At 36.7% G+C, this 72,089-nt stretch overlaps 1 protein-coding gene and 1 long non-coding RNA gene across 2 annotated transcripts; one reads left to right on the top strand and one right to left on the bottom strand.

Moving 5' to 3' along the window:
- The first annotated feature begins 22,800 nt into the window (after nucleotides 1-22,800).
- On the top strand, nucleotides 22,801-61,319 carry LOC128247290 (general transcription factor II-I repeat domain-containing protein 2-like). The gene is made up of 2 exons (XM_089349431.1): nucleotides 22,801-24,318; nucleotides 59,400-61,319. Exon 2 carries the CDS (start codon nucleotides 59,901-59,903, stop codon nucleotides 60,279-60,281), a length of 381 nt encoding a protein of 126 aa, XP_089205557.1. The 5' UTR covers nucleotides 22,801-24,318; nucleotides 59,400-59,900; the 3' UTR covers nucleotides 60,282-61,319.
- Nucleotides 59,363-70,403, bottom strand: LOC106881131 (uncharacterized). The gene is made up of 5 exons (XR_016241164.1): nucleotides 69,648-70,403; nucleotides 64,657-64,777; nucleotides 63,002-63,080; nucleotides 61,891-61,973; nucleotides 59,363-59,481 (listed from the first exon to the last, which is right to left on the bottom strand). It is a non-coding gene; the product is annotated as an uncharacterized LOC106881131 (long non-coding RNA).
- Between the last annotated feature and the right edge of the window lie 1,686 nt (nucleotides 70,404-72,089).

Genomic DNA, 72,089 nt, shown 5'->3' with positions numbered 1-72,089 from the left:
AGAGGATGATGTGGAAGAATGCCTGGGAGCCCTAATGAAGAAAGCAACATTTGTAAGCAGAGGAAGAAAATACGGCACGGTGGAGGTGAAGTTTGTCACCAAAGAAGAGGCAGCCTCACATTCCACCACTATTCTACATTCGGACAAAGTAGTGCTGCCTCCCACGTATAGGGGCAGGCATAGTATTCGAATAGGAAGAGTGTCACCCGAAATAAAGACAGAGTGGTTGGTGGCAACTATTTTGGCTGTCACCGAAGACAATCCAGAATTGGGACCAGTAGGACGAATGAACATGTTGAACTGCTGGGGATGTGGTGTCGAGATGTGGCTTTTTGCCACATTAGAAGACATAGAAAGAATCCCCTACCAAATAGAGATTGCGGGAGAAAATTCTCTTAAAGTAATTGTGGAGGGTCGTTGACTCAACTCTTACGAATGTGGAATAAGAGGTCATATGTGTATACAGTGCTCCAAGCACGAACATCCCCAGAGTGAGAAGACTTCGGAAAAAGAACAAGAAGTGGAAATGGAAGAAAAAAAAATCGAAGCAAAGAAAAATGGAGATAGCAAAAGGGATACAAAGTGCATTAGAGACACAGAAAAAGAAGTAATGATGCAGGAAGTCAGATCAAAAGCGGCAAAAGAGGGGAGTGATGGGATTGTCTGCCCCAAAAGGAGAAAGAAAGTGAAGTCAAGGGAACACTTGCAGGAACCAGCAGCAGAAACAGAGAGGACGCCCAAAAAAGGTAGAGAGCTACCTAAACTTAAGCATACGCATACAGTAGAGACGGAACCAAAAGAGGAGGAATACAAACATAAGGGATTCTTGGTTAACTATGTAAGGAGTGTGGAGGTAGAAAGAAGAATATCCGAGTGGAAGGGTTTGGTGAGGGTGAAGTTGCTCAGGGATAATTTCAAGGAGAATGAAAGATGTGTTCTATTGAATGAGGAAAGATATGAAGTGTTCATGGACTCTAATGGTGAATTGGTAACTATGACCAATGGGCCGGTGTTGTATAATGCAATGACTCCCGTGGTGGAACATGTAAAGTTTGAAAATTTCAGACAAAAAAATATTAAATGTGTAAAAGAACGACCGTGCGAACCAAAGGAGATGGCGACGAACGGGAGAATGCTCCTTTTAAGGCGTCGCACGGTCGAATACAAAACATATTATTTAACATATGAAGGCTCGCAATGAGAGATGCGAGCAAGTGCCAGTAAAGGAAAGAGAGAGACGGAGACAACCGTTTGATATATAAAGAGAGTAAGTTTATTAACATAGAGAACTGTGTGCCTGTGTGTGCGTGCATGCGACAGTATAAGCCATACAATGTGTATGACGGACCGTCGTGTAAAGAATACGTATATACAACAATATGTGTGTATGTGAGAGAGAAATACAAAATATGGAATAAGAGTCTGTGAGAGACTATAAGCGTCCTGAACAAAGATGGAGAAAATACCAGTTCGTATAAGAGTTACACAGTTGAATGTCTATACTCAGGAAGTTGTGGCCAAGGAGCAGAGCTGTGGTGTTACATATTGTGTGTGAAGTTGAGCGTCGATGCTGTAGACCGGTTACTTGGTACAGAAGGTTCTCGCATGGTTGTTCTGACTGTTATCTTCGTGGTGGAAACAATCCACTCGAACAGTGCAGAGATGAAACCGCGTTTGGTGCTGGCGATGGGATTGTAGTAGACAGTAGATCGGTGGTGTTGGCGTCGTCGCTGGAAACTGGCTGGTTGGTGTGTGTGTGGCCTACGACCAGACCTGAAAAAGTCTGTGGTCGCGACAAACAGGCATAGTTGGAGCAGGCTTATTTATAGATGAAATAGGGCTCACCGGAAACGCAGAAAAACTCTCTCTCACGTGACCTTATCTGAAAGCCACGATTGGACGGTATGCACCCTGGCGCGAAACAGAACTGGAGATAAATGGCGCGAAACAGAACTGGAGATTAATGCCGCGCAAATAAGAACTAATCAGGGTGGCGGACACAAGGGTCCAAGCGGACCGAAGGCTAGATGTTAGCCGCTTCGTTATCATTTGTAAATGAATACCGGAGAGAGCGGTTTCACTACAAATGTAATATGAACAATATAATAAAAAAATAAAAAAAGATGATGAAAATGTGAACTTTTTGTTTTTTTTTAAAAAAGAGGAAAAACTGTCCAAAATCATATCTAAATGTAACCACTCGACTTCGGGGGTCGAGTGGGCATTGCGCCTCATTTTATCATTATTCATAATTTCATTCATTTCTTTTATTTTTTTCTTCCTTGCTCGATTTCTTTTTTATATTTTTATTTCACCGATTTTATGTTTTGTATTTTCTTTTCTATTGTAAAACCTCTATATTTAGCCCCTTGTGGGCAAAAAAAAAAAAAAACGAGGACGCTGGTGTTGCCTTTGCGGAGGTTTGCACTCTCTGAGTGCTCTTTTATTATTAATTTTGGTTGTTCGTGTCTCACATCGCTCGTGTAAGTTTAGCTTTGTTTTCCTCATTAAAGTCTATTATTTGTTGTTTTCTTTTTGGCACATTGTGTGTTCGTTGGGCAGATCAGAGGAGTCTGAACAGAAACGAATGTTGTCTTCACTAAGGGGCGAAATTTCGAAAGGAAAGATTTCCTTTCGAAAATTCCTTTCTCAAATATTAATATGATGGGGCTCACGTCGCCAAACAAATAGCAAACAAACACGTCGCCAAACAAATACGTACAGGGTTCGTATCAGAAAAACCTGCGAGGAGATTTTTCTGCATGAAGACGAGTTTAGAGGTGCCAGAAATATGTTAAGAAAAGTTGGGAGTAATATCCAACTAAACGTACTCGCATCTGTCCAGAAAAGGACAAATTTGCGGACGATTATATATAAAGCGATTGGCACAAAGAGCAGGAAAGTAGAACATGTTACACAGCAGCAAGTGGGAAAATGCCTGTGTCCAGTCTGGAGCAGTAAAATTTATGTAGCCAGGAGTAAAGAATTTGGGTCTATCGAAGTGAGATTTGGCTCGGAGAAAGAGGCAGTAACAAGAGCAAAACATCATAAACTACACGGCAGTGAACAAGACCGGATTTAAACCACGGGTGGCCCGGGGCACTTCAAGTGTGGTTAGAAAATTACCAAATTTGAATTTCAAAATCCATCTATTTCATGTAACTGAATTTGATGAATTAGTAGAGGAAGTTTAAATAATGACTGAAAATGTCGCCTTTAGGTACACTTTTAAAAATTCAAAATTCGTTTTTCACACATCCAGTCACAGTATATGACTTTTCCTTCATTGTGAAAAGTATAAAGAAGTGGGGAAGAAGGGGTAAGACTTTTATTTCTTTCAATGCGAGTTACAAATGTTTCAGTATGTGGAATAAGATAACATGACAGAAAATTACGAAAAAAAAATCATTTTTTTGGTTGTTGCTGTTCCAAACGCATGATGTGAGTGTGTGTGAGAGAGAGAGAGAGAGAGAGAGAGGTGGGTGGGTAGAGACACCAACATTTAAAAGACACGGATTCTTCTCTTAAAACGGCTTCTCATCATTGTTTTGCAATGCGTGAAAAAAAAAAAAAAAAAAAGCGGGAGGAAATCCTAATAAAAACAAGAAAATTCAAACACCTATTTCCGAAAGTCCGTTTTTCCAGTTTCCAGTAGGAGTAGGTGGGGCACAATGAATAATATCTACGGCATTTTTGACTCAAAAAAAAAAAATATATATATATAGTTTTCACAAATGTTCACTACCTTGCAAAAACTAAACCAACAGTTTTTCTTTTTGTCTTAGAGAGAGTCATTTTATTTCTTTTAATAGCAATACTTAGACAGGTAAGACAATCTATTACCGTCTACTTCGTACTCTCTCTCTCTATACTGATCGACATCACCTTATTTATAATATTCTCTTTTATTTCCTAATAAATAGGATACATAGAGGGGACGAACTAGGACAGACAAGGGGGAACATATAGATCGTTGAGCCTTTTTACAGATGATTTAACGAATGATTTTAACATGAGAATAATATATTATAATGTGATGATGTTATTGTTTTAAAAATTGGATTACTTTTGGGTTGGGGAGGTGTCCCACTAACCCGCCGGTTGATTTTTTTTTCCCTTTTTCTTTTCCATTTCTTTTCCTTCTATGCGCGGTCCGACCGTGTTGGCATGGCCCCTTGCATACACAACTTTCTTGCGACATCCTTCCATCTTTTGGCAAATACTCTTTGCGACAAGCTCCTCCTCTCCAGACGGATCTTGGAAACTAGATGGGCGGTGAAGTAGTTCACCAGCCCTCGTCTGGAGATGAATTGTCCTGTCGCAATTCCTTCCGAGCGCGTCTTCCATACCGTTTCTTTCACTATGGTTATTACGCAGAGAAATGCCGCCTTCCTCTCTTTGGAAAAGGAGGAAGGCGGTACCATCTTAATCATGGACTCAGTCGAGAGTCGTACTCTTTCTGTATCCGACATCAGCTGTTCGGCATAGGTTATCAAATTACTCAGCTCCCCACAGTGAACGAAGGCGTGCGTCACCGTTTCACTGGCCCGCCCGCACCTCGGACATGTGGGGGAGGTGTCACAACCGTGTCTTGACAATCTTTCCCGAACCGGTAACGCCGATCGGTAGCACAGCCAGGCCAAGGATTTCTGGTAATTATCCAGGAGTCCCGACCCGAAGGTCCTCCCGAACAGGCTGGTTAGCTGCCTCTTGTCGAAGCCCAGAGTCTCCCCCAGGACATCATCAGACTTAAGCTCCACCAACCCGCTATAAATATCCGCTGTGGTAACCCTGCTGCTAGCATTACTCACTCGAGAGAAGAGGGAGAGCGCTTGTTTGCACTCAATCTGCCATTCCCCCGTCTTGGGTCTTCGTCTGATCCATGCTCCTAAGTCCCTCAGGGACCCATACTTTGGGAAATCCTGCTCGGCAAGCGTTGACCACACCTGCTCACCATCTAGGTGGCACCGGAGATGCCTCAGCCTCAGCGCGTGCTTGCGCATCATCAGCCAGGGCATCCCCAGCCCACCCTTTAGCGGTTTCTGATAACAGATGGAGCGCCTCACAAGTGGAGTTTTACTTCCCCACAAAAAGCGGAAAAGGATCCTCTCCAACTTGTTCATCCACAAAACAGTGCAAGGCACGACGGTTAGGCGATAGGTTATCACAGATGCTATGAAAACCTGTGCAACCTCCGCCCTTCCCAACAAGGATAACCAAGTTAACCAAGTTTCCTTGAGTCGTTCGTATTTTGATGGTTTCACCGAAAGGTTGGTTGTTTTGCTTTGCGTGCTGTTGATATTGTTGTTAATTGTGTTTCGCTTGTTCCCGTAAGGGTGACTTTGATATTATATTATTTGTACTGTGAACTGTGATCCTCCCCCTTCGGGAGAAGGAATTTTGTGCTCAAGTGAACTGTGTTGGTGTTAAACCAAACGATTATCTCTCCATTAGACGGAGTTGTGTTGTGTTAAAAAATTATTTAAAAAAAAAAAAAAAAAAAAGGAAATGGCTTCTATGGAGGTCCAAAATAATATGAATTTTGCAGCGGCCGTTGGCGGTCGTGAAATAATTCAATTGAAGAAATACAAAAGTTTTACGGGATGATAACAGAAAAAGATGGTGAAGCTAAGATCTCACCTCCAAGCGAACTACAAAACAAAATAAAAGAACGAACAATTATCTACAAAACCTACAATGTAGAGACAAAGAAATTTGAACACTTGGAGGAGGGGACGATTGAAAAATGTCTCGGTTCAACAATGATCGAAATTAAATATTTAACAAGGGGAATGAAATTCGCAACTGTGGAAGCAAGGTTCGAGTCGTCAGAACGTGCAAGAGAATATTCGACTCGAACTTTGCAAAGTGGAAATATTCTGCTGCTACCGTTATACCCGGGACGGAGAACATCCAGGATTAAAATTAAAAACATCCCCCCTGAAGCAGAGGTAGGATGGATTTTGGCCACCCTCCTCCGCAGGAGAGAGGAAAAAAATCAAAATAATCGAAATAATACGAGACGGTCCACTAAATTGGCGAGGTCAGACCCTAGAGATTCTGGCCCAAACCACAAGCATCGACCTGGAGGATTTACCGGAAACTATTGTAATGAACGACATGAACATCTCTATTCACGTAGAAGGGAGAAAACCTCGGTGCTACAAGTGCAGCAAGAAGGGCCACATAAAAGAGAAGTGCCCCGAAAACAAGAAATCAGACCAACCTACACATGTCCCCTCCACCTCCAAGGAAGTTACCCCAAAGGATAAAAAAACAGAATCAAAAAAACCTGAAGCAAAAAAGGATGTACCTGAAAACAATAGAAAAAACAAAGAAAGTGCGCCCCTGGATACAGAGGTTGCGGAAAAAAACGCACCTACCAAAAAGGGTGAACTCCCAGCCAAGGAGGCTGTTACCAGGAGTTCATCCCACCAAGAGGTAACACACGTAAGAGAGGAGTACATTACGGATAGTGAAGAAGAAAAAAGTGTGACTACAGACGAGTATAAAGTGTGCTCTAGGAAGAGACAAAAAAAAAACTGATTCCCCGAAAGCAATTCGAGCTAAAATACCCAAGCCCCTGAACACAGAAAGGAAAAAAAAGAAAATGTCCTTCATAGACATACCCATATACATCCCCGAATCCAGTGATCTAGTAACAGTGTCTTACAAAGCCAAGAACATTTATTTAGATGGGGTCATTAGACCCTATCGAGAATCCCTAGTCTATAGAAATGACTATGTTCAAAGCCCTTTCGTAATAGCAAAAATTGCTAGAACATTATTTTACGACATGGTGAAATTACACCCCAAAGACATTCATTTATTAAAAAATCAAACAAAGGTGTTCGACCCGCCGATGGAGCCATTCCTAGACGAAAAGGATGAGCGTAGGGGAATGGTCTCAAATGTTTTGAGAATCATTCCCCTAACAACAAGATAAATGAGGGTAAGGTAGCTTTCTTTTCTTCTATGACTCATAATGATTGCGTTGGATATTGCTTGTTTGAACGTGCGTGGCCTGAACTCGAAGAGGAAGCAGGCGTGCCTCCTCGACGACCTCAGGTCACATGATATAGATGTGATGGTTGTTACAGAGACCAGGCTGGACAAGCTGCAGGCCTTCTCTGCACTCCTGAACGGCTACGAGAAAATAATTTCTTCTAGCCGGGAGGGAGGGAGCAGAGGGGTAGCTGTCTTGATCCGTAAAAGCTTGGTCATGCAAGTAAGTACAATCTTCGTGGACCCAGAAGGCGAGTTGGTTGTTCTGGATCTAACATACAGTGGTAAGGCCGTCAGACTGGTGGGCATCTACGCGCCTAGTAATGCAAGCAAACGGGTTGGCTTTTTTCAACGCCTGGAGAATTTCCTGGTAACATCCAAGACACTAGTGGTACTAGGTGACTTCAACGCTATACTGGATGCACGCATAGATAGCGTGGGCTCAACAGATAGAAAAGGAAACTCTTGCCTCATCGATCTGCTGAAGCGTTTCAGGCTGGCAGATCGATACAGACTTGACCACCCGAACACTCCAGTGTGGACCTGGACAAGAAGTGACGGAATGGTCAGGTCTTACATAGACAGGATAGTGGTAAGCACTAGAGATAGTCACAGTTTCAGTTGTCCACAATTTACATACGTACCCTACACAGATCACAAGTTAGTGACGTGTAGGGTGAATATAGATAAGGTACATAGACAGGGATCTGGCTACTGGAAGTTGAACAAGACTATATTGGATTGCAAGGCTTACCGTAGCCAGATTAAGGAGTTAGTGAAGAGGGCGCTTACCGGCGCTGTTATCAACAACCGGTGGTGGAGCGCCCTCAAAAGAGCCCTTCGAATGGAGTCAATTAGATTTAGCAAACAGTTAACTCTAGAACAGACTAGAATAGAAAGGGATTTAGTTAAGGCATTAGACGAGGCATTGAGAACGGGCTCTGCGTCACAAGTGTTGGCGGCGAGATCGGCACTGGACCGACACCTCAATGCCAAACATGAAGGATGCAGAGTCCGAGCTAGGACACGTGCAATGGGCCGTGAAGGTATCAATGTTGCTAGATGGGCTCGCTCGGAAGAAACCCGTCGTGGAATTGATGCTACGATCGGGTCTTTGATAGATGAGTCCGGACAGGAAATCCAAGGACAGGAGGAGATGTGCAAGGCCTTTCACAAGCACTTTGCCACGTTGTTCGGGAGGGGCGGGACATTGGACCATGGGGATGCTTTACGGCATTTTCTGGACGGCGGCCCGCGTCTTTCGGCTCGTGACGCTGAGCGCTGCGAGGGACCAATCACAGCCAAAGAGATCAGAGAGGTGCTTTCCGAAAGCCCCCGGGAAAAGTCGCCGGGTCTGGATGGTCTTCCCTACGAGTTTTACAGTAGCATGCCAGACTTGTTCGGGGAGATACTGGCTAGTGTGTACACGAATTGGCAGCAGAATGGGAGGATTCCCAAAGATGTGAGCCGAGGAGTGGTGACACTAATCAGGAAGGACACGAGCAAGGGGGATAACGTTAATAACTTTAGGCCCATAACTCTGTTAAACACAGAGTTAAAGATTTTGGCCAAGGTGCTCGCAAAGAGAGTTAGGGTTGTCGTGGGCGACCTGGTGGGGGAAGCACAGACATGTGCCATCCCAGGAAGGACTATACAAGACAACCTTCACCTCATTCGCTACACCATAGAGCGGGTGGGTAAAATGCATGGCAACGGTGGGGCACTGGTGAATTTGGACCAGTCTAAGGCGTTCGATAGGGTTGACCACGGATACCTGGCGGCTGTCCTTCGGGCGGCCGGATTTGGCCCGATCTTCCGAGGCTGGATCAAAGCCATGTACGGCAACATCGAATCAACAGTCCGGGTGAATGGGTTCCTTTCGAACCCCTTCGCGATTAAGCGTTCGGTTCGTCAGGGCTGCCCCCTGTCCCCGATTCTGTACGTGTTGGCGCTCGAGCCATTACTGCGGAAGTTGAGGGACGTGGGGGCGGACCCGCATGATCTTTGTAACGGAAGGAACGTGACGGCATACGCGGATGACGTCACCATCATCGTGTCAGACGAAGGGCGTCTACCTCACTTAAAGGACGCCACCAAAAGATACGAGACGGTAGCAGGGGCGAAAATTAACCAGGAAAAATCAGTCGGCTTGCAACTCGGCACCTGGAGAGGCAAGTCGATGCCTCCCAACAGCGTCGTCGGGCGCTGGACGGAGGGCCCGGTTAAAATGCTCGGGGTCTGGTTTGGACCGGACCTCCAGGTGGAGAAGAACTGGAGTGAGGTGACGAGCAAGGTGACAGCCGTAGCCCAGAAGTGGTCTGGGAGGAGGACACCTTATTTATAATAACTAACTCATACCACTTGTCACGTGGAAGGGGTGTACTATTATTACTATTATCCCACAACATCTCCCCCTTTAAGTTTTTCTTTTTTTCTTAGAGAGTGTCATTTTATTTCTTTATCACCCCCACCTCTCTTTTTTGAATTTTTTTCTTAGTTACACATTTAATATTTTTTCCATTTGGCATCTACTTCTAGGAACGCTATACATTTTCTTACACTTGTGCGTCAAGGTTCAATCACCTGTGGTGGCATTGTACTTGAAAAGTATCATATAAACATTCCGTTAGTTCTTCCATTCTCTTGGGTTCACTCTCAACAAATCTTTTTTTTAGTTAGTTCATTTGTCTCTTGCAGACGCGTTTTCTACTTTTTACCAAATATAGCATTTTTCTTATGCGTTTGTTAATCACGCCATCTTCTCAACTCTGTTTTCCATTCTTATATGTTCTTACAAATACATTTTCACCAATTTTGAAAAATCTTGCTGTATTTTCCATTGCAATTTTTCTTCTCTTGCCTGGTAGCGATTTGTCGAAGAATGGTTTTATTTTCTTCGCATTAATCAGTTCCGCTGGTGACATACCTGCCGGTGTATTTGAATTTGGTGTCACACGGTATACTCTTAAGAATTGCTGTAGAGCTACTTCATCCATGACTTCCTTATTTGACTTTCTTAGGGCTGTCTTGAATATATCTACAAAGCATTTGGCTTGTCCGTTAGATCTGGGTGAGTATGGCGCCGTAGTTACATGTTCTACAGTAAACGTTTTACAGAACTTTTTAAATTCAAGACATAAATTGCATTCGATTGTCAGATACTATAGCGTCTGGGATGCCAAATCTCGGAAAACAGCTCATGTAAAAAAATTATTACTGTTGAGGAGGTTGGGTTTTTACACTAGAAACTATCAACTACCACTAAGTAGTATGAGCCGTTTAAAAGATGAACGAAATCAATGTGTAGTCTCGACTACGGAACATTTACTTTTGGCCAAGGTTCACTTTTTATCATCGGTAATTTTGCTGCTAGAGCACATCCTCTACAGCTTTTCACCAAATTTTCGATTTCTGTATCCATTTTTGACCAGTATTCATAGCTGCGCATTAAAACTTTCGTCCTCAGAATACCAAGATGTCTAAAATGAAATTCTCTCAACATTTTCTTTCGTAGTGTTTCAAGTATCATTACTCTCTGTGCATAAATCAGTACGCCACCACAAATTGAGTATAGGTTCATGTCTTGGTTTTGTTTCGCACCAATCCTGTTCCTATTTACTTTTCCTGACAACAGTGTTCTTTTCACTTCTCTTATGAATTTGTCTTTTACCACATTTCACTTTATGTCCCCTAGGGTTACTGGTAATTCGCATACCACATTCCTCACCACATTTTTTAAATTTCTCCCTCTGCTCTTAAAGCTGCGATTACTGTATCTTTGAATGGCTCGCAGTATTTCGGTATCAGTCTGGAAATACCATCTGCATGCCCTAGGTTTTTGACGGTAAATATTCCATTTTGTAGCCATAATTCAATATTGTAGTGCCCCATCGTTGTTTAGTGGGTCACCAATTTAGTGTAAACGGTCAGTAATTTAGAGTAAGTGTTCTGTGATTTAATGCATGAAGAGTGTCCATGAGAGAATCCATTGCAGTGTGCTTTCAATAAGTGTGAATAAAGAATGTTCAGAAGGCAGTTCATTTGAACTTTATTTAAATAAAACGAGTGCTGGCAAGTAGTAACAATGATTAATCTGTATATGCATGTGAATCATCTACATGTGTGTGTGAGACAGGAAAGATCTCATAACTTACTTTTAACACAGAAGGGTTATGTGGAAGCTGCTCTAAGCTAATAAGAGAAAGAATGTATCGTTCATTTTGAAGCAGACTTGTAGCTGATATAATTCACACGAGTTGTACGAAGTTGGTGGTGAACACAAAATTCGTTGCATTTCAAAGAAAGAGATGTTGCTTATAGGCTGTCAATTCATCAACTAGTTTGAAACTGCTACTTCACTGTTAAGGCAGATCACTGCCGTGTTTTTATTCATATGCCTCTAGTTCTGTTTCACTGGAGTCTGCCACAGCACAACTGAACTATGCCTGACTCGCTACAGTTGTAATCTATTTGCTGTGTATGTTGGTATTCCTTTTTTAGGACTGTATATTGACAGTAGTGGGTGATGATCTGTTTGTAGACAGAACGTCTTCAATGAACAAACCTATGAATTTTTTCACACCGAATAAGATTGCAAACACTTCCTTTTCTATCTGACTATAGTTCCTTTCAACTGGTAATAACAATAGTGACGCATGGGCTATAGCCTTTTTACTCCTATCACCATATTTGTGCAGAAACACAGCTCCTACACCATACTTACTCGCATCTGTAACCAATATAATATCCAGCTTTGGATCAAAATGTGTTAAAGATAAGTTCGATGTTAAAATGCTTTTTAACTTGTCAAATGCCTTCTAGCACTTATCAGTCCAACATCATTTTGTATTTTTCTTTAATAGAGTGGGGTCCTTACCTTATGTATATTGGGAATGTTAATTTGGTAATAATTTACTAAACCCAAGAATGCTTGTAACATAGTCACATTATTCATCGTGGGTATATTTTTTTTATCACAGTTGTTCTGGATGGATCCAGTTTCCATCCGTTTTTATCTATTATCTGGCCCAAGCATTTAATTTTTTATAAAGAACTCGCATTTTTCTTCCATTAACTTGAAAAAGTATTCTCTAATCTTCTCAAATACCCTTTTAACGTGTTCTACATGTTGTTCATGTGATTCACTATTTTTTAGAATATCGTCTAAATAGGCGATGGCAAAATCACAGTCACTCGGCATTGTATCCATTATTTGCTAAAATATGGAAGGCGCCTATAATTGTAGGGTCACTCGGAGCACTAACAGCCAAGTTTGAGAAATATATCAAAGAAATCGGAATTGACATGAGAGCAGAGCAAGCCCCCAAAACTGCTCTGTTTGGGACAGCTAGAATTTTGAGATTGGTACTTGGATGTTGAATGTCTCCCATGAAAATTACCAACCAAGTATCAAAGCTTATAATGTGCAGAAAGAGACCCTGTGAGACCTCTGACAACAGGCTGTTGTCCGCTCTCACAGAATCTACCAGAACAAACAAGACCGGATGTTCTGAGAAGTAAAATGTTAATAATAATAATAGTAATGAAAAAAACAGGCATTGGAGGGGCGATGCATACCCTGCGCACAGATATTTTCTTTTTACAAATTATAGTGTGGCTTACAATGTGTTGCTTACCCATGATTTTTAATTGAACTAAGTTAATTTTTTTAAGTATCACCATTATATGTATTTATACTCCGGTGAAATTAAGAAATTAACTTGTAAATAAACGAAACCCTCGAATCCATCAGTGTACATACACACACCCACACACATCCATATGTATGTATGTATGTATGTACCCACATGTGTCTACGCTCATAGGTACACCATGATCTATATACGCGCAGATGAGGGTCAATTCATATGAAAAAGCAAGTGGACAAAATAATATGACCACTGGGAAATTTTTTTTATGGTAATGAGTATTTCTGCCGTTTTCCAGTAATTTTACAAAAACACTGACAAACAAAGACGAGTGATTACAATACCATTCTTTAACTTACGTTTCAAAGTTTTGGCATATGGCCAGCAATTTTGGAGAAAGAAGGTAAGTTGATTACTGCAGTCCCAGTGCTCAACTGGTATTTATTTTATTGAATCCGAAAGGACAAAAGTCAAAGTCGACCTTGGTGTAATTTTAGCTCAAAACATAAAACCGGAAAAGATGCTGCTGAGCATTTTGTCCGGCATGCTAACTATTCTGCCAGGTTGCTGCCGCCAAAAAACAACGATAGCAGTTCTATCTGTTATAGGCATAATGATGTATTGTTTATGCCGAGGCCATATTGTTAATGTTTCTAGACTTTTTTAGTCTCATGTGAACAATATAGACCGTAGTTGGCATGGGTAAGAATGTGATTAGTGCAGACTTTACGACAAGAATTCGGTATTTCGTCCATCATTATGTTAAAATTCCGCCGAGGTCGACTTTGCCTTTTCTCCTTTTGGGATTGATAAGTAACATTTGAATATTTCCGAGAAAAATATGTTTTATTCACTGGACTGCAGCCACTCTGGGGCACTGCATCGAAAGATTTAGTCAAATAAATGTCCTCTGCTTTGTGTTTCTTTCAATTACTTTAAACATAACAAAGAATTTAGTAAAATAATTTCTTTATTATTCAGCTAGGAACATAAATTGTGACTAAGGTTTGATGGAAGATTTTAATTCAAAACTTGTGAAAATAAGACATTTGTACTCAGGGCCAGAGCCGGTTTCAGCCGGGTTGGTAACAAAAGGGTTAAAACAAAAAAATATGTGTTCATTGACTATCTTCAAAATGATCACACCCTCAATGGAAAGTTCAATGCCAACTTGTTAAAGCAATTATGAAAGGCTATCAAGATCAAACACCCAGAAAAACTGATGAATGGGGTCTTGTTTCATTAGGACAATACTTTAGAAAAAGAGTCCTTGGTTTCAATGGCTGCTGCGTGTGACTGGCTATGTTAATGATTTGGTTCCATCTGGTTATCATCTGTTTCCCAACATAGAAAAACACTCAACTGGGTACCAGTATCACTGTAATGATGACATCTTATCTGCTGTTGATGACCATTTTGACCAACAGAATAGCTCCTTCAACCAGTGCAATTCAAGCACTGCAACTACTTATGGAATTGTGTGGACAGTAAGAGGAACTACGTTAAAAAATGAACTTCATTTGGTCACATCTCATGAGAGTGTCTTGCTCAGCCTATGAACATTTTAGCTTATCCGCATAACAATAAAAATTATTATACCTGCATTTGCATTAATGCTAACATTGATAAAATCCAAATTTTTCATAAAATAGTTTGGTCCTGGGTTTGCACCCACTAAAGAAATTTTGTTGCTGGGCCACTGCAAGTGGATACTAAAATAATATTGCTGCTGCTGCTGATGTTTGGAGATGAAATCATTAAAATATTTCCATCTTCCCTGTTTCAGCTGTTTGATCTCAGAACATCATCAAGTGTCTTATTCATGTGTATGCACATAGCATCTGACTGAATTTGAACAAATAACGTTTTTCTTCATCTTACAGCACTGTTTCCACAGTTTCTTTGACTACTACATTGAAACAGACATAACACAAATGGTTGATGCTTTAGTTTACTCATTATTCAAGCCTGAGAATCTGTTAAAATATTGTTCTTAAAATTCCTGTCACGTTTTTGCATTTTAGTGTGATAGAATAATGAAAGAATGGTACTAAATTCTTGTGTAAACTTTTATATTTTTCTCAACTGGAATTAAATTAACTCTAATTAAGGAATCAGAATTGATCTATTGTTTTTATAACAACGTTTTTAAGCCATCACAATCTTTAGCAGTAAATCATGATAATCACAAGTAACATCAACAGCAGCATCAGCAGCAATACAACCACCACCACCACCACTGCCACTTCCACTGCTGCTGTCACCAGCACCACCACCACCAGTGCTACTATCACTTCCACCACCACATTCAGGTTAGGGTGAGTGGGTGGGTAAGTTTGCAAGATTGTGATAGGAGAGGAGGTGGAAGGGAAGCCCACTAATATCTCCTTCCCAGATATAATGCACTGAGAACCACATTATATAATATAATCTTTTTTTATAAGATGATTTGGTGTGGATTGAGAAAGATTTGACTAATATTTTTGGTAGGTTAAGAATATTATTTTGGTTAAGACTCTTAGAGATTAAGTCTCATGAGGATGGATATTTATTTACTCTTTTTCTTTAAAAGAAATAGTCTAATATAGACTGTGGTATATGAAATAGACCAAAAAGTCATGTCTGGAACATCCTTGATCACAGGTCTGCTGGATCTAGAGACAAATGATAAAAAATTACATTATCCTTTCTACTTTGTCTCATTTTCAACTCAGCTTTTCTCCTTGTGTTCAATGTAAAGCCATGGAATTGGTACTTGCCAATTATGAGTTTGAGTCCAGATTTTCTGAATTTGAGAACTACCTTAGCTTATCCTAGACTGATAACTTGATTACCAGATTAATTCAAGAACAAAAGCAGCAACTGATCCTAGTACGAATTATTAGCAGTTGACTGAAAGTTTCTATAACTGTTTGTTGGCTCATCAATAATAGTTTAACCATTATGATACCAGGCCATTTGAGACTGCCTGTCATTGGGTTGGTCAAGAAGTCTGTTCAGTTTTAGGCAACATTAAACTTCCAGGACTTTAATAAGTAACTAATTCCAGTCTGTCCCTTTTGCCTGTACACTCATTAAATACTTGACATTTCAATGTAGTTCAATGCAAACTTGTGACAAGACAGGTTGTATTTTATGTGCTTGGTATCATCCTGAAAATGGAGATCCAAAACGAACATTATCAACCCCTCATGCCTTTTTATTCTAAAATGGCAAAAAAGTAGTGGAAACCTGCAAGAATATATGAGCAGGGAAATTGTTCATTTCAACTTGCACCTCACTCTGGTTGGCCAACTGAGATTAATAGCAACAACATGAAGTCAGTCAACACCAACCCCTGTTATACAACTAGGATGATCGCTGATATTCTCAACATATCCAAATCAAGTGTTGATAACCTTCTGCATCAGCAGGTTCAATGTTTGGGTCCCACATCAACTGAATGAAGCTAACTTCAACTAATGGATTTCCATTTGCAATTCATTGCAGAAACATTGAAGAAAAATTATTCTTTTTTTTAAGTGATTAATGGCAGGGAATGAAAAGTGGATCATCTATAACAATGTGAAATGCAAACAATCATGGAGGATGCATGGAGAACCACTACAAACAACCTTCAAAGCAGGACTTCACCTGAAGAAAGTTATGCTTTCAATTTGGAGGGACTGGAAAAGTGTTGTCTTTTCTGAGCTTCTCCCCATGGATAAGACCATCACTTCAGATGTGTACAGTGACTAGTCGGATAATTTAAATGCAACGATTTACCAGAAGCATCCCGCACTTACTGATTGTAAGGGCATCGTCTTTCATCATGTTAATGCCAGACCACACACTTCTTTGCAGACATGGTAGAAGTTGCTGGGGCTTGACTGGAAAGTTTTTCTGCACTCTCCATATTTACCCAACCTTTCACCTTCAGATTTTCACCTGTCCATTGAATGTCCAGATCTTCAACACTGAAGAAGAATAATAAAGACAGGGAATTCTTTGAACAGGGAATAATGGATTTGCTCACAATATGGCAGAAGATACTGGAAGAAAACAGCAATAATATCATTGACTGAATAAATCACTTTGTGTTTAAAACTTGTGTCATATTTTTGTTCCAAAAATCGAAGACTTTTTGGTTAAGCAAATATAATGCAAGAATTCTTGTTTAAAACAAATGTTGTTTCAATTTAAAACTTATAATCTCTATGTAAGAACCTGTTATCAAGTTATGTACCAAACTTTATTTTTATAACAAAAATATAAAAGATTTTTATAAATCTTTCAGTTTCAATTATTTGCAAAATTAATTGAAGCACATACACAATGTATTTCATTAAAAATACAGGCTTAAAAGGGTTTAAATTCTGCCTAAACAGTGTCTTGGTAAAAATCCTGCTTTAAGATTATTAATTTTATTCAGAGTAGAGACTTGTTTTCTCACTTTGCAAATGTTCTTCTTTATGCTATGCATGCACTTGAACTTTGGCGATCAGTGTCAGAAAAAAAGTTAGCTGGTACATGAAAATTTAATTGTATTTGTTTAAAACATGGCTACATATTTTGTATTCACTGTGCATCTTTAAAATAACAGGGAAACCCTGTGTAAAATTGTCAAAACATTTTAAGCATTAGCAAGGACTCATTTCAGAAATTAACAGCAATCTGATGAGCCAGCAACATTAATAAAATCATTTTCATTTCATTTTTGGCACCACATGTATGTTACATTAAATAGTTATCATCATTAATCACCACCCCATCATCATCATCATCATCATTTTGTTTTGGCATCATTGTTGCTATTATTATTGTTCTCTTCTTTTTCTGTATGTTGGTTATTATAATGAAAATAATCAGTATCAAGCTAGTGATGAGGATTTACATGCAGTAACAACAGGTGCAACATTTTCATTAGTTGAGTGGTAAGAGATGTTGATAAATATGATGATGATGATGATGATGATGATAGTGGTTGTGGGGAAGATGATAACACTAAAATGTGGTGGATGAAAATAATGATTGTTTTTAGGAAGAGAGCTGATTAAACTGACACCAGTGTGTGACTGACACTTATCTAATGAACACCCACCAACAAAAAGATGAAAGACCAAATTGATCTTGATGAAAACTGAATGTAGAACATAAAGATTACCATTTCAACCTATGAGTATCACTAATGAGTGAAATGCTTTTAGGAATATCTACAGATATCTAAAGAAATCCAGCTTCCCAGAACCTGTTAGGGACATACACAGTCACTAGACTGAATGCACTGTTCTTCTTTCATCTTGCACATCTGCAACAGCAACACCCATTACAATCTCTAACTGCTAACTCCAACATATATCATAATGCAAACAGGTTACACTGGCAACCAACACCTTAACAACAACTATTACATACCTATATAAGCAGGTTGAAAGAGACAAGCACAGATTAAAATTATGTTATATAACTTTGGTACTACCCACTTTGTATAACTGAAATGCATTAATTTTGACCATTTTACCTTCAGATGATTGGAGCTAACAGCACAGGTGCAAGATGAAAGAAGAACAGTGATCGAAGTTGTAAAGAAATATTTATTTACCATTACTTAATATAATGCCATACCTCAATGGGCAGGTATGATATAATTGAAAGAGCATGCGAAGTTAAGAAAGTTAATTTCAGCCTGTATGTGTGTACACGTTCTCATAGTAGTAGTCCATAAATAGTGATAGAATGACGTTGTAAGAAAAAAGAAATCGAGGAAGTGAAAGTTATAGAGTTGAGGGAAGTTGTGTCTCATGGTCGCTGATTGTAACTTTCTCTTTCCCTCTGGCCGTTTGGTCTCAAGTGGCTGCATGCTTGTGACTATGACTCTAGTTGTCTGTTCACTAACTGATGGTCGCTCTCACTAACTGATTTTGCCTTACCAAATTCTAGTATTTATAACTATCCAAAACCAGCTAGAAGGAGAGACATATTGTTGAGAACAATGAATTTCGTTGGTGGTCAGTTATCTCTATTCTAGCTTTTGGTGGCCTAGAAGAGGTTAGAAGGGTCAAGTGGCAAAGACATTATTTTGCTTAGCGAAAGCATCTGGCAAATGTAATAGCTGTCACTCGCAGAAAAACTATTGTCTTACTGTGAGAAAAGTGCTGTTGAACTTTGTGCTAAGTGAACTTTGGCAATTGAGGATCGAATCCATGCTATGCCTGCATGAAGCCACTACAGGTATTTCATCAATACTAGTTTCTAGCATAACACAAGACTATACGCTTTATAGGAGAATTTTCAGTGATTGAAATGAGAAACAAAGGAAGCTTCTAAAACATTTATATTTCAGATGCAAAGACCTATCTCCAGAACAAAATAGTTAAAGAAAAATGCATTTACACAGATCTTGTGATTTTGGATTGCCCATGTTATTCTGAAGATAGTCCTTCACGTCTGAGTTTCTAAAACTTTCTGCAATGTTAGATGCATTCTTTATTTCTCATTTTATTAAATTTTCTACTTCTGTACTACAATACTTCAAGCAAGCTACAATGCACTCCCAAAAATAAATAAATAAAAATAAAACCAGCATTTGTAGGATTTGAACTCAGAATGGAAAAGAACTGATTAAATTGACTCAAAGTATTTTATGTAGCAAACTGCCATCCACCACCATCTGGTCCTTCTCCAATTTAATTATTTCAGGTATATACAGAAAATGCTATTGGAATGGAAATTAAAACTAATCTCTTATTATCATATTTAGGCCCCAATAATGAACATTAGTGGATATAGAAGTAGGAAAGGAAGGGAGAAGAAAAGAGAGAGAGAAAGAGAGTGGTGGTGACGGAAGTAGTTAAAAGAGATTGAGAGAGAGAGAGACAGAAAAATTGATTGCAAAAGAGAGGAAAAATATTTGCTGAAATTATGTTTAATTATGTACACATGTAAATGATTTCCCTTCAAAATTGATTTTGTTGTCAATATATATGCACATAGAAACACATCTGAATGCAAACTTTGTTGATATAAAATTCATGAACAATGAGGCATATAGACACACATGCAACAACACACACAGAGAAACCCCCCACTAACACACACACACACACACTCTAATTAATGTTCGCAGGGAAAGAGTTGACTGTGACTGTGAAGATTCAGCTTAGTACCTGTCATCAGACTGTAAGCCAAGACTTTGAGGTTGGTGTTAAATTTTCCTATGTAAAAATTAATATGTACTCAACTAAAAAAGTTAGTGAGAAATTCTTCAATTTAATGTTGAATTGCTTATATTTATAAATTTACTCTCTTTCTCTCTCTCTCTCTCTCTCTATCTCTATGTATGCCAGCATGGAAAATGGACATAAAATGATGATGATGACGATGAGGATATATATATATATATATATATATATATATATATATATATATATATATATATATATATATATATATATATATATATATATATATATATATATATATATATATATATATATATGTATGTATGTATGTATGTATAAAGCAAAGACTCCCTTCAGTCATGAATGACCATGGGATTGCACCTAAAAAGTTACCCCGCAAAGCACAAGTCTGGGCAAGGATGTTTATGGAAGACCAGCAGTCATCCCTGCATGCCAGCCTCTCCTTTCCATGCCACCGATGTTATCCAAGGGAAAAACAAATGCTGATGCTGATATGGCTCGGCACCAGTGATGTCTCAACTCATTTCTAAAGCTGAGTGAACTGGAGCAATGTGAAATAAAGTGTCTTGCTCAAGAACACAACACACAGCCTGGTCTGGAAGTTGAACTCATTATCGCATAATTGTGAGCCCAGCACTCTAACCAAGGGGCCATGCACCTTCAATAAAGCACGCACGCACACACGTACATTCATCATCATCATCATCATCATTTAACGTCCGCTTTCTATGCTAGCATGGGTTGGATGATTTGATTGGGAACTGGTGAACCAGATGGCTGCACCATACTCCAATCTGATCTGGCAGAGTTTCTACACCTGGATGCCCTTCCTAACACCAACCACTCCAAGTGTAGTGGGTGCTTTTACGTGCCACCGGCACAAGGCCCAGTCTGGCGGTACTGGCAACGGCCATGCTCAAATGGTGTTTTTTACGTGCCGCCTGCACAGGAGTCAGTCCAATGTTTTGTTCACATGCCACTGGCACAAGTACCAGTAAGGCGAAGCTGGAAATGATTGCGCTCAAATGGTGCTATTTACGTGCCACCGGCACGGAAGCGGGAATGCTGCTCTGGCAGTGATCCCACTCAAATGGTGGTGTTAGCGCTCCACTGGCATGGGTACCAGTCATCGAATTTGGTTCAGTTTTGATCTCACTTGCCCCAACAGGTTTTTGCAAGCTGAGTTTAGTGTCCAATGAAGGAAGGTTGGCATGGTTGCCAGTTGTCGAATTTGGTTCAAATTCGATTTTGATTTCACTTGCCTCAACAGGTCTTCGCAAGCAGGGTTTTGTGTCCAAAGAAGGAAAGGTATGCATAAGTGGGCTGGCTACATTATATATATTATTATAAACAAGATTAAACTTAGATGTTCTCCTGGGGCTACAAGCTACAGTAGCATTCACCCTTAGTGGTTAGATGCATTTAAGTGGCAAATACACTTCACGTTGTCGTGCAGCTACTGTTTATACATCGTTCAGAGATTCATTATATATATATATATATATATATATAGAGAGAGAGAGAGAGAGAGAGATAGAGAGAGATAGAGAGAGAGAGAGAGAGAGAGAGAGAGAGAGAGAGAGAGAGAGAGGGGGGAGATACATGCATTCATTACTGTATCATGCATGCATGCACATATACATAATACATGATTGTATAATTTTGACAGATGGTATCTGCCTTAATCAACCTCATTCTGATAATCTCCATTACATTTATGTGTTTTGAGATAACTCGTAAGACCAGCAATTGACCTGTGCTTGGTACAACCATATGTGACAGATGAGATTCAAAACTTCTATAGGGTTTCTATAGCTTACATGTATTAAGTATTTGTTCATACCTGCTTTTGATGAAGTGCAATAAGTCACATTGAACTGACCAGCATAATTTCTATTCATGAAAATATGACAATAACATTAGAAAAAAGTTTCCTGCCAGCATGTGTTTAGATTTGTGACTATTCACCTCTAACTGGTTAAGCTTGAATGTGTTGCCACACATCCATTGCCACAAGACTTTCATAGAGAGACAAGATAAACCAGATGGAAATTGTCAGTGGCACCCTCTACTCTACAAAAGCTGAAGATTGATGTTTTATGCTTTGCGTTGTATGCCAGTCTTCCAGCTCAAATTTGTTGAGGGCTTGAGGCTTCACCATTAACCACAGTGATATACTAAAACTTCAACATAACATCTTCCGCTCAAGCTTAAAACCAGCCCTGATCCCACTCTCTAAGTATCAGTAACTGGAATCCAATGACAAACATTACAAAATGACTGACAGCTCCATTACCTGCAGGTTTGATTTCAGAGTACCCTATCTCAGACTTTTCCTATCAAAGATACCTACATTTTTTCAGAAATGCACATCTGCTCACAATTGGATGGCCATTGACGCCTATGAGTTCATTAAAACCTTTAATGTGTCTTTTTCTTTGTATCTCACAGCGTATCCAAAAAATTAGGCTTGGTGAGGTTACCAGTTTAGTTGTCAATGACTCATCCATGCAACAGGTTGTACTGAGTTCCATGTTATCAGTAGCATTCTAGAGAGACTTAACATAGCAGACACACAAACATGCATGCGTGCACACACACACACACACACGCACACGCGCGCACACACACACACACATTTATTGTGAAATTGAAGTGCACATTCTATGCTGCTGATGTGGTCATTAAGGATAATTAACCAGACATAAACATCAGTACTGGAAGTTAGTAAGAACTGCAGTTGATTGTTTTTATAAGTCTCTCGTTATTACAAGCACTGTCTTGGTCTTGTGAGCCATGATACTCAACTCTTCATTACTTTTCATACTGAATATTATGTATTCACTGCACATGATTGCTTATTGTCATGTCATTGTGACCTGAGCATTTGATAGTATTAATTCTAATATTCCAAAACATCAGCTGAACTACCTTAGTAAAACTACCATATATTTTATATTTTAATATTCAGTTCACTTGTAAGCAGAAATGTAGAAGAGAGGAGGAAGAAAACAAAATGGAATGTTTTAGATTACGACTTGTCATCTTAAAAAATAAGAAATTGTACTTCAAAGAGAATATGTATGTATGTATGTATGTATGTGTGTATGTATGTATGTACGTATTTATGTATGTATGTATGTATGTCTGCATGTATGTACATATGTATGTGTGTGTGTCTGTGTATATGTGTATGTACGTACATACGTATGTATGTATCTGTGTGTGTGTGTGTGTGCTTGTATGTACATATGTATGTGTGTATGTATGTACGTATGTACATATGTATGAGTGTGTGTGTGAGTGTGTGTATGTGTATGTATATATATATATATGAGCGTGTATGTATGTATATATATCTATGTACATATGTATGTATGTGTGTTTGTATATATGCATGCATCTATGTATCTATGTACATACATATGTAAGTATGTATGTGTGTTCGTATGTAAGTATGCATGTATCTAGCACAAGTTTAATTGTCCTCTTTAATATCTTCCCTTTCTCTCTATATCTTTCTCTCTCATGTAACTTGGGGGGATGCTTCTCTCATGACATTTGGGGTTTCACACATGCTAGAAGCAGTGCCCCCTAATTCTTTCATTTCCATTTGTCTCCTTTTGAATTTACGTATTTTGCATATGTTTAACTTACTTCCATCACCACATCCATCCTTAGTTATAGGTAACACAGTAGCAGTACTTATTTCTGGATATGCTTAACAGGGCAGAAAAGGACTGCTTTTATGAAAACTTTCTGAAGACTACCTTATTGATGACTGACAGAGATTTTGCGATCATGATTGGTGGCAAAGATAGCATAATCCTTCTGTTCTCTTGTCTAACCCAGTGGAACTTGTATTTTCAGTATTCTGCAATCTCATCATTCACTCTGCTCTTATCTTGAACTACTTCATTTCGGATACACTCTTGCAATGATATTCCTAGCATGGATCTTTCCATGGCCCTTTGCATTGTAGCTAATCGATGTTCTTTCTTTGTAGTAGTCCAGATCTCACTTGTGTGTAAGAGTGCAGATAGAATTATTCCATTGAAGTGACTAAAAACAGAATGCAGTCTGAAGACATAGCACAAGGCTGAACAGAGGTGAGACATGATGAAATCAAGAAGTTAATAGAGTGCATCTACTTGGAGCACACAAACATGGCACTTGAATAAAGGATGCTGAAACATTGCAGAAGATAAGGGCAGGATGGAAGGAATTTACCTTGATGAACAATGTACATACATATACACAATGTGGTGTTACATGTGGTGTTATGGGCTGTGATGAGCTATGTGCTGTTGGTGGAGAGGGATCGCGGATGAAGCAAACGGAAGTGAAGACTGCAGGGGCCAGCGGAAGTCGTCACAGGCGGATGCGTGGACAGCGAGCACATATGGTCAGTTCGAGCAGAGACGGCATGCGTAGAAGTCATGGTTTGATCTGGAGTGATCGTTTATCCCGCCACGGTTGACAAGGTAAAATCACTGTATTTCTTTCTCCCTTTTGCTTCTCGTTGTCTTTTTCCTCCATCACACCACACACACATACATACAAATATATATATGTGTGTATATAGAAATATATATATATATATATATATATATATATAAGAGAAGGCATGTGGGTTTGTGGCTTGGGTATTTGGTTCATGATCATAAGCTGGTGAGTTCAATTCCTGGTGTTGTATTGTGTCTTTGAGCAAGGTGCTTTATTTCACCTTACTCCAGTCCACTCAGTTGGCAAAAATGAGAAGTACCTGTAATTCAAACAGTCAGTCTTGTCACATTCTGTGTCACACTGAATCTCCCTGAGAATTATGTTAAGTGTACATGTGTCTGTGGAGTACTCAACCACTTGCAAGTTAATTTCACGAGCAGGCTGTTCTGTTGATTGGATCAACTGGAACTCTTGTTGTAACTCATAGAGCACTGGTTTATATGTATGTATGTATATGTATGTATGTATATGTTGCTCTCCCTCTGTATTTTTTTACTTGCACATGTACACATACACACACACACTCACACACACACATGTAAATAGAGAGACAGAGAATTAGAGAGTGAAATAAAGAGAAGGAGGGAGAGAGAGGGATCGTTAATTTTTATTTCTTAGTATTTCTTATAATGCGGTCATTTATTTGGTATTTTCTTTTAATAATAATGATGGTGATGATAATAATAATAGTGCACAAGACCAAAGCCTCCCCACCAGAAATTACCAAAAACATATAATGAAAAGAAACATAACAAGTAACTGTAGAATATGTGGAGATGGACAAGAAACAATAAATCATATCTCTGGCTGCCCAGTCCTGGCTAAGAAGGAATATATTCACAGACATGACAAAGCTGGGACCTATATACACTGGAAGCTATGCCAACACTATGGAATAACAACAGAAAAAAGATGGTATAAACACACGCCAGGAAAGGTCACAAAAAACGAGAAAGCAACCATACTCTGGGATATGCCAATACACACAGATAGAGAAATTAAGGAAAATAGACCAGATATAGTTGTCAAAGATCATGAAGAAAAAAATGCTTTCTAATTGTTGTATCAATACCAGCAGATGACAACGTTTCCCTAAAAGAAATGGAAAAACTTTCAAAATACAAAGACCTGGAAATAGAGGTAACTCGAATGTGGAATCTAAACACAGAAACAATTCCTATCATAGTAGGTGCCTTAGGTATAATAAAAAAATATTCAGACAAATACATAACAAAAACACCAGGACTTACAAATATATATAACATACAGAAAATTGCACTACTGGGCACTGCACACATCCTACGCAAAACACTTTCTATACAGTAACCATAAGAGCATCACAGCAAACCACAGCACATACCCAAGGCACACAGAGCTGCGCTCGGTAGTGAAGTGAAAGCACGTTATAAAAATAAAACTACTGAACAATAACAATAATAATAATAATAATAATAATAATAATAATAATAAATGCAAAAACAACAACATCCGCAACAATAATCTTCTCAACAACTCTAATGAAACAATATCCATTTTCTTCACCTCCCAATCTCCTCGATCACCTTGAGTTATCTATCAATCTTAGGTTTCATCTCATTTGTTCCATAAATCAACCATAAATAGGTAATGGAGCAGCTGAGAAAAAATTATGTTCACATCACAGAAATAGCAAACATACTCAGTGAAAACGTCTCAAGATTCCTCTTGTTACATTCTCCAACGTAACTTCCTTTCTGAATAACAAGCAACTAAATATCAAAGAAATTATTCCACCTCTCTGTAAATGTCTCCATTAGAATAGCTGCTGGCAGAATAGGAACAAAAGTGGTGTTCGTATATTTTTTTATCATTTTCATTTTCATGAATATGCCAATGTATGATTTTGTTTCTTATATTCTCTCAATCATTTTCCCATCAAGCTTTTTTTCTTCTTTGCAGTTTCTCCAAGAGAATTGTTTTATTTTATTATTAGATTTTGATTTATTTTATTATACATTTTCTTCTCTTCTATTTTTATATATTTTATATTTTTTTCCCCAAAACGTTGAAATCAAATTCTCCTTGTTACAATATTTTTTCTTTCCAGCTGATTCAACTATGATCTGCCATGTCATATTTTTCCATTTAGTACTTTTCTTACTGCTAACAATTATGACATACCTGCAAAGACATACATCTACTTGCTATTTCTTCATGTTTTCTAATGATTTCTTCTTCCTAGGAAAGACATTACTACATTACTTTCCACTTGGCATTAAATCTGAACCATCACTGTGGATATTACTTCTTGGCTGGTTCATTCAAATATCAAAAATAAATCTAAAGGAATGGGATAACAATCATCTTTATTTGATGTAACAATAATCAATGATATATAATAAATTCTTGTTTTGGTATTATGCACTTGTGTTGTTCATGTCTTTTGCAATAACATTACAAAAGATGAAAGTAATATTAAGCTTTACTCTCTCTTTTACTCTTTTACTTGTTTCAGTCATTCAACTTTGGCCGTGCTGGAGCACCGCCTTTAGTTGAATCAAATCGACCCCAGGACTTATTCTTTGTAAGCCTAGTACTTATTCTATCAGTCTCTTTTGCCGAACCGCTAAGTTATGGGGACCTAAACACACCAGCATCAGTTGTCAAGCGATGTTAGGGCGACAAACACAGACACACAAACCTATACACACACATACATATATACATATATACGATGGGCTTCTTTCAGTTTCCGTCTACCAAATCCCCTCACAAGGCTTTGGTTGGCCTGAGGCTATAGTAGAAGACACTTGCCCAAGGTGCCAACAGTGGGACTGAACCCGAGACCATGTGGTTGTTAAGCAAGCTACTTACTACACAGCCACTCCTTAAAAATTACTTTGTATTTCTTCTCAAACTTCCGAATTTTAAAGCTTTTATGTAATCATTAATAATTCAGGCATAAAGCCAAGAGTTTTGAGGGTGGGGGTTCATTGCATCAATACCAGCACTTGACTAGTATTATATTTTATTGACAGAGGACCAAGATATCTAGTGCCTTGCTCAATGCAAGACCTGTCCTCCACAACAGAGTAGTTAATGCCACTTCTCCCCTGCTGAAGAAGATTAGCCTGCAAGAGCCCTGTGCTGGTGCCAAATAAAAAGCTTCTTTGCCAGTGCCATATGATAGCACTCATGCTGGTGCCATGCAAAAGCACCTATGCTGGTGTCACATAAGAGACACCCAGCACAATTTGTAAAGTGGTTGGTGTTAGGAAGGGCATCTAGCCATAGAAACCATGTCACATCAGACTGGAATCTGATGCAGCTCTCCTGCTTGCTGACTCTGGTCAAATTGTCCAATCCATGCCAGCATGGAAAAGAGATATTAAATGACAATGGCAACGATGATGAAAATGATGATGATGATGATGATGATGACTCTGAAAGTATGAAAGGCAAAGTTGACTTCAGCATTTGAACACAGAACGCAAAGAGTTGGTCAAAATGCTACCGGGCACTTTTTTTTTTAATGCTGCAATGATTCTGTCAATCTACCACCCTAAAGATGTAATATAGTAATAAGATGTTCTTATTGATGGATCCCATTGTTGGTTTGAGCTGACCCGAAGCTGAAAAACAATGCACTTAAAACTGAAAAATAGTTCATTAGCATACAGGCCTGAGCTTAATCACTTCATTAGAGGTAGTTAGAAGAAATGTTGCATTCAATAGATCTTATCCAGAAGGCTGACTACCTGTTGATAATATGCACAAACATGAACACTCAAATGGTTGATGATCATCTAATAAAACAATCATGAAAGAAAAAGAAAAGTTCAATAAATGCATGTTTGATCCTGTGTAGAAATGTGGAGTGAATATTTTGTGAAGTTACAGCTATACCATAGGACTGTTCAGTCGAACCTGTCTTCTGTGACTCAAACAACAAAAGTCAGAAAAAAACCTTGCAGTATTCCTTCACCAATGTAAATAGTAGGATTTGGTAAATCTTCTCTGATATCTTCTCATATAATATTAAATTGGTTATCTGGTTTTGTGTTACAAACAGTATCAACTGTAAGAAACTGATATTTTTCTTCAACAAATAGGCACAAGCATGGCTGTGTGATAAGAAGTTTGCTTCCTAGCTACATGGTTCCAGGTTTAATCCCACAGCATAGTACCTTGGGTAAGTGACTTCTACTATAGCCTTGGGCCGACTGAAGCCTTGTGAATAGATTTGGTAGATAGAAACTGAAAAAAGTCCGTTGTATATATGTGTGTGTGTGTGTGTGTGTGTGTGTGTGTGTGTGTGTGTGTGTGTGTATGTATATGTGTCTTTGTGTCTATGTTTGTCCTCCACCACCACTTGAAAACTGGTATTGATGTGTTTACATCCTGGTAGCTTAACAGTTTAACAAAAGAGACCGAGAGAATAAGTATCAAGCTTTAAAAAAAAATAAGTATTAGGGTCAATTCATTCGGCTGTAAATTCTTCAAGGTGGTACCCCAGTATGGTCGCAATATAATGAGTAAAACAAGTAAAAGGTAAAAAATAAATACACACATGCGCACACACACACACACACACACACGCACACACACACACACACACGCATGTGTATGCATGTCATTGTTCAGTTTTATTTCAAGATTTCTTGCCAATAGAGAAAGAACTGGTTTCTAACCTAAATCCAAAGCTCCTTCATTGGAATTTCAACATAAACAACAGGGTATTTTTGTATGTATGGATGTATGTATATGTGCAGATTTGTATGTTGTGTTTTATGTATATATTTTTATGCATATAGCTGCATATCTAGATGTGCTCATATATATTTAATTGATAAACTTCTGGGAAATTTTACAGATTTTTACAGTTCCAGTGATGGATTGGATCTATAGTCTTAGAATTAGCTTCCACCTTTCTGGTTTTGAGAAGACTAATGTCTCAAGATTGGTATTTAGGCAGTGTGTTATGTATTGCAAGGTCCCAATAATTACAGGTATAAACCTGAACTTCTAATCTGCAGATTTCTCAATAGATCAGCATGGATATTCTCTTTTTCACTGATCTTCAGCTTTATGTTAACACCTGCTGAGCAGCTAATTTTCACAACTGTCCACACTTTCTCTTTTCTATTCCAAATCATTATATCAGGCCTGTTGTGCTTTCACTGTTGAGGTTTTCACTGGGACATTCCACCAGTACTCCTTTTTATTATGTGTGGTTATGGCTTCTACCGTACTGTTCTGTGGGTTATCCTTCTGATGGATTTCATTATAGAGTGTCCTAGCTACAACATCATGTCTCATCGGTAGATAATACCATGATGACATTATTGGACATCTGCTTAAGATGTGGGTGATATCTTCAGTGTTAACTCCAGAAAGTCTGCATCGGTTGTCACAGTTTATTGGTTTTCTTGCATCTCTATCCCTTTTGTGTATCAGGTATATGGTTAATATTTCTTGTTCCTGGATTGCAAACACATACCCTTCAAAGCAGGAGGTAGTAATCCAGCTATTGGTCCATGACAGACTGCTTTGATGATCAATATTACTATCATCTCAGAGCTTTCTATTAACATATTCATGCATAATCTTCTGCTCATATAGGCCCATTCTTTCATCTGATGATATGTTGTGGTAGAGTCATGTGACTTCTTTGGGTATGTATTTAAGGTTATCAGACAAGGAATGTTGCTCAACGACCTGCTTTTCAAGTCTTATGTTGTTATCAGCCACATATATGCAAACTTGGTCAAGGGATGCACTTTAACACTTTGTGGTTAAAAGATGTTACTGAAAGGATATGATATGACACTCAAAGGCATTTTGGATCAACGTTAAGCCTCTGCCGCCTTGTTTTCATTTTAGGTAGGGGTGGTTTACATCACTTTATGTGGAAATTATGTGTGCTTGTTAGTATTTTTCGGGTTTTCTCATCAATAGCTCAGATCTCATCAACCATCTAATCAAGCAGCCCAAATGTTGGTATGTTTACTGGCACTGCAAATACATTGGGGCTACTGTTTTATTGAATGCAAAGAGTTTTGAGGTCCAAATTTTCTTTATTTGGTTGTTATATTCTTTAGTGACACATGTTTTGTTACAAGTGCCATTGTAAGATATGTTTTCATCCACTCCTAGACACCTGTAACATTCTTCATCAGATATAGGGGAAACGGTCAAATCATTGCTGGAGATGTTGCTAGTCTGGTTTATAGTTTTCACCCTTTTCACGACCGTCCAACCCTACATCCTTTGGAAATGTTGTAACTAGGTCAAGGCTCTTTTTCATCTCATGCATATTCTTTGCATAAAGTTTCAAGTTATCCACAAAGAAACAGTGTGTAATTTTGGTATATCAGTTTCCTTGTGAACCAGTGAGATATCCTTCAGACTTCCTTAACATGAATAACAAGGTGTTTAAAGAAAGTATAAATAACATCACAGAGAGGCTGTCCCCTTGTAATAAGCCTTTGTGATAATGCATTCTATCAGTGATAATACAGTCACTCTTTGTGTTTCAAGATGGTGGCCCACGATGAAGTCAGGTCAGCTATGGCTTTGACTATGCTCACTGGAACTTTAGCAAGTTGAAGGGCCTCTAGCATCCGTGAGTGGAGAACAAAGTCAAAGGCTTTCTTGTAGTCTAGCCACATTGAAACTAGGTTCCTCCTATGTACTTGCACCTCTGACATCACAGTTTTCTTGATTAACAATTGCTCGGTACATCCCCAGACTCCCTTCTTCCCAGCTGCTTGTTCTGCTGTGATGATGTTATTGGTTTCACAATGGTCCTGGGAGAAGAGGTTTAAGCATGCTGTATATATCTTATACATTAAGTTCTGGTATGCAATTGGCCGGTAGCATTTTGCAATGTGGGTGGTTCTGTATTTGAGGACCAATTTTGTCTCTGCCAGAGCTAATGTATGTATGTATGTAAATACAAACTGGATTCATCATGAATTAAATAAACAAAAGTGTCAAGTAGAAATAGATAAATGACTGGGCTTGTTAATAATTTCTTTCAAAAAATATCATCAAGTTAATAATATCCTCGATTCTTAAAAGAAAACTTAAAAAAGACAGAAGACAAAAGAGAAAAAAATCCTATATTGAGAATGAAACATTAGCTCAGTTTTTGTTGATGTTTCCTGGCTTGAAAGAAATGTGACTTGTTTACAACACAATTTCAAAGTAGAATGGCTGTTTATATTTGCAACTGAATTGGATGAGGGTTGTGGAACATGAAAGCTCCTGGCAAGTTTAGATTGTAAACTGATTTCAATTGATGGAAGTCACTTAAGCTTTTGATGCCTTTGGTGATACACACACACAAAAACACGCACACACACACACACACACACACACACACACACAAACACACACACACACACACATGATACAGCTTCTTAGTTTCTGTTTCTATAGCAACAAAGAGTTTCTCTAGGTGTTTCTCTTGTTGTATTGATCAAACTTAAGGAATGAATATGATGTTGCATGGTATAGAGACAAGGGTCCTGAATGTAGAAGATAAGAGGGAGAAATGAGTATGTAATATAAACCTGCATAAAAATGAGACCATGGTGGGGAGAGAGGGAGAGAGAGAGAGAGAGAGACAGAGAGGGGAGAGAGAGAGAGACAGAGAGAGAGAGAGAAAGAAAGAGAAAAGCTGGTTATTATTAATTTTAATGTAAACAAAAACAACTGTACTGGAGTGGGAAAATATAGAAGTGTTGAAATCAGATTGATCTTTGGCTGGTGGATTGCACATATGAGATGACAAAAGATCACAATGAATAATGATACAAGTATGACAATCTCTTCATCTTACAAAAAAAAAAAGGATAAAGCTCCTTCTTTAGTCATATAGACTCATAGCATCAGTTTCCCAGATTCTCTGGTCCACACCCTACTCCTCACTGGACAAGAGGCCAGTCCATCCCAAGGATACTCATCTTTGCTTGCTGAGTGGATTGGAACAACTTGAAATGAAGTGTTTTCTCTCAAGAACACAATGCATCGCTTGGAATTGAAACCACAATCTTATGATTATAAATCCAACACTTTAACTAAGCTGTATGCCTCCTTCAACAGAATATAAAAATGGATGTTAAGGTGTACACACACACACACACACACATATACATATATATACCACAGGCTTCTTCCAGTTTCCATCTACCAAATCCACACACAAGGCTTAGAAGAAGACAATTGCCCAAGGTGCCATGCAGTGGGACTGAACCAGGAACCATGCAGTTTGGGAAGCAAGCTTCTTACCACACAGCCATGCCTGCATCTATATATATCATCATCATCATCATCATCGTTTAACGTCCGCTTTCCATGCTAGCATGGGTTGGACGATTTGACTGAGGACTGGTGAAACCGGATGGCAACACCAGGCTCCATATAAATATAAATACATACATATATATATATATATATATATATATATATATATATTATATGTATTTATTTTCTCCTAATTAATAAATAACTCGGACAAAATAAATTGGTTAATAGATACCAGGGTAGCAAAGATCACAAAATGACTGTGGTGTAACTCCTGTTTATGAAGTAGAAACTCCTTGTTATTTTGGGTACTTGAGTATATATATATATATATATATATATATATATATATATATATATATAATATAAAATGGGACAAGAGAACAAAACATCTGGACAGTTAGGTGATACAAAAATGGGACAACAAAACATCCAGACAGACGATACAAAGAAATCAAGGACAAGTTATTCAAAGTTTTCTTTCCTCAGTCGAGTACCAGATTATCTTCGCAATTTCAGCTGATTATACTTGAGATTGCTCCAATCTGGCCAGCCTCAAGGAAAAGCTAAGCTAAGGGCATTAGATTCCTTGGAAGAAAGCAGCGAATGTATACAAAAACAAGGATGGATAAAATGGACAACGTTACACAAATACAATAAAAATAATAAAAGGACATAACAACAGGAGTCTTTCGACTAAGGACAAATTAAATTAAACTGGCGTGTGTGGAAATAAAACCTTATGGCAGGGATACAAGATTTCACAGGCACAGGGAGGAATATTGATGCTGCATGGACAACAGCCGGCCAAGAAAGAAAAATCAGGCTTGGCTGAACGCTGGTCAGCATCGCCTTACTGGCACTTGTACTGGTGGCATGTGGAAAACAACATTTGAGCGAGGTCATTGCCAATGCCGCTGGATTGGCTCCTATGCAGGTGGCATGTAAAAAACACCATTTGAGCGTGGCTATTGCCAGTACCACCTGACTGGCCCTCGTGCTGCTGACACGAAAAAGCTCCCACTACACTCTCAGAGTGGTTGGTGTTAGGAAAGGCTTCCAGCTGTAGAAACTCTGCTCGATCAGATTGGAGCCTGGTGCAGCCATCTGGCTAGCCAGTCCTCAGTCAAACCGTCCAACCCATACCAGCATGGAAAGCGGACGTTAAACGATGATGATGATGATGATGTACTGCCGGACTGGCTCCCCTGTTAGTGGCACGTAAAAAGCACCCACTACACTCTCGGAGCGGTTGGCGTTAGGAAGGGCATCCAACTGTAGAAACTCTGCTGGATCAGATTGGAGTCTGGTGTTTCCATCTGGTTCGCCAGTCCCCAGTCAAATCGTCCAACCCATGCTAGCATAGATAAAAGGTGACCAGCCATACTTTCTTTGAAAATTTGAAATGAAGAGTACAACTTGCATGACTGACCTTTACAGCTATTATGTGATATCAAGGTAAGGAGACAGTAACAAATGCCAATCCCCCTCCCCAATATATATACATGTATGATAATTGGCCTGGGGCTATAGTAGGAAACATTTGTCCAAAGTGCCATACACTGGAATTGGACCCTAAACCATGTGATTGGGAAGCAAACTTCTTACCATTCGGCCTTGCCTGCTCCTATATGCATATCTGTCTTTCTGTCTGTCTGTGCATGCATGTATTTAAAGTCTGCCAAGATCATGTTTGCCTTTCATCTCAAAACTGCCTTGTGCCAAAATTTGAAAGATGTCTATAAAAAAACTCAAACATTAAAATTGTTTTAAAAGAGAAATGGGTGTATTCATTGCAGTTTGCATCGGTACAATACATTAAAAACACTCAGGTTCATTAAATGCTCAGGTATTTTCCAACTTCCAGCTTGGAAACTTGCAGCACACCTGCAGATCATATGTAACCCACAAGCATGCCATGGTATATATTTTGAAAAGTCTGTTTTGGAGCAAAAGAAAGAAAATATTCCATGTAGAATTAACACTATACAATTGTTTCATAGTCAGCATATTTGCATCCAGTCTGCATTAAAATACAACCCAGAAATGTGTCACACAATCCCAGTGGATGATAGATTCAATATTGATTGGTGAACTTCTTGTTTAAGAGATTTCTTCTATGTAAACAACAATGAAGGAAGATTGGCAAACATCTTGGAAGAAATTTATAGACTGAAGATGAAGAAATATGACTGTTTTAGAGATAAAATTTGAAGGATAATTGCAACAGAAGTATGTTTTGTCGAAATTGTAATAAAAAAAGGATAATTCTTGTGAATCTGTCCATATGTTAATGGTTTCAGAATTCAGTAACCTGTGTGATTTAATAAGAGAATTTACCAAAGATTTCAGACATTTCTAATAATTCAGGCCTTCAACTAAAATGAGATTAGAAGCCAATTCAGGCACTGATATGTCTCTAAAACTGATCAGAAAAGTAAAAAAAAAAAAAAAAAAAAAATAAGTATTGCATATAATTAGTATGGGTGAATACATTTTCTTGATACTACTACTACTACTACTACTGCTACTACTACTGCTGCTGCTGCTTGCTGTCATAATCTCCACCATCATCATCACCACTACAGCTGCTGTTGTTGCTGCAACTATGACTACTACTTTTACTTCTACTGACACCACAACTACTAGTACTGCTATTAGCACCATTTTTCTACCTTATCACTACTGTTACTGCTGTTGCTGTTGTCACTGCTGCAGTTACTACTACTACTACTACTACTACTACTACTACTACTACTACTACTACTACTACTACTACTGCTTCTGCTGCTGCTGCTGCTGCTGCTACTACCACTTCTTCTTCATCATCATCATCATCTTTCCTTTACCACTCTGCAGCCATGCTCTTTGTCTTTTCTTATCTTACAATAGTTTCTTGTCATATGAAAATAATCATATCTCACTTTCTCTACTCCACTTGTTGCTTCTTCAACCATTGTATCTCTTAGTTCCAACCTTCTTCTAAAACTGCTACTGTGTTGAACTTTCTCTCTGCAATATAATTCCCTTGCTATCAAGAATCCTCTACATGAACACTCAACATACAAGAAATAACAGCCAAATCTCTTTCAACAATAAACCCAAAGATTATGGAAAGGTACACCGCATTGGATAATGTAGTTCTGGATGTGCAATGCCCAAGATAAAGACAGAAAACTTATAGTGAGATAATTTTTTCTTATAAATCTACTCACAGTATTAAATCAGCAGAATTTTTGGAGCATTGGTAAAAATGGCAGACAGTATTTCTCAAATCTTATTGAGGTTAACTCTGATTTTCATCCTTTTTGTGATCAATAAAATGAAACACTGATCAAGTACTGGGGTTGGTGGTACCAAGTAAATTGTCCCCTTAAAATTGCTGGCCTTTGCTTAAATGAGAAACAATTATGTATCTGCTCAGTCAAACTAACCTGAGTCTCAATAACAACATAAGTTTCATAATTACCATCAATATTATCTTCTCTGGCCATTTTGCTATACTAGTATAGGTTGAATGGCTTTGCCAGCACTGCTTGATTTTTTGTTCAGCAACTCATTTGAGATTTGGTTTTACCATTCTTATTACATGTCTTATTCAGGAGCCAACAAAGGAACCAGCAGTTGCTCAACTTACTAAATGGTGGTGGTGCTGGTGGTGGTGAAGGCAATTAATCTTCTGAGTGAACCAAAGAAACTATGTTTCTATTGGATTTTCAATTAACTGATACTATCAACTCATGACAGAAAGATCTGCATTTTTCAATACACGATGGGATTTGAACTCTGAATGTACAGAAGAACAGATATCACAAAGCATTCTGTCTGATGTCAACCCACCATCCAGGATTTTTACTTTTTTTATTGACCCTGGCATAATGAAAGGCAGAGTTATCCTTGGCAGGATATGAACTCAGGGCATAGACAGACAGAACAAGTACCACAAGGAAGCTGTAGGTTTGGGAACAGGGGATGTAGGGGTGCAAGAGCACCTGCTACTATTTTTCTAGGGTAATGAAAACACTTTGAACATCTTGTGTTGGACCTGGGTTTGCCACCCCTAAGCAAATTTTATTCCTGCACTGAAGGCAGCCTATCCAACTCTTTAAGAACTTTACCAATTTGCTTTTGGGCAATTAAATTAATTTGAATTACACTCCACACTCTTGAAAAAGGAAAAAAAAAAAGGACACATTAGCCAATTAATCTGAGACACACAAAAAAGTGGGATGGCCACTGCTCAAATGCTATATGTCTGTTCAATGAAATATTTACCTGGAGTAAAAGAAAAAAATTAAAAAAAGAAGCAGAAATGAAAAGAAAAATTAAATCAAAAACAAAACAAAATAAATCAACAAATATACTTGGTTTAATACTCTTGACCTTTGGATGCCTTTAGTGGAGTCCTGGAGTTCATTCTGTTGCAAATATTGAGGCCAGGTTTCTGATTTTTTGTTCAGCAACTCATTTGAGATTTGGTTTTACCATTCTTATTACATGTCTTATTCAGGAGCCAACAAAGGAACCAGCAGTTGCTCAACTTACTAAATGGTGGTGGTGCTGGTGGTGGTGACGGCAATTAATCTTCTGAGTGAACCAAAGAAACTGTTTCTATTGGATTTTCAAATAACTGATACTATCAACTCATGACAGAAAGATCTGCATTTTTCAATACACGATGGGATTTGAACTCTGAACGTACAGAAGAACAGATAACTTAATATCTTGATTCACTAATCTCAGGCATCCTGCAATAAGCTATGAAGCGCTAACCCCAGTCTCAGACCCCTTGCAATCAACTATATGCCACTTCTGACTTAGCCACAAAATTAAAAAAAAAAAGTGGGTCTCTTTCTCTCCTATGTGTACCTCCATTTATCAACACACATCACTTTTTACTCAGCATTACTCAATCCATTCATTCATTCACTGTATATGTTCATAGCAGTGGAGTCAACTTTTAATATCCCATTCTATCTCAGCCAATCTTTCAGCTGACTTGAGGTCTAGCTTGCATGTAGGTTAATAGTACATATCTTTCTAGCTGTTGACACTGGTACTACTATCCTATATGATTAAGTATGTGAGTAACTACCATGACATCTGTGATTTATTTTATTTTTAATATGTCCTTGATACTTTTAACAATTAACTAGAATACTTCACAGACATGTTGCTTTTCATTTCTTTCACTTCCTTAAAAGTAATATCAACTATACTTACTAATGTTAATATCAATAGCTAGCTTCTCTGCTGGCTCTGCTTGGAAAGGTCTCTCATTATCTCACTTATAGTTCTCATTGAACACCAGCCCACTCATATTTGCCCTTTGCTTTACTTTTCAAAGAGAGCCCTTTGAATTAATGACAGAGTCAGCGAAACTAAATGTATTTTTTAAAATGTATACATGTAAATATATTAATAACTTATCTACACACACACACAAACACACAGACACACATACCCTAGGAGTTCCTCTATGCTGATGACCTTACTCTAAAAGCTGAGTCACTGCCAGAACTGGAGACGAAGTTTAGGGTGTGGAAGCAAGGTCTAGAATCCAAGGGCCTTAGGGTTAACCTAGCCAAAACCAAAGTCTTGGCAAGTAGAAAGGCTGTCAAATCACAACCCCCTTCAGGTAGATAGCCCTGCTTGATCTGTAGAATAGGCATGAGTAGAAACTCCATACGATGTACCCGGTGTAAGCTATGGACACATAAAAGTGCAGCAATATCAAAGGAAGGTTAACAGCAAAAATAGTTTTTGTGTGTAGTAGATGCACTGGGGCAATAAACACCGAAGACGTACAGAAAACAGATTCCATCACATGCCAGCGGGAGAAACTAGAAGTAGATAATAGCTTCTGCTACCTAGGTGACCAAGTCTGTAGTGGGGGTGGTTGCTCTGAACGTATAGCGACTAGAGTAAGAATAGCCTGGGCAAAGTTCAGGGAACTCCTACCTCTACTGGCAACTAAGGACTTCTCGCTCAGGGTGAAAGGTAGACTGTATGATGCATGTATGTAAACTGCCATGATACAGAGTAGTGAAACATGGGCCGTGAATGCTGATGACATAGGCAGGCTTGAAAGAAATGAAATTAGTATGTCATTACTTTCAAGACAGTACTTTTTGACAAACCAAACATTTCGGCTGTTTTCGTTATGCTAGTGCCTGCCATATGAACACCAACAATTTGACCTCTTTGAAAGTACAATAGATCTGTCATTTTAAGGAATTTTAATTATCTTTTTCTGATGATATCTGAAAAGAAACAACAATTTTAGCAAAACATACTAAGCAACACTAATAACAAATCAAAAAACCATAAAAATGAACATAGATACATACATACATACATACATACATATATATATATATATATATATATATATATATATATATATATATATATATATATATATATATATATATATATATATATGTATGTATGTATATATATATATATATATATATATATATATATATATATATATATATATATATATATATAAAACAAATAATACGTACAGGTATGTGCATACCTACGTCTACCTGTATATATAGGTGCATATTTGGTACAGGACATTGCAAACAAAACGTAGACAAAAAATAATAATAACCAGAGTACAGAAAACACACAGGCCACATAGAGAACATTTTCCTTCATCAGCTACCCCCATTCTAACACAGGCGTTTCGAAGAGTAGGGCAGGACGCATCGTTAAAATGGCTCTTCCCACGGACCACAAATTAAATTTGTACCATGGAGGAATGTAGTGGCGGACAGAAAACAAGACAGGAAAACAAACGGAAAAGGCTATACGGCCAGACGTGAAAAATTACGTGTATATTGAACGGTGTGAAGCAACGAACTGGAAGTGGGACGAAGTAAGTTCGCGTGTTTGCTCGGTGATAGCCAAGGAAGAAAAGAATTAGTAATTGGACACACACACACACACACACACACACACACACACACACACACACACATATATATATATATTGATAGAAATGGTAAGACAACAAAAGAGTGAAAGAGACCTCGATATTATCTAAATAGAGGAATTTATCTGTAAATAATGTGACAATTATTTACATATATATATATATATATATATATATAGAATAATAAGAAAAAAGGAAAACCTTGTTGCAGTGCACCTAATTAGTGCTCAATATGAGTAAAATGTAACAAAAATCAAAATGGATGTCTGATTTTTGTAGGTCAAGTTCCTTTATCACGGGAATTCAAAATACATTAAAAATTCATCGAGATGTTAGGCTTCAAGCACTCCAATTTTACAATCTAAAGAAGAGCAGTATTACAAAACCTTACGGTCATTTTGAGGAGTGTGTTTGTATTGGGCAAGTTTTCCAGCTGATACAAATAGTCGCATTTTTCTCATCAGAGGTACAAATAAAGCGATTAAAATAATTTAAAAATTGAGAAAGCTTAAAATATTTCCTACTTAAAGAACTTGAAGTCATATCGAGCAATGTTATATTTAAAAAAAACATCTTATAGTATTTTTTAAAAAAACGTTTGCAAAGATATAGAAAGGCTTTGTGAAGTCAAATTGTTGGTGTTCATATGACAGGCACTAGCATAACGAAAACAGCCGAAATGTTTGGTGTATCAAGAAGTACTGTCTTGAAAGTAATGACAGCCTTTGAGAAAGAGGGAAAAACCTCCTCGTCGAAACAAAACTCTGGAAGAAAACCAAAACTTTCAGATAGGGATCATCGGACTTTTACTCGAATTATTAGTAAGGATCACAAAAGTACAGCTCCCAAAATTACTGCTGAGCTTAATGACCACCTCGAGAACCCAGTTTCCACAAAAACTGTTTGCTGGGAGCTGCACAAAGTCGGATGTCACAGGAGGGCTGCAATCAGAAAACAACTACTTTCAAAAGCAAACATTGCAAAGCATTTAGAGTGGAGAAAAAACCTACAGAACTGGTCCCTAGAGCAGTGAAAGAATGTTATTTTCTTGAACGACTCATCCTTTATCTTATTTCTGACCACTGGCCGAGTATACGTGTGGTGATGACCAAAAGAAGCATTTGACCCAGACTGCCTTCTTTCGGCTGTTAAACACGGAGGAAGATCTGTGATGATCTGGGGTGCTATATCTTGAAAATCCGCTGGCCTAATGATTTCCCTGGCAGAATTAATAGTCAAGACTAAGCAGTTTATCTGATCAAATTCAACCTATGGTTGCGGAACTGTTTCCGGAGGGAAACGTAATTTTTCAGGATGATAATGCAACAATTCGTACAACCAAAGTTGTTACTGAATGGCACGAGGAACATTCTAGTTGAACATCTTATCTGGCCACCACAGTCCCCAGATCTCAATATTATTGAACATTTATGGTGCGTTTTAGAAAAACTGGTAAGGAGTCGATATCCTTCACCGTCATCATTACAAGACCTGGAGAATGGACAAAAGGCAATTTTTGTCCATTCTTTCAGCTGAAGAATGGACAAAAATTCCTTTGGAAACAGTTCAAAGTTTGTACGAGTGCATACCTCGTAGAATTCAAGCTGCCAAAGGTGGTCTTGCCCCATATTAAAATTAATTTGTTTGAAATTTTAAGGTGTTTCCAGTATTTTGTCCAACCCCTATACATATATATATATATATATATATATATATATATATATATATATATATATATATATATATGTATGTATCTATATACATATATATGTATGTATGTATGTATGTATGTGTATGTGTGTGTGTGTGTGTGTGTGTGTGTGTGTTTGCGTTTGTCTCTTCGTCACTGCTTGACAACCAGTGTTGGTGTCTTTACATCTCCATAACCTAGCAGTTCAGCAAAAGTGTTCGATAGAATAAGTACCAGGCTTAAAAAAATAAATACTGGGGTTGATTCATTTGATCAAAAATGCTTCAAGGCAGTGCCCCAGAATGGCCACAGTCTAATGACTGAAACAAGTAAAAGATATATAAAAATCATTTGTAGAAAACATAAATCCAGACAAGAAGCGCATTCTAAGATATAAGTACGAATAGATTTAAAAAAAAACATGAATCAATGACATAATACGCATAGTACTTACCAGAAAGAAACAATAAAGCGGCGAGCTGGCAGAAACGTTAGCACGCTGGCCGAAATGCTTAGCGGTATTTCGTTTGCCGTTACGTTCTGAGTTCAAATTCCGTCGAGGTCGACTTTGCCTTTCATTCTTTCGGGGTCGATAAATTAAGTACTAGTTACACACTGGAGTTGATGTAATCGACTTAATCCCGGTGTCTGTCCTTGTTTGTCCCCTCTATGTTTAGACCCTTGTGGGCAATAAAGAAATAAGAAAGAAACGTAATAGGTATTTTCTTAGTATATAAATAAATGAGTTGACAGATATGTGTTCTAAGATTTCTATATATTGTATTATATTATAAATTACAGATTATTATCGTATTTCAATTTATCCCATTCTATTTTATTTTGTTTTATTTTCGTTTTTACCCTCTTTTAGAAGAAATACTGAATTATATACAAATGTATATATGTATGCTTAGTATATTTAACCAATGCTTAAACCTAAATATATATATATAAAAATATATACGCATATTGTGTACATGTGTATATAGGTCTATGTGTATATATATTAACTTGAATAATATATCTATTAACAGATAAAATATTGAAATTTGAGTAAATGCTAACACATATGTAAATTTGATTTAAATATGATTTGATGAACATAAGCACCATCCGAACGTGGCTGATGCCAGCGCCGCCTTGACTGGCTTCTGTGCCAGTGGCATGTAAAAAGCACCAACCCGACCATGGTCATTGCCAGCCTCCTCTGGCCCCTGTGCCGGTGGCAAATAAAAAGCACCCACTACACTCTTGGAGTAGTTGGCGTTAGCAAGGGTATCCAGCTGAAGAAACACTGCTAGATCAGACTGGAGCCTAGTGCAACCTCCTGGCTTCCCAGACCCCAGTCGAACTATCCAACCCATGCCAGTTTGGAAAACAGACATTAAACGATGATGATGACGATGTATACATGAATATTTACTAGTATCTACTAGCAAGCCAATGGAAATTATACAATTATAACAGTTTATTATTTATTGTGCATTTTCCTAATTTATTTATTTATTTATTTTCATCATCACCATCATCATAATCATCGTTTAACGTCCAACAATATTTTATTCATATTATACATATTTTTGAATAAGTTTATTTATTTTATTTTATTTATATTTTTACTTACTTGAATTATAACGTTAGAAAATACATATGCACAATATATATGAAATAACATGTTAAACTTCTTTAGTTGTAGATTTGAATCCCTTCAACAAAGATGTAACTTTCGTTATTATTAAAACAAAAGCCCTGAAGAGATTCTACCCCTTACAGCTTCAATTCTTAACATTGGATTTAACCCAAATGCTTTGAATTATGCATTACCAAGGGGCTAGAATCGAAATATGTAGATTTTTTTAGTCTTCTATTGTGTTTTTTAAAAATTTATTTTTATTTATATTTTAACAACAAACTATGATACAAATAAATTAACTATACATCCTCAACTCTCCATTTTCTTACATTATTAATTTTACTTATTATATACATGTATGTGTGTGTGTGTGTGTATGTATGTATGTATATGAATACACACATACACATACATAGATATTCCCTTCCATATTAGCTAACTCTGATGAGCATAAGGTTATATAATCGGATTGTTACACAACTCTCCATTGTATTCCTTCTGCGAAACCGATTGGTAAGATCAGCCATAATAGATGAATAATACTATATATTTTGGATAATATAACCACTCTATTGAGAGATATGTGAGTGTATTTTTTCCCTGACTTATGGTTGCTTAGACAACTCTCTCTCTCTCTCTCTCTCTCTCTCTCTTTCACACACACACACACACACACACACACACACACATACATATATGTGATATATGTATGCATGCATGTATATATATATCATCCTCATCATCATCACCATCATCGTTTAATGTCCGCCTTCCATGCTGGCATGAGTGGGATATTTATATATATATATATATATATATATATATATATATATATATATATATATATATATATATATATACACATACATGCATCTCTGATACCATTATATGTGCATGTATGTATAAGTGTCTATGTGTGTATGCTAAATTTTGTGAAACCAATTAGAGCTGGTATAAAACCAAAATATGTCAGTTTGATGCCTTTGGCACATAAAATAGAAAGAAAATGATAAGAGGCTGAAAACAATTTTGCTGCAATATTGCTTTTCTTTTTTCTAATACATCCTGATATATTCCAGAAAGTTCTTGACTATGGTTTTGTCACAATTTTTCATTTCCACTGTGAAAACTATGAGACAGTAACAATATAATAAAGGTATTTTCAGGTATAATTCATTGTCAGTAAAATAAGTATTGATGTGAGCTATCTCCGTATGTCTTCATCTTATTTGCATTCCAGCTTTTGCCTAAGCTTGTCTGTCATTCTTAACTATTATTGTAGAAACTAATACCTATTATCTCTCTCTCTCTCTCTCACTTGCTCTATCTATCTATCTATCTATCTATCTATCTATCTATCTATCTATCTATCTATCTATCTGTCTGATTGTCTGTCCACTCACTTGTCCTTCTATCCTATATCCACTCACCCTAATTAGCCTGCACTGTGTGTGTGTGTGTGTGTGTGTGTGTGTGTGTGTGTGTGTGTGTGTGTGTGTGTGTGTGTGTATATATATATATATATATATATATATATATATATATAGAGAGAGAGAGAGAGAGAGAATAGCTGAGAGTTAGATATGCACAGTATAAAAAGCATGTAGTAATGCTTATATATATATTCGAAACGTCAGGTTAGAATAGAGGCAGCTGATGAAGGAATATTCCAAGTGGCTTTCCGTTTTCCTATGTGTTCGTTCCGTTGTCTGTAGTTCATTATTCTAACGTCCTGTACCCTGATATGCATATATATACACATATAGATGTAAGTATGTACATATATGTGTGTATACATGTATATATATTCTTTGTATTATATATATATATATATATATATATATATATATATACATAATATGTATGAATGTGCATGTGTATGTGTATGCACACGTGGGTGCATGTCTTGTGTTTATTATGTGTCAAGAATTGTAGGAAATATATTTAAATGTAGTGCTAGCTGTTCAAAGCACCAAATTTTGTACTGTTAAGCAAATCACCACCAATTTCCTCAGATTCCTCGATTTTCTTCCATTTAGAAAATCTAAAGTATGTTCTACTTCAAGTGTAGAATTTATTACCTGCTGTTCTTCTCATTTAGTGTTATTTCAATTCACTTGCATTATTAATGCACTAAAAATGTATGATGGTCACCAAATCATATTTCTCTCTTCCATTCTCAAAATATAAAAAAGGCTGGGCAAAATTCTTAGTGGCATTTCATCTGTCTTTACATTCTGAGTTCAAATCCTCTCAAAGTCTTCTTTGCCTTTCATCCTTTTGGGGTCAATAAAATAAATGTCAGTTGAGCACTGGGGTCGATGTGATTGACTTAACACCCTTCCCTGAAATTATTGGCCTTGTGCCAAAATTTGAAGCCAAAACTAAAATATATAATTTTTGCATAATTAAATTTTCCTAACATAAGAGAATATTTAAGTTTGGGATGAATTTATATATAGACAGTGTTAGTTCATCATAGATAACTGTGTCACTCTGTGAAATGGTTGGCGTTAGGAAAGACATCCAGCCATAGAAACCATGTGCCAAAGCAGGCATTGGAACCTGGCACAGTCCTCTGTTTCATTGGATCCACTCCATCAAACTGTCCAATCCATGCCAGCATGGCAAACGGATGTTAAATGACAATGATGATGATAATGATGATGATGATGATGATAATAATGATGATGGTGATGATCTGTTGTGTAGATCATCTGATGTTATATCATCAAATCATCTAACACCATAAGTTATTATAGACTAACATAACACTAAATAAACTTTAGCAGCAAGAGTAGCATATGCTATGAGCAAACATTTTCAAAGGGCCTATGCTAAATACTTTATTAGTATATTACTATATTGTCTTCAAAATGTATGAAAGACTAGTAGTTTAAGGATGATCTAGTACTTGGAATACTTTTGAGATCCAATACACTTTAGATTAAAAGCTTGTAAAGTTTCCTTTGTGATACAATGATTCTTCACATGCCCTACAACTATACTGCTATACAAGTCTTCATTATTGTTAAATGGCTGGTTGTGTGAAGTTGATCCAATACTTAGAATACTTTCACCATCAAATACACTTTAAAGTAAACAAATTACAATAATCAAATTGAATAGCAACAATAAATGGGCAGACTTACTTTATTTTTGTGAAATGTTAATTAATAGACATAGCATTTTAATTCTCCATTTTGATACATTAAACTTGTTATACAGTAATTAAGTTTAATTAATGTTTTTCTTACAAATAAGATCAGACAAACAAATCAGGTTATTATCAAATGTATTTTGGACTCTATAATGCTAACCATTCCCATTAAATCAAATTGAGACTTTTAATGCAATTAAGCAAAGCTACAGCACAAATAACCAGTATGAATTAATATAATCACATTTTTATGACAGACCATTGAATTATATTAGGATTGTGTATCAGGAAAGAAGATTTAACTTGTGTATTTTATGAACTGGCATAGTTAGAATATCAAATAGAATGAATCATGGTATTTGTTCCAACTCCGTATGCTCAGTGTTCAAATCCCACCAAGGAATTGGAAAAGCAGTAATATTATCAAACTGGATGCTAGATACTTTATTTCCTTTGATTTGAGATTAGAACATTTAGACAAAATTAAATCTGAATTTTATAAAAATGCCTGCTGACATTTTTTCAACTAACCATTTTCGATGTTATTTGAACGTGTGTTTTATCTGATGAATTTACCTTCAAAGGGGAAGGAATCTCTTCTAGGTTAAATTTTGTTATGTTGAAGAATTATGTATATCTAAAATCTAGTTCTTAATCATTTTTATTTCTACATAAATTAAAGCTCTTAAAGTTTCTTTTTCTTAAAGATTTTAGCCAACAGTTATCTATATATGGTCCATTTCAATCTTCTTTTAGAATTTTCAGCATGGCATAACCCAAAACAAATCAACTATGCTAAATTCAACGAATTTCACAAAAAAAAAAAAGATTTCTTAAAACAGAAAATAGTTGACAATCTAAAAACAGCTTAAAAGCATATCTTGCTTTGTGTTTTTTTTTCATCTTAAGTCATTAACTACTTGGCAGTAGAGGAAAGAGCATAGAGAACAAAGGACTATTGTACTACAGGTAAAATATTTTCATTGTAAATTTATCTTGCGAAGAAGTTTTCTGTTTTTTGTTGCCATCTATATACATAAAACACAGGATGTGTCTGTCATGTCATTATAACTTGAGATCCACCAAACCGATTTTAATGAAATGTTACACATGCATTACATAGGGTCCATGGAGTGTTATAGGCCAAAAATATTTTCAACTTCTTGCCTAATGCGGGTTCAGTGGCAGATGAACCGCATTTTTAAAGTATTTTCACAGTGTTAAGGCCTGTAACTTGAAGGGTATCCAGTAGTTTTCCTTCAAATTTGCAACAAACATTAATCAAGCTTCTTGAATTGCTGTTAACTAAAAAAATTTCTGATGCTGACTATGGGCTCCCCACGAAATGCAGATTAATCCGGCTTGAGTATACTGCACTGGATTTTATCTTTGTTTTAGGCCATTTTCTGACGATAAAATATTGACACTACTCATGCATTATAAGTAGCATATAATATTTTACGAAAACCTTTTTGTCCAATTTGGCAGAGGAAATGAGAACATTAAAATTTTTGTTAGTGCCCTGTTGATGCTACATGTTACCATCCTGCACATCACTGGGCCATGTGTGTGTGTAAGTGTGTGTGTGTATGGCTGGGTAAAGGCAGAACAAACCCATTCAGCCATTCTCCAGAACTGCCCTGTTAATGTTCCACACCTCCAATCCTGCACAACACAGCATGGGCTGGCAGCATGTCTGCTTTCTATGTCATCCATGTCTGAACTATATAATGCAAAATGTTAATACAAAAAACAAACTGCTCTTGTGACTCACAGCCATTTGAGTTTGACCATGTGGTCACTTCTGGAAGCTACGTTCACCACCTGCAATTCCTTCCCCTGTTTAGTCAGACAAGTAAATACAGTGTCCCAGAATTAATGATGATTTGAGTGAAATTGGATGCAGTTTTTTAAAACTCATTTTTATTTATGTTTATCAAGCTTAACATGTGTTAAAAGAGTATAAATTTTGAATTTTGCTTATAATTTTATTTTCATTCTTGTTGGACCCCCTCTTATTTGTCCATGACAGTTTTTTTTCCAATTTGGCAGCAATAATTTTCTTTATCTCCATCCTCAGGATGGAGCAATTGTTTAGCTGAGCTTAAAGAACACATTCAGTTAGCAGTGCAGGAGCTAACTCCTGAAATGCTTCAAAATGTGTTTCACAATGCTAAGGAGAGATTTGACATATGAAGGAATACAGACATGTTAAAAATTTTCAATAAAAGTTTGACATAAGATTTATAAATCTATTTGTTTTGATAATAGACATAAAATCCTGTCAGTTTTTTTTTAATTTGCTCAATTTCATTGAAACAAATAGTTAATTCTGGAACACCCTGTATGATGTAGCATTGTTAGTTGTGTTGCTCAAGTAAATATTAAAACCAAAGGTCTTCTCGCTGTAAACATCCCATCTTTTTGTTAAGCATATTGTATCAAGGAGTATATTATCCAAAATGTATTTCTCCTTTATAGGTATGGCTGTGTGGTTGGGAAGCTTGCTTTCCTACCAGGTTGCCTTGGGTTCTATCCAACTGTGAGGCACATTGGGCAATTCTCTTTCATTACAACTCCATGCCGACCAAAGCCTTGTGTATTATATAATTGCCATTACAATATTGATATATAAAATACCACATACAACTCACTTATTATTGTCATATAATAAACAAACGGAAGTTTGTGCATGAAATTGATCTTTTTTCTACTTCAATTATTACATGTTTTTTTCTTATAAAATACACGCATACAAGAGGAGTAAATCTCTCTATATAATAACACTTTAAATGTGGCTCCCGAGAAAGTATGAAAGTAATTACTCAATCAACGACATGTATTACTGCTAGCATTAAATGTTTATGCTATTTTGTATTTTCTTCCCAGGTGCAGAGAATGATTTCAGGTTGCTATTTCTGGATAAATTAACATGGAAAATCCTTTATATTCATCTTATTGTGACAATTTGCCATCAATTTTGTGGATTAAAATAATGGCCAGTTCTTCCAAAGATGGCTTGCCTGATGAATTTGCCTTCAAAGGGGAAGGGATCTCTTCTAGGTTAAATTCAGTTTTGTTGGCATTGGCAGGCAAAAGAGAAGTTTTATTTCTCACACCTAAATATCTTGAAGAACATTGTCAAAGTTTTAAAGCAGGATTTTCTAAACCCTGGAATTTTGCTCTCACATGTAGTTTCTCTTATTGTGGCTGGATATTATGTGACTCTAGGCCCACATTAATAAGATGTTTCTCAGCTCTTAACTCTCTCTGGAAATTTACACTTTCTTTTATTTTATACTATTCTCTTACAAATATACACAACAAACAGTGAATTGTATATATTATTACTTAGTATTATTAAAGATGTTGAAGCTATTTCCCTTTCTCAACTTGTCATTACATCAACATTTAAACTCATAACATTACTAAATGGTACTTGTTTCGACAGTTTGTGTTCTGAGTTCAAATTCTACCATGGCCTGCTTAGGTAGCAGATTTAATTTATTGCTTGGGTTTCTTTATCAGAGTCATCCACTCTGTTGTAAGAGTTCAGGTTAGGTCTTCATCTTAGCAATACCTTCCATCTTGGGAATACCTTCTCCCAATCCCACCAGCTTCAGAAACCCAGTAAAAAGGTCAAGGGCATCACTCTTCTTACTTGACTGTTTGAAGAAAACAAAAGTTGCAATGCTGAATATTAGTTAATTCATATAACATAACATTTATACATTGTGTTTTGGGGCTTGGCTTGAAATGAAATCAAAATTTAGAAGGAGATTCACCTATTCAAACTCACTACATAATATACTGGCATCTTTCAAGTTTAAACTTCTAGATGTTTCAAACATGTTGGTCAGTAGGTAAATAGCAAGGTTTTTGTAAAATAAGAGAACACCTGTAATAATTTTGATCATTTTCCATCCTGTGGTAGCTGATCTATATACACTGGTTCTTGAAATATGGAGTTGTATTCATAAAGTTAATTATAATTTGATAAAATTGGTGTTTAATGTAAAGCCACTTTTTAAATTTAGGTCCCCCTTTTTAAAATTTAAGGCCCCATTTTTATAATTTAGGGCCTTTTTACAGCATATGGCTAAATGTTGGGCCCAAATATAATTCTACCCTGGACTAATACCATCCACATATAGCCAGAAACACTGAAACTATGCTCTAACCTTAAAACGAAACCTCGTAGACATTAGGAAACTTTATTTTCATTTAAATAAAAAGCTTATATTTCATAGTAGAGAGAAGACATCTGAGACTATTACCAAACCTCCATGTCATCATTTTAACATCCACTTTCCCATCCTTGCATGATTTAGTTGGAATTTGTTGAGGCAAATTGTCTATATCTGGGTACCCTTCCTGCCATCAATTTTCACCTGTTTCCTGGGAGGGTAATATTTTCCCCTTGACCAGACATACTTCCAAGAAAACTGGGAACAAATTACAGAGCTTGTATGATGATGACGCTTGTTTACAGCTACTACATGATGTTAAGATAAGAAAACTCAAACACACATATAATCACACACATATGTAATATATACATATAAACAGGCTTCTTTAGGTTTCCATCTACCAAATTCAGTAAAGTGATCAATCTAGAAATGCTAGAGTACTGAACTGAAGGCTACATTAAATTAAGTTTCATCTCTGTAGGTTTTCGATTCAAACCCAAGTTTTTTGAAACACACCAACCATATATTAGCTCCTGTTGAAAAGATGTAAATGTTAGAAATAACAGCCAAGTCTCCTTCAAATCATAACCTACAGCCTTTAATAAGAAAAACAGACATTATATTATGTTGTCCTATGTATCCCTAAAAAGACAGGGTGGTCATAGCTGGAATATATTCAACCATATATTGATCTACTTGGTCAGGATTAACCTAGGGTTAAACAACCTGTTCCATACAAAAATATGGATATGGAAATATAAATATAAAATGATAAGTTAGAGGAATTAAAAAATTACTTTAAATAAGACAGTGCACTTAAAATACTCTTAAATGAGACAAGAACTATTTCAATAATCAATAATTATATTTGAATAAAACAGGAATTATGTTTAAATATTGTCAAGCTTACTTAAATCTGAAAGGATCTATTTACACAATTCAGAGTAAATATACAAAACAAAGGATGATATTAACTCTAGTTAGGAAATATATGAGACATAATTGCAGAAATATTTAGACTTGTGCAGATGGTCTATGAAGACTTATAACCTTCAAAAGATTATTCTTCAAACATTAACATCAGAAAATATATTTTATTATACTTTGATAAATTAAAAAAAAAAATCCTTTAACCCTTTTGTTACCATATTTCTGTTGAGATACTCTGTCTTTCTTTCAGTTGATTTTAAATATAACAAACAATTTAGTAAAATAACTTGGTTATCATTAATCTAGTGTTAGAAACACAAATTGTTACTAAGGTTTGGTGGAAGATTTTAATGCAGAACTTTTGAAAACAAACCATTTATATAACAGACTCAGAGTCAGTTTCAGGCAGTTTGGTATCAAAAGGGTTAAATATAGTTGAAAATAAAAATAAAATTCCTTTACATGGCAACCAACTAATTTAATCACATTTTTGAAGATGATTACCATTCACAGATGAAATATTCTGTCTATATCTAGCATTTTAGATTCAATTGATGAATTACAGACGAGTTTTATTTACAAGAAGCAGAAGCCATAAGCAAACATTTGATTTATCAGTGAGACAACTTGATATGTAGCTGAAGCAATATTTACTTGGGATAAAATCTATATCAGCATGTGGCAAGGTCAATATTTACATGAGGTAAGATCTATATTTGCATGTGACAGAGATTAATGACATATAGCAAGAAGCGGCCTCAACCAGCCCAAATATTTTACCTGTTTTATGTTCAAACCAGTCAGATCCAGCCTCTCACACTTATCCTACAATGTCTTTCTAAAAATAAACTATCAGAAAATCAAAATCTTGAAGGTGTGAGACAATGCATAATTAATTCAAAACAATGTAAATAAATAAGCATTATATTTGACAGAGTAATCTGAATGCTAAAGAGTTAATATCAGGGACAGTGCAGACAATAGGATCATAAACGATACAGTTGGTTCTGTGGCAGAACCAGATGCAATTGTGGTACAACAATAGTTAACAATAAAGAACTTATGAAATGAAATTCTGATACCCACCAAGATGTCTCACTAGATATCTAATTATTGCTGTGCTGTGTTTTGTTAATGAAAGTATAGCTGCTATAGAACCAAAGGGATGGAAAATATTTAGGTAGTCAGTAAAAGATCTCTCTCTCTCTCCTCTCTCTCTCTCTCTCTCTCCTCTCTCTCTCTCTCTCTCCTCTCTCTCTCTCTCTCTCTCTCTCTCTCTCTCTCTCTCCTCTCTCTCTCTCTCTCCTCTCTCTCTCTCTCTCCTCTCTCTCTCTCTCTCTCTCCTCTCTCTCTCTCTCTCCTCTCTCTCTCTCTCTCTCTCCTCTCTCTCTCTCTCTCTCCTCTCTCTCTCTCTCATTCCTTCTCTCTTTTACTCATTCTCTGTAAAAGGCAAACTTCATGAAATTTGTGTAAGAAGTATTATGTTTTATGACAGTGAGACATGACACTGACTGTGGAAAATCTGTGGAAATTGAAGTGTGTGATCCACTGGCTCTATAAGTGATGTGATCCACTGGTTCTATAATGTTTATCTTCCATGGGAAGATTGGGTAAAAGAGAGCTAAAAGAAAAACTAAGCATTTAAAGCATCAATCGAAGTGTGCAGGAGAAATGATTCCACTGATGTAGACTTATAATGTGAATGAACATTGAGTGCTGGATTTCAAAAATGCAAAGTGGTATTTGCTGTCGTTTGCTTACTCCAGGCCATCCTAACTCAGTTGACTTATAATGAAAGGTATTGTCAATTGTATCCTTTAACCAGATATAGTGTATGTAGGACTATATAATAATCATTTCAAGGCTGTCTTGCTGGCTAGTGCTGTTGAATGAACAGAAAGATTTATGAAGAAGCCTTGAGTTCAGTTGTCAGGATGCTGGGTCTTACAGATGAGACAACAAAAATGCTACAACTGATGATATGCTGGATATCTAAACTGTTTAACAGATTCAAACATAGAAACTGGATAATCCTTGATGCTACTGATAATGATGCTATTGATGGTGGAAGCAATATATATGGGATAGAGATATACTCATACAACACAACAACCAACAAACAGCATAGTTTACCTCAAACACACATTTTGCTTCACTTCTACAAATTTATTACTTCACTAGACATGTACATTAAAATTTAAAATAGAAATACTGTATAGATTGATAGGTTCTTTGAGATACAAAGAGACAGATGTTGCAACAAAGCATTCATACAACAATTAGATTACAGTCTTGTCTTTCATTATTTCCCAGTTTTTTCTTTGTTTATTCATTTGTTTGTTTTACGTTTGTTTTTCCATGATGACATGGATGAATTACTGGTATATTTTACTGTTAGATGCCCTTCTTGTTGCAAATCCATATCTATTGTCAAAAGAAGGATGCTTTTTTCCTCTTTGAAAGCTAGATGATTTTCTTGATAGGGAATATCAACAACTGTTATTGTTTTTAGTTCAATGCATTTATGCAAAGCTGTAAAATGTAAACACACACACACACACACACACACACATACACACACACACACACACACACACACACAAAAAAGGCACATGCACACACAAACATACATATATGTGTGTGTATAAGGCTAGGGGCTGCACGAGGTTCCATGGTTTGTTTTGACTTGGTTTCTTCAGTTGGATGCCCTTCCTAATGCCAACTACTTTACAAAGTATACTGGGTTTTTGGTTGATCTCAAAATGCTGAGAAAGAGATGACAGAGGATCAAGATATGTGACACATTGCAGTACTCCAGAAGACTAGGCTGCCACAACAGAATTGATATCTTAAAACCAAGGTGCCATGTAAAAAAACATTGGTGTGGGTGCTGGTGCCACATAAAAAGCACTGGTGCTGGTTCCACATAAAAAGTACTAATGATGGTGCCATGTAAAAAGCAGCCAGTACACTTTGTAAAGTGGTTGGCAGTAGGAAGGGCATGCAGCTACAGAAACCATACCAAAACAGACCATGGAAACTTGTGCAGCCCCTGACCTTGTCAGTTCCTGTGTTAATCTTGGCTTTCCTGCTGATGATAGCTGGCCTTGCCGCTTCCGCCGCCGCTTCCGCCGCCGCTTCCGCCGCCGCTTCCGCCGCCGCTTCCGCCGCCGCTTCCGCCGCCGCTTCCGCCGCCGCTTCCGCCGCCGCTTCCGCCGCCGCCTCCGCCGCCGCCTCTGCCGCCGCCTCCGCCGCATGTGACATGGCTCATCTTCAGAAGGATTGTCCTACTAAAAAACATTCAAGGTAATGTTGTGTGAGGCTTGTCATTCGGAAAGTCTCACAGGGTGCAGTCTGCCTATGTCTGTCCTAAAATGATGAAGTCTTTATGGCTGGAATAGTTCTTGTTGTAGGTCTGATAAATCAGGAATAACCTGGGGCTAAACAGCATCATCCTCATTACCATCATCATCATCGTCGTCATCTTTGTCATTGTCATCATCTTCGTCATTGTCACAGTTGTCATCATTGTCATCGTTGTTATCAACTTCATCATCATCATCATCATCATTAGCAACAACAGCAGCAGCAGCAGCAGCAGCAGCAACAACAACAACAATAACAACAACAACAACAACAACAACAACAACAACAACAACAACACTCCTCAATATTAGAATTAATAGCCCCATTTATTGTACTAGAAATAGGCACCACCAAAACCACCACCACTACTATCACCACTACAGTCACTGTTATCACTAATGTCGCTTCCACTGGCACCTCCAGCACCATGGCCACCACCATCTTTACCACTATTGATACAATTATTTCAAAACATCACGCTTTCCCTTCACTTTTGCTATTCTGTTGCACTGATTATATCAGAATCTTACATTTCTCTGTACCACCAGAATAAACCATTCACTGTGCTAGGCTGCTTGTAAGCATTGTTTTTTTTTTAGCTCTTTATAATAACAGTGTTCATTAAGGTTATTGGAAGAAGAAGAAGAAGAAGAAGAAGGTGGAGGAGGAGGAGGCTGAGGGGGAGGAAAATGAGGAGAAGGAGAATGAGGAGGAAGAGAATAAGAGAATAAGAATGAGGGGGAGGAGGAAAGAAGAATGAGAAAGAGAGTAAGGAGGGGAAAGAAGAAGAAAAAATGACAAAAAAAGGATGAAGAGGAGAAAGCAGAGGAGGAGGAGGAGGAAGAAGAAAAGGATGAAGAAAGAGAAGAAGAAGGCAGAGAAGGGGGAGATGTGGAGGAGAAGACAGAAGAAAAAGAAGAGAAAGGAAGAGAGGGAGAACGAGAAAGGAGTAGAAAAGAGCATCATCATCATCAGTTGTAGTAGAAGTAGTTTTGAGAGGAGGAGGAGGAAGAAGGGAAATAATAAAAATAAAAATGTTGTCTGAAAACAAAAGACAACCCAAAATAAAATAAAAATAAGATCCAGTTTTTACAATTCTAATATTGTATTTATTATTTTAACAACAAATAACATTATACTGAATAACATTAATTATTTGTTTCCATTTTTTGCTTTATTATTATTACTATTATTATTATTATTATTATTATTATTATTATTATTATTATTATTATTATTATTATTATTATTATTATTATTATTATTATTATATCTTGTTTTCCTTTTGTTGTATTGAAGGTATTGTGCAAGTATTTTGGGAATATTTTCTTCATCATCTCAGAGAAATAAATGTTTGCATCAACAAAAGAAATGCTTTGTTTGTTTAAATCTCTATTTATTCATTTAATTATTGCTTCTGTTTTCTTTAGATTTTCTATATGCGTGTGTGTATGTGTATATGTGTAAACTGTAGATTAGAAAAAAATCTACAGATGATGTAAAAAGTTGCTTGATAGGATAGGTATAAGAAGATTGGGACCTATGGATATCTCATGGGACTCTAAGTCTGTGTATGACTAGTTCCTTACTTAAGTGAAGAACTGGCATAATGATTAGAGCACTTGGCACCTTGAGTTCAAATCTAGCTGAAGTCAAAGACCCAAAAATGAACCAAATCCTCAAAACACATACAATCATCAAAAGTAAGGGGCAACCAAAATCAATGAAAAAGATTTTAACCCAGGCCAAATTACACTCAACAATAACCACTAAACCAACAGTAAAAAAATGCAGGAGACCCAACTATGGGATTTGTGTCAACTTAATAGAAGGATCGGAACACCGATTAGAACAAAGTCATAATTTCACAATAAAAACTAATTTTACATGTGCATCGGAGAACTTGATCTACCTAATTACATGCTCTGGATGCAAACGGCAATATATTGGACACACTAAAACAGCCTGCGTCGGAGAATGGCGGTACACAAATCCCAAATTAGGATCCCGGAAAACAGGAAAATACCTCTCAGTCAGCACATCGACGAATGTGCTTACAACAAATTTCCCAAATTCACAATGTTTCCACTATACAAATTCATTATATTCGTTTGTGTGAAATAAGTCTAAGGGTAAGGACTAAAAAAACCCTATATTACTTAATAAGTCACTTATATTCGCCAAGAATAGGACTAATTTATCAATGAATGAAATTAAAATAATAATCGAAGCTAGAAAAACTATAATCTCTCATCAAGGTAAATATTGGATTAGGAAGAATACTCCAGATTATTTCGATATACCCGTGGGCGCGCAAGACTCCGCTGAAGTCACCGACTTTGTTGGAATTTGCCTTTTACATTTACTCAAAGATGAATTCCCTGAATTGGAAGGTGGTCTTTACCGCGACGACGCACTATTCTTAGTTAGAAATACCTCCAACAGGAAACTTGAGCTATACAAAAAAAGATTACACAAATTCTTCAAGAGCCAAGGACTAGCCATCACCATTGAAAACGATAACAACTCAGTCAACTTCTGAGACGTTAATACATCATCATATCAACCTTACCATAAACCTAACAACAATATCACATACATACATGCACAAAGTAACCATCCTTATAATATTATAAAAAATCTTAACTCTAACATAGAAAGTAGAATTAACTTATCCAATGAAGAAACTTTTAACAAGCACAAAGACTACTACAATCTAGCACTTAAGAAGGCAGGATACAAATATCGAATTAAGTACAACAAAAACAATAGCACCTATTCTAATTATACCAATAATTATCAAGATAAGAACAATACCGATCATATTACTGAACCCACATCAACTGGTAAATTAGAAAACCCTGACACTTAATTAAATTCTCTCAATAATAATCATCAGCAATACATTAGCAACAGACACAAATCCTACAAGAACAATAAACATAATAATAAACACTATAAATATGAGCACCACAACCCTAACCTCACTAAAAGAACTATTAACCCTAATATTACCAACCCACAAATCATCAAATACACTGTTAATACTGTAATTAAACCCAAGTAAACAGGCAATAAATACCGAAAACAAAATAACTATAGATTGAAATAAGAACATGAAACCTACACACTTAAAATTCAAACTTATCCCACTACATTTCCTCCTTCTAATAATTTACATGACCGCAAAAATCATATTAATAAAGTTAGGAATAATATAGAAAAAAAAAGAAACCTATACCATATGTAAGAATAGATAACCCACAAAATATAAACCACTACGATAATAAAGAAAACAACAATAACATCATTTGGATCATAATTCCTTTTGCAAAACATCTAAAATCTAATTTTATTAGGTCCATGAGAAATGTTTTTTTTTTAAAAAAAAACTTTTTAAACTCTAAATCTGCAAAAATATTTAATAACAAAATGATCAGATTTAGATTTTCAGTATCTCCAAACCTATTTAGAATCATCTCTTCATTTAACAATAAGAAACTAGACCAATTCTATTATAAAAAGCTCCTTCTAATATTCCTAACCCCAATAACTCCATATTTAATAACAGCAATTATCAGAATAACCTCTACTTAAATTACACTCGCATATATATACATTATTTTTATGTAATCTATTTCTTTTACCATGTGTACTTAGATACACCACTCTCTCACCTATTCTAAACATTATTATTATTATCATTATTATTATTATTACTATCGTCATCATAATTTCCTATTGCCAATCTGTAAGTTACTTTTTACTTTTTACTATTGATATTTGAAAACATCTCTTTTCAGAGTTATTTATTTTGAATTGTTATTATCTAATACCTGATTAGCCTGTTATAGCGTAACATGCCTCACGACTTTAGTATACGTACCTTATTAGTATTTCCTCCTATGTTCTATATACTCTGAGAACGCATTAAAACCCTTTTCGGAGCTACCTTATTTGAATTCTTACTATCGGGTACCTAATTTCCTGTTATGACATAACTAACTTCACAATTTGGGTATTCATAACTTATTGGAAATTCCTAAAAACAAGATCCTCTGTAAGACAATTGGGTATTCTCTGTAAATGCACAAAAACCATTTTAAGGGCTACATACTTTGTATTGTTGGTATTGGATTAGCGAAACAATTATGAGAACGGAACCAAGGGATAAGCCCCGCTTTCCTGGGAATTACCGAGTACGTCAGCTAGTATATATATATATATATATATATTATATTTTACTTCTTGTGATAAATGCTTTATATGGAATGTTTCTTAAACATTTCTCGCTTATATTTTCAAACAACCGTTAGCCGTATCAGTTATTGTTCATACACAACTAGACTCAACACTGTCTTAGCATGTTTTTATCTTCCGTAAGTATATTATACATATCCGAATATATTATGTGGCACTCACTCTATCTAATCTTCTGTAACAATATAATATTCTGATGTATTATTTTTTATGTATTCTTTTGTTCGCACTGAAGGGAACAGTAATATGTAAATGATTTAATTATAATTATAATTAGATTAATTTCTAATTTTTTACCATGTTATTAGTATTACCGTTCAAAACAATCGTATGCATAGATGAAGTAAAAGAAAATTTTAACACCTTCTTTGCTCCATCTTTAATTATTTTTTGAGTTTCTATAGAATACGAGTTCTATAAAGGCTGATAACATAACTATATATATATATATATATATATATATATATATATATATATATATATATATATATATATATATATATATATATATATATATATATATATATATATATAATTTCTACTAATTGTCGTTTAACAAATTTGTAATCCGGATTCCTTTTTCATTTCTTTTCAGTTAGAATTGGAGGCACGCCGACTTAGGCGTGATAATAAAACAAAAAGACGTTGTACAAAATCACTCTCCATCAAGATGGCTTCTGAAAAAAAAAACCGGAAAATATCGGATGAAAATAGGACATTTCAAGAATGTTGGGAAGATAGCTACTTTGTGATCCAAAGTCAAGCACGTTCAAGTGGGAAATGACAGATTCAGTATCTTATTTGCCTGCAGAAATTGCCGTTCCCAAAGGGTACAATATCAAGCGTCACTACAATTCACAGCATCAAGACTTTGATAAGTTCGAAGGCAAATTAAGACATGATAAACTTTGTCAACTGAAATCATCTCTATCACAACAGACACATATTTTCAACAAAGTGCACAAATCGCCAGAAGATGTTGTAAAGGCCAACTATGTAGTCAGTCAAATGATTGCATAGACATCACCCTTTTACTGAAGGTCAATTCGTGAAAGACTGTTTGGTGAATGTTGCCCAAATCCTCTGTTCAAAAAATATGAAAATCTTTTCTGAAATTAGTCTTTCTGCTAACACAGTTGCTCGACGAATTACAGAAATGTCAACCAGTGTGGAGAAGCAGTTAATTTCATTATCTCAAAATTTTGATGTGTACTTCCTGGCACTTGATGAGAGTACTGGTATGTGTAACACTGCATTTTGTGCAATTTTCATTCGTGGCATTGACAAAGACCTCAAAGTGATCGAAGAACCTTTCGACTTAGTCCCATTGAAAGACACGACAACAGGAAGAGATGTTTTTAAAGCGTTGGAAAGTACCGTCAAAGGTGCTGGTTTGAAGTGGGAGAAGCTTGTGTCCGTAGCAACTGATGGAGCACCTGCAATGTGTTCTGAAAACTGGGGTGATTGGCTTAGTTAAGCAAAGCAACTTGAACTTGGCTATCAACCTGTTGTACCTGTTCATTGCCTGATTCATCAAGAGGCCATCTGTGGAAAAACAGTGAAGCTACGAAATGTCATAGATGTTGTGGTAAAAATCGTAAATATCATCAGAGTACGCAGTTTGAATCATCGCCAATTAAGACCTTCCTGGAGAAAATGGATAGTATAAATGGAGTACTGCTTTATCACTCTGAGGTACGCTGGCTAAGTCGGGGTAATGTTTTGGAGAGATTCTTTGCACTTAGGGAAGAAATAGATATGTTCATGGCCACGAAGCCAACAGATGTTCCAGAATTGGGTGATGATGATTTTTGTACATGTTTGGCTTTCCTTGTTGACACCACCAAGCACCTGAATACACTCATTTTGAAACACCAAGGTGAGTCAAACATGATTATGCTAATGAGTGACAACATCACTGCTTTGAAAATGAGACTAAGTCTGTGGGAGAAACAATTACTACTAAAAAACTTTGACCATTTCTCATCGCTGAAAACGTTGAATTCAGTAGATTGTGATGCATCACAGGAGTGTGTGGAATTTATCAACAAACTGCAGAGGGAATTTGACAGACAGTTCAAAGAGTTGAAGGAAATGAAGCCACAGCTTGATGTGTTTTCGAAACCCTTTGCTGTTGATGTTAATGATGTTCCTTTCTCTATTCAAATTAGATCTATTTACATCACATGTGATTCAGCATTAAAACAAAAGTTTTCATACATTGGAATTCTTCAGTTCTACACCTATGTTGACCCTGTGAATTATCCAAACGTCATATGTTTGTTTAAAAAAAGTGTTGTGTATGTTTGGAAGCACATATGTGTGTGAGAAGTTTTTTCAACTTTAAAATTGAATAAGACTTACCTGCGTTCCATGCCGATAGATGAACATTTAAAATCATCCTTGACAATAACCAGAACAATAATGCATGGAATTTCCAAGATGGTTAAGAAAAGTAACCAGTAGTTTTGAACAGAGAGTACATTACTTATCTCTCTCTCTCTCTCTCTCTCTCTCTCTCTCTCTCTCTCTCTCTCTCTCTATATATATATATATATATATATATATATATATATATATATGTATGTATTATATGCCATAAATATGTCTAACCATCATTGTCATCAGTTGTTGAGGAATAAATATGCTGTCTTTGCTTGAGAATCGAATTCTGGCGTCTTGATTTATGATCTGTTACTATGGAAATAATGGGAATCAGCATCAGGTATAGCTTTTTGTTTTTTGAAAGAATTCCAAGCACACGCAGAATAAATTCTGTAGTCCTTTAAGACCCCCACCGGCATGAGGTGTGGCCCTTGAGTCATTTGAATTGGAAACCTCTGCTTTAGACAATGTGTTCTTAGGTTCTTTGCAAATAGGTAAAAACAAAGACAAAAACAAAGAAGCCAGACGATCATTTTTGGAACGTTTTAGGTCATATGTCTGCCCATCTGGAGCTAACCACTACCACCACCACCACGAACAACATCAACAACATCAACCACATGTTACTACCTACTGTTGTGGGAGCTAGACAACAACAACGACTTGAAATGAAAAACAATAATAATAATAACATTAAATACCTTTACTTCTGTATTTTAATAAGGTATTAGTTATCCAGGAATGTGGTGCCTTGCAGTGACTGTGTAATAAATGGCTATGGTGACTGGAAAAAATGTCAAGTTGAATAGCAAATGATTGTGCATGTATTTATGCAGTAACAATAAAGTAAAAGCGAATTTTAAAGTAATCTAAGATTAACGTATTGACTGAGATATTTGACTGACTGGATAAAAAAAAAATCATTTGTAACCGTAACAAACATCTGTTGCTTTCCTCTTATAATTTCCTTTAACACAAATCTGATAGCACGATTCTTATCAGCAATCAATGCGAGCTACTCTGCCATTTGTTATATATGTATATGTATGTATGTATGTATGTATGTATGTATGTATGTATGTATGTATGTATGTATGTATGTATATGACTTCTTGATAGTATCTTTCTGCTTTTAAATATGCTCGTAAATATATTGTCAGATTCATAATCAACCTCATTTTCAAAGTAAAAATAAGAAAACAAAAGTCTTGTAACTTCGACTGATACATACATACATACATACATACATACATACATACATGCAAGAACAAAAGATATCAACCACATACCTGATGCACAAAAGGGACAGAGATGCTGGAAAAGCGGCAAAATGTGAGAATCGATGCAAACTTTGTGGAGTCAACACCAAAGATATCACCCACATCATAAGCATTTGTTCGAAAATGTCATCACGGTGTTATCTACAAATGAGACATGATGTGGTAGCTGGGACACTGAATAATGAGATCTGTCGGAAGGATAACTCCGAGGACAAAGAAATAGGAACCCACGATATGGTGAAAGTCATAGCCACTCAATAAAAAGGAGTGCTGGTGAAATATCCCAGTGAAAACCTCAATGAAATATAGGCACAGTAGACCTGATATAATGATTTGGGATAGAGTAAAGAAACTGTACAGTTTAGAAATCAGCTATTCAGCGGATGTTAACATAAAGCTAAAGATCTGCGGAAAGAATACCTAAGCTGAACTATTGAGAAATCTGCAGTTACTCTATCCAGATTACAAGTTTAGGTTTATACCTGTAATTTTGGGGGCACTGGGATATGTAACACACTGCCTAAATACCAACCTTGAGAAATTTGGCTTCTCGAAAGGAAAAAGCTGATTCTAAGACTACAAATTCAAGCCATCATTGAAGCTGTAAAAATCTGTGAAAAATAACAGAAGTTTATCATTTAAATATATATGAGCATGTCTAGATATGCAACTATATGCATGAAAATATATACATTAAACAAAATATACGAATCTGCACATATACATACATGGATAGATAGATAGATAGATAGATACATACATACATACATACATACATACATACAGACAGACATTCGCACACGTGGCGTTTAAATTCGGTCGTTTTGGTGCAGAGGACTATTTTTGCGTGCTATCGAAACGTACGTAGGTTTTTTACTTTTAATTTAAGCTCTGTAAAAATAGTATCTTCCCGCCAAAAGCTTCGACCATCTCGAACAAAGCAGTTGGTTACCTTCTTTGGATACATGCAGAGAAGCGGCTTTTTACAAAAGATTGTAGCTTTAATCACACGGTAACATTGGACTGATGAACAACAGCACATTACTACAATATGTGACATGGCATGACATGAAACCAGGATCAGCACTCGCCAGTTGTTGAACTATGAAGAAAATTACCAGTAGACTTTTGAGATGAATAAGTGTCTGTAATAATTCAATGAATAAGTTTGGAGAGATTTCTTGATCGGCAACATGAACAGCATGAGGAGGTGCTCGGATATAAAAAAGCTAACTTTTTATATATTTCAGTGTGAAGTTATTTTGCCAGCATGCTATGTTCGTTGAAAAGAAATACAGCTCTAACTAGCAAAACCAACCATCGAAACACGCACAATGAACAGCATTAGCAGTTTGATAGATTTTGTTCTCGAGAAAAATACTAAAGGTATGAACCACGATTAAAAACCAAAGCAATAATCATAATGCAGATAGGATTGCTGCCAATACATGGAGATAAGAACAGCTTACGAACATAAATCAATGACAGTTATAAGCAGCTCCAAACGCAGCCACTAAATTAAAGAACTATTATGACACGAGTTGATAGACTTGCTGACTGGATGTTATCTATAATCGATCAAGTTGCTAAATAACACCCAAAACAAATTGAAACTTCCCAGGCTTGGGGCATGTCTTAGTGTTACAATTACCATCCGTCAACAGATGGAATTAACCGACATCGATCGAAATGATAAGAAGCAACCAAAAAGAAATGGATTGGTTCTCTCGAAAAGAACATCGGTAAACTATGAGAAAGCATTGGATGTTTGGATATTATCACTGGATGTAATGTGAATAATAAACCCACGACCCAATATAGATATTGGTTCGTAGGTTTATTATTCACATAACATCCATTACAACTTTAAAAGAGATTGTCCAAAATCTACAGATCGCACTTAAATATGAACTACGAGCAGTACATAAAAAGCTTTGTTATCTATGAAATTACAAGAATCTAAGACTATCAGCTGTAAGTTTGCATTAAAATCACAAACTGTATATAATAGCATGAAAGACCACACCATCGACGTTGTAAATGTTACTTACAGGATGATTTTGAGTGTGGTGATGATGGTGGGTTGATAATATGGACAATTGAGTTTCACAAGGAATATCTCTCCTAAAACATAACATCGCCAGTGAAACTCTCCTGTTATTGCAAAAGTATCGAATAGAAAATTACCTGGGAGAAACTTGGTCAGAAATTGATACAGGAAGCTAACGTTTTACTTGGAAGGAAGCCCAAGCTAGTCTGTTGACAAAACAATGGATGTTGAGCTCTGACAGTTGCACAGGCGACACTCCTGCAAAAGAAACAAGGGGCATATGACCAAAAATTATAAAATGCTACATATAAATTGTTAAATTGTACACAGGTTACTGAAGTATATTTCTCTAAGATCTCTATGAAATAATGTAGTGACTGGTGAGCAGGCAGGAAGAAAGGAATTTATTGATCTACTGAAGAAGTTCTCATCAGCAAAGATGTCTTTAAGGATGCAAAGTAGTATCATCGAAGTCTGTGTTTAGGACTAAATTATAAGAAAGCGTTTGACTATGCTTGAGTCAACTATGTCTCACTCATAGATGCTTGAGTCCACAATGTTATTCATTCCTAGATGCTTGAGTCCACTATGCTATAGACGATACTGTTAAAAGACAAACATCGTTGTCCATACAGTTACTACAAAGAATTCAAGAAACTAATGCTGTCACAAACAAAATTAGGCTATCGACGAGGATATTCCAGGGTGATAGCTTGTTTGGGATACTGATCGTCTTAATAGTTTGTTCTTGTCAGCCCTGTTGAGGAAATGTCAAGTTGCATGCTAGGATCTGCAAAAAAAAAAAGAAAAAAAAAGAAAGAAAATGAACGCTTCCATATCACTTTTTAGAAGATGCTCTTCAGCTGCATTTAAAGTAATATTCATGATATTGCGAGACAGTTGGCTACAGCAGGGTTGGGATATAGGAAAGGTTTTAAGTTAGGATAAATATTTATATTTAGTAGTCAATAGCTGGAAGCCTATTGAACAGTGAAAATATGCAATAGCTTGCTTTGTCTCCCCTGTTTCCAAAGAAGAATGCTAAAGATATTTTGGAGTAACAAGGGAATATTATTTACATTATTTACATTATTTACATTCGACGGATATTTGTCCTCATCTTGTTTGTTGTTAACACAACGTTTCGGCTGATATAACCTCCAGGCTTCTTCAGGTGTCTTGGGGAAATTTTGAACCTGGGTTCCCATTCCTAAGGTATTTTTCGATGTTATTATTATTATTATTATTATTATTATTATTATTATTATTGTTCAGGTCACTGCTTGGAATCGAACTCGGAATTTTGGGGTTAGTAGCCTGCGCTCTTAACCACTAAGCCATATGCCCGTAGGCAGGGCCTTATTTAGTGTATTGTTAATCAAAAAGTTGAAAATCGCTGTGTTAGAGATGTTAATACTATTGGTGACGTAAATCGTCTGCAGTCTATTTAAGTATAAGCAAACTTCAGATCGAGTCTTGGCCTCATAAGCCACACAATGCTAATAGTATGGTGATTTCCTACCAATACAACCCGATCCACCCACAATCTCACACATCTCTTTAACTCTCTACATCAATGTAAGCCCTTTTACATATCCCTGATCAAGATACATGCACTCCAAATTCTCATTATTTTTTTCCAAGCGCAACCTGTACGAAACTATCACCCTCTCTCCACCAAATGCGTCATACTTGAGGAAGATGTGAGTGAAGAGGAAGGTGCCCAGTACTACTAAATTTGCTGAAAGATGGGTAAGTGTAACAAATGTTGCTACAATATGCAATGTGTATTTTTGAAAGGGGTAGGAGGCGCTTAAGGAGGAGATTTTGCTGTTATTTCTAGCCAGTTGATGGATCATATAAATATTCCTTCCTTGGCGCAGTTAGTTATGTTAATGAGTGTTTAAGAAAGCATTAGAAAAAATCAGGCAATGAAAAATACAATTAAATTTATTTTCTGCAAATTCAACCTACAAGCAGTATAGGAGAAATATTTTAAAAGTCAAGATGTAATTCTATACTTTCGTTGATACTTAAATTCCAGAGATGGAGTTTTGTTTCTTAGAAACCGATTCCTTCTATATTGGAACAAATCAAAGAATTAAAAGAAGAGAGGTGAGTCTACTATTATGAAGGTTTAAAGGAAGAACTCGTCTTCATGCAGTCGATTTAGAAGAAATCAGCTTGTTCTAACAAAACTACCAGATCTTTGTACTAACATGTGGGGCCAAAATCAACTGAAGAACAGAAGCGTAGACATATTGCAGTGCAGTGTGAGGAAACGAATCACAGATCTTTTGAGTGCAGTTCTATTAACCTATACACCTGGCATTCTTCGTTCTCAAAACATGCTAAAAATATTCTTTCAAAAGTAGCACCATATATTCTGCAATCCAGATTCTCTTGACTTCTTCCTTCAAGAGTATCGAATGAAATAGAACCATAAAGATTAAGAAGTTCTCAGATGGAACAATAAACTATATATACATATATATGTGTGTGTGTGTGTGTGTGTGTGTGTGTGCGTGTGTGTGTATGTGTGCGTGTGTGTATATATGTATATGTATATGTATATGTATATATATATATATATATATATATATATATATATATATATATATATATATATATATATATATATATATATAACACTTAATTTTCTTTAGAAAATTATGCAGAGTCGAAGAAATCAATAGACGTAGTGGAAGTAACAGCATGGAAAGTTCCGGAGTGGAATGTTGAAAATAAGAAATGGTATTGAACGGGCATGGAGAGGGTAATATGTAATTGTTAAAATCGTCTTTTATTGATCCACGCACTTAAAAGATAAGTAATCGATATTATTCAGTAGTCCATTATTGGGAAGAATTTTACGAGATATACGCCTCCAACTCTTTTAGCATTATTATCATTGCCCTACCTATTAACATTTAACTACGGATATCGTTACCGCCTCAAAAAACAACATTACTACTACTACTACTACTACTACTACTACTACTACTACTACTACTACTACTACTACTACTGCTGCTGCTGCTGCTGCTACTACTACTACTACTACTACTACTACTACTACTACTACTACTACTGGTTTCAAATTTGAACTCAGAACGTAAAGACGGACGAAATGCCGCTAAGCATTTTGTCTGACGCGGTAATAACTGTCAGCTCAACGCCTTGCTGCAGCCGCTGTTTATAATAATAGTAATAATAATAATAATAATAATAATAATAATAATAATAATAATAATAATAGGAGAGTGGAGAATATCAGCAAGAGGATTTGAAAATAACCGAGGAAATGATCAGAGATCACTGCAAGAAGATTCCTAACTGGAGAGCGCCTGGCCCAGATAGGGTTCAGGGCTTTTGGCTTAAAAACTTGACAGCTCTGCACAAGAGAATTGCAAGATAGATGGACGAAATACTGAGTAGCGACATCCAAGTACCGGCCTGAATGACAAAAGAAAGAACGGTACTATGCCAGAAAGACTCAAGTAAAGGGAATGCGGTTGGAAATTTCCGACCAATATCTTGTTTGCCACTGATGTGGAAACTGATGACGGCCATCATATCAAACAATATCTACTACCAGTGGAACAAAAAGGGTGTAGACGTAAGAACAGAGGAACGAAGGATCAACTACTAATCGATAAGACTATCCTGTTTGACTGCAGGAAGACAGACAAAATATTTGGTGATGGCATAAGTGGACTACAGGAAAGCATATGACATGGTCCCACACTCGTGGATTATTGAATGCCTTAAGCTGCTTAAGGTCTCCCACAATATCCTGAAGTTAATACAAAACTCAATGACAACGGGGCGAACTGAACTCACAGTACGGGGAGATAAGCTGAGAGAGGTAAATATCAAAAGAGGAATCTTTCAAGGGGACAGTCTGTCGCCTCTCCTATTTGTTGTCAGCATACTGCCACTAACGAGCGTTTTAAGAAAGATGCGTGTGGGGTACATGCTAGGCAGGGCGAAAGTAAACAACATGTGGCTTATGGATGAGATAAAGCTATTCGCTAAGACTGAGAAAGAAATTCAGAGTTTAACGGTAACTGGGCAGATGATTAGCAAAGACATTGGCATGGAATTTGGGATCGAGAAATGTGGTGCAATGATTCCCAAAAGGGGGAAAATCAGTAAAAGCCAAGGGATCAAGCTGGAAAGTAATGAAACCATAAAGGAAGTCAGAGAGGAAGGATAAGTACCTGGGTATCATTGAAAGAGATAAGATGAATGAACACAAGATGAAAGAAATGTACAGGAAAGAGTATTTGAGGAACAAAATTTGAACAAAATTTGGCAGGACAAGAAAATACACAGTCAGTTCTTGAAGAATTAAGATGAGATTGATTGGAATAGAACCTGGCAATGGCTGCAGAAAGGAGACTTAAAAGGGCCCACTGACGCATTAGTGTGCACCTCTCAAGAACAAGCTCTCAGAACAACCTATTCCAAATATCACGGATTTTCTCTATTACCGTCATATCTAATCACCTTGAATCTCGCCAACCTCTATTTATTTGAGTCTAAGTCATCATCTTATCGTTGATAAAGATCTGCTGGTGCGATTTCCACAGACCTTCATCTCTTTATGATGGCTTTCTTTTTGTAAGGCCTGAGTCAGAGGTAAAAGGTGGTGTATTAGTTTTAGTGTTCTCATCTAATGCTTGAGGAGGAGATTTTTTTCTGTGGAGGTGATAATAACGGTGAATTTCTCCACCACGGCGCAAAAGGCTTTAACGTGTATCGAATTCTCCCACACGAAACATTTGGGTTTTTCCTCTCTATAAATACCAGTATCTGCCCGCATTCCCTGAAACCGAAAAAGTTGGGAATGTGATTGATTTTTGCTAGAGAAACCAGTATCTAAAAATCCATAAGAATTCCAGTCCTGTTGAGTTGTGGGATGTATTTCATACCCACAATCTCCCCATGCTCCAGAATGGCTAAAACACTTGCCGGATTTCGATGAATCGGTACTTTCTTGACTCAAATTCGAGCCATACTTTTACCCATATAATGGGAAGTCATTATAAAGGTCTGGAGTGTTCAAGTAATTGCTACCATTCTTCTGGTTTCTTGTTCGCTGATGCATACAGAAGCTACTTACTATACCTTACTTTTTCCTTTCTATATGTGTAGCACTGACGGCCACATTTTAGAGGTATTTTTCAGTCTCTGCCAGAGTAGGAAATTTAAGTTTCCTCTTCTTGTGAGAAAGCATTTATACACAATAGTGTTTCGTTCAGAGTTAGTTTTTCCCTCCTCACTAAGCGACAATGTAATTTTTCTACTGGAGGGTCTCTCCTTTCAGACCTTGCACCGAATGCACGATTCACTGACTAACTATCCTCGAAAAAGATAGAATTGCTCTCGTGGCTTTATATATTGTTATTGTTGTTTTCCATATAGGTTTTGTTGTTAATACTAATGTCGTCCATGTTACTGTTGGTGACTACATTCTTGTTTCCGTTCACGTTGTCGCTGTTGTTGTTGCCGAAGCTGTTGTTTTACTGTTTTTGCTGCTGTTGGTACCTCTGCTGCTACTGCTGATACTGTTGTACACATTGTCCCTACTGTTGTTATTGTTATTGTTGTTATTGTCACTGCCATTGCTGCGGCTTGTACTGTTGTAGGTATTGCGGTCGTCATAGCAACAAGACTAAATTCCATTACCTTGATTCAATAAATTTATTTGAGCCAACTCAACTACCATTCACATTATGTTCCGTTGTCATGGTTATATTGGGCATCAAAACTGGATCACTGAAGACTGTCCATAGTCGGCTATTATTATTTTGTATTCCAACATTTTTTTAAATCGGAAAAAATACGAAATCCTTATTTTCATAAAAAATGCAAAATAACATTGAATTTCTATCCGAAAAAAAGGGGTGTTATGAACAGAACTGCTGCTACCGTGAGCTAGACAACACCAGCGAAATAGTTATCACAAAATAATTGACTGGACAGGCCACAATAAGTCGAAACGATTGTTAAAACTCTCAAAACTCATGATGCTCCGAGTTTCCATGACTTTACAACAGCAGCAGCAGCAACAACAACAACGACGACGACGACAACAGAATCTATAACAACAATAATGATAATAATGGCGATAATAATAGCTTCAAATTTCGGCACAAGGACAGCAATTTTGGGGAAGTGGGATAGTCGATTACATCGATCCCAGTGCTCAACAGGAACTTATTTTATCGACCCTAAAAGGATGAAAAGCAAAGTCGACCTAGGTGAAACTGGAACCCAGAGATAGACGAAATGCTGTTAAACAATTTGCCCAGCGCGGTAACGATTCTTGCACTTCGCCGCCTTGATGATGATGATGATGATGATGATGATGATGACAACGATGATGACGATGATGATGATGATGATAATAATAATAATAGTTCTTTCTACTACTGGCACAGAGCCTGAAATTTTTGGGGAAATGGCTAGTCGATTACATTAACTTCAGCGCTTAGTATTTTGTCAAGCACAGTAGCGTATATATAATGTAAACATGTAGTGTAAACGTTTCAAACTATTTTTCCAAATCCTTCTGCATTTTACATTGAACTTTTGGTACTCCAAAATCGTCTTGGTGTATAGGTCGTCCAACCATTTTTGATAAATTTCGGTCTAAAAAATTCGACTTGTATACCGGAAAATACGGTAGATAATACGAAAAGAAGCAAACTTGGACTGCCTTTGATCATAAGTCTGCTCAACCCATGTTGACCTGGGACTGAACAACTAATTAACAAACATTATTTACATTTGACGGATATTTGTCCTAATCTTGTTTGTTGTTTACACAACGTTTCGGCTGATATACCCTCCAGCCTTCATCAGGTTCTCATTCCTAAGGTATTTTTCGATGTTATTGTTGTTGTTGTGATCTTCCTCCTTAACAAGGCAGTGAATTATTCAGCACTATGAATATTTGAGCCTGCCCTGGTTGTTCAGCTGACTACCTGCATGACATAGCATAGGTCTACTCGTTTTGAAGATTACCTGGCGTTAAACAGCTGCAGCGTATTATAACACAAGCTTATAAGCTCTGTTGTCAATTTCTATAAGCGGATATTAAACTGTCTTTGAACATCGCTCTAAAAGATTTAAGGTAGATTGCTGGCCAATTTGTCATTAAAGGGGAGTTGGACCAAGATAAGAATTGGAAAACACTGTTAGAGTTACAGTGTTTGTGAGAAAAAAAAAACAAAACAAAAAAAAACGAAAAAACACTCGCAGATACAGGGTATGATTGCAGTTGAAACGTTTTCGATCATAATTCTGCTTGAACAGGACTGACCTGGAGCTAAACAAGGTAATTAATTTTCCCACTACCATCAAAGTGATGAGAAGCGTCATCCCTATCATCACCATTATCATCATCAGCAACACTACCAATCTGCCACTGCTATCACCATCTCATCACTTACATTACAAACACGAGCTCCATCACCGTCATTATCATAACCACAATCATTGCTGTTATCAACACTCTCCCCGTCACCATGAACACATCCACTGCACTCATCAATCAACA

This window comes from Octopus bimaculoides, chromosome 3 (assembly GCF_046866305.1).
Source record: "Octopus bimaculoides isolate indiv1 chromosome 3, ASM4686630v1, whole genome shotgun sequence".
NCBI classification, from domain to species: domain Eukaryota; kingdom Metazoa; phylum Mollusca; class Cephalopoda; order Octopoda; family Octopodidae; genus Octopus; species Octopus bimaculoides.
Note: the sequence above shows the minus strand (reverse complement) of the source record. Positions and strands in the feature narration are given on the sequence as shown.

Bases quoted from the DNA above. Each gene is read 5' to 3' on its own strand.
- LOC128247290 (XM_089349431.1), top strand. From the start codon at position 59,901: ATGAAAATCTTTTCTGAAATTAGTCTTTCTGCTAACACAGTTGCTCGA.